We start from the raw sequence: 72,089 nt of genomic DNA on the forward strand, positions 1-72,089 counted from the left end.
CCGCTCGTAGCCGCAGCATTCCTATGGGGAAAAGAATGGTCCACAAATAACATCATCGTTTACTGCGACAATTAAGCAACCGTGCATTGTATTAATAAAACCCGCTCTCACGCACCCGCAATGATGCCACTATTAAGACGCCTCATTTGGATCGCAGCTTGTGACCAATTTATAATAACAGCTAAACATGTTCCCGGATCAAAAAATCAAATCGCTGACTCTCTCTCACGCTTTGCTTTTCAGAAATTCAGGCAGCTGGCTCCAGAAGCGGACCCCAACCCAACGCCAGTACCTCACTATTCGGAATTAATCTTCCCGTAAACCATTCCTTGAGAACATTACTTGACGCTTCTCTAAATTCAATTTTCCAAGCCTTTTCCACCAGAACTCTCCAATCATATCTAACAGCTTGGAGATGTTTTAAAACCTTTCATTTAATTTTTAATCTTCCATTCCCAGATTTCTCACTGCTCACAATTACATCGTTCATCTCCTACAGATGTGGCCTTTAAAAACGCGCGTTTTCTCCCGCGGCATTCGCCAAATCGTCTCGCGGAGTCACGCAGAATTCTGCAAGTGTTTTCGGGGGGGCTACTTTCCCTTTTCCCCTAATGTGTTTCGCTTCACAGAAAATCCACCAGGTGGCGCATAAAAAACTAAATTTTTATATGCGTTGTAATGCGGTTGTTTCCAGAAGTTAATAAGGGCATTGCTGAATATTTAACATTTCTATTGAAACAGCAAAGTGACGTCAACCACTTCTTGCCAGCATAACAGCGCATACATATATTAAGATGACTGTACGTGCAATGGGCATTTATACTAAGTGCAACAAAGAATTTAGTGTGAGCCTAATACACTTAACTCTATTTACAATGAATATCTTAATTATTTGTGTTGTCGATTTCTGACACCGTTTCATTGTTTGTTCATAATATTAATAATTATGTCAGTTTTTCTAAAAGTATTAATATTTTAAAGAGATTCATGTGGTATAAAAATACATGTTTTAAAGTTAAAAATGTTGTAAAAATATATTAGTATTATTGTTCTTAATATATTAAGAACAATAATATGACACATGTATATTGCGCTAAATTGCTTTACATATGGAAAGAGGAATTCTTCTCAACCAGCACCAATAAAGTTTAAAAAATATTCTTTAAAAACGGCGTTTAAACCCACGCAGAGCGAACAAGAAAACATGGGCCTATGCTTACATACTGTACAGTGGGCATATGATATCTTTATTTAGTTTTACATATTTAAAACTTTAATAATACCTTTCTTGCGCATATAGGCAGTCAGTGTTATGATTTTTTTAATCCTTTCAGCCGTTATTCATAACAGTAAAAATATTCAGTGGCTTTGTAAATATATTACTAAAATAATGGATTAAAGTAACTTTATAAAATCTCTTAATGTCACTTTTGTATTTTTTTATTTGGTCAAAACAAAATAAATGGCTAGAAATGAAACAGACATTTTAATTTAAAATGTACATATATTATAGGCGTATATTATAGGTCCTTCCAGATATCTTATCTCAGACGTTCGCAGTCAACACTTTTAAAACTTATTTATATAAAATCTAATTTATAAATTAAAAAACAAAGTTTTAAGTTAAGACAATAATAAATATGTTTATTTTTATTGAAAGAAAAACGTAGAAAATGTTATTATGGGTATAGTTGATGCAAATAAAGTGTGCAGTATACAAAAAATGCAAACAAATTATTTCTAAAAGTGGCAAGATTTTAAAAAGATAAAGGTGGTATAAAGAAAGACATGAGAAAAGTAGAGGTATGCAAAAGAGCACAGTTTAGTTATTGTTAATTAAAGCGGTTTTATACACCTTTGTTTGAATTGACAAGCATTTTATTCGCCACTTTCAACACATTTTGTGATTGATTTACTGATTTATTACAGAAAATTGTTGTCAGAAGCAAAGCTATTATACAAAGCATCTTTATATGTATGTTTTAAAGTTAAAAATGTTGTAAAAAATATATTAGTATTCTTTTATATTAAGAATAACAATATGATACATTTATATTGCGCTAAAATCCAATATACATTATTCTGCAATATAAATTATTATCAACCACCACCAATAAAGTTTAAACATTATTCTTTAGAAAAAAAACGGCGTTTAAACCCGTGTTGCGTGGAGCGAACAAGAAAACATATGCTTACATGCTCAATCGGCATATGATATCTTTTTTATTTAGTTTTACAGTTTTAAAAGTGGCAAAAAAGTTCTTAAAATCTAATGAATACCGGTTTTGTAAAATGTATATAACTGCAGATGCGTGCGTGGGATCCGGGCAGGTATCCTTTTCCTCCAGACCTTGACGCATGGTCGCGGGAAAGCGAGAAATATATTTTTTTTAAGTAAAAATATTTTGCACAATTGATATATTACTTATGAATATTTTAGGAAATTATTTTTGACACACGTAGGTTATTACGTGTATTTTGGATATTAATTTCATTACTGTCTGTGCCTATCCGTGGCCTCATCCGAGCGCACTTTCTTTGTCTTGCGTCTTGAAGACATTCCCAGCGGGCATATGACCGACCTTCAACGTTGAAATTTGGTTGAAATTAGGTCAGTTGTTTGTTCAACGTTGAAACAACGTTGAAACAACGGTGAATGGTAAACGGTTGAAAAAGGTTAATAAAATGCTTAAAAATCAACGTTGAAATTTGGTTGAAATAACGTCAGTTGTTTGTTCAACGTTGATTCAACGTTGATTCAACGTTGAAACAACAGTGAAGTAAATGGTTGCAGAGAGACAATAAAATAATGTTTTATAATATGTGAATCATTCAGAAAAAAAATTAAAAACTCATTTTATAAAATTGATGACATTATAAAAAAAATTTAACAAATAATTGAATATACAGGTAGCGACGTAATCTCGCGAGATTACACGAGACTGGACTGTTTTAACCGCTGTCTTCGAGATCTTGCGTATCACACGAGAAAATGCTTCAGAGAAAGAAGAGGTAAGGAAATATAAGTCAATGTAAACGCATAACGTTATTTTATTCACATATACAAAGTGGTAGGGGAGAGTGGGGTAAAGTGAGACATCGGGTAAAGTGAGACACCCCCTGTATCTAGGCAACGGAACACATTTGTGGTCCTATGACCATTATGTTTTTAAGCCCCTCAAATTTCCCCTTGGCCATGAAGGACAGGACCTCATGCTGCTGTGGTTAACATGTTTTTTTCACAAAAATATATTTTTTGCTTGTAAAAGTAAATTTTCTTGCTGTCAACTTAATCAACTGTTGTGCCAAAGCAAATTGATTCAGGTAGAAAAACTTATATCACACATGTTTATGAACTACCAACATATAAAACCTTGTGTTGATGCTAGCTGAAGATTAGCCTGAATTTCCAAGAGAGAGAGTTTTTTTCCAAAATGTGGTGGTGGGGTAAAGTGAGACACGAGGCACAAGTTCAGTTTAGTCTAAAACATATTTTAATGTAATATTACATTACATATGTTTTATTTTTAATTTTATAAACATTGCAGAAAAACCATTACGCCTAGTCAATACACCAGGAAGACAGCCTGGGGAAAAACACCCCTTGAGGAGATGGAGAGTGCAGCTGCTTAGGTCAAGGAAGGAAAGAATTCTCTAATGCTATGTACACACCAAACGCGAGGCATCATGGTACTGTGGGTTCACACCAGACACAAGTTCAACAATTTGCGGAAGTAGATTACATACAAAGTCAATGCAAAGACGCAATCAGACACGTCCTCGCATGTGGCGATGCGAATGACGTGATATGGGTGGCGCGTTTTCCACGAAAACACGCGCTATTCGCCGCAAACATGTCTTCGCCCAATTTGAAAATATTCAACTTGAGCGAAAAATTCCATTACACAATGTTAAATCCTGCGAGTAATCTAGATCAAGTAACGCACTGCCCCGCATTTGGTGTGTACGTAGCATTATTCGCAAATTTTTCGTTCGAGATAAATATTTTCAACTTGGGCGAAGACATGTTTGAGGTGAATAGTGCGTGTTTTCGCGGCAAATGCTCCGCTCATATGGCGTCATTTGCATCGCCCCAGGCGAGGATGCGTCTGATCGTGTCTTTGCATTAACTTTGAATGTAATCTACTTGCACAAATCGTTGCACTCACGTCTGGTGTGAACCCAAAGTAAGAGCAGCTGCAAGGGATAGAAATATTGATAGATGGTTCTGATTGTCTTTTGCGCTGACCCGCAGACACTAGCTGGCTCTAAGGGTCCTTTGTTCTGACCCCCAGACTGCGTTCTAATCTAACTGGTTCTATATGTCATTTGAATGTTAATTAAAAAAATTTGAATTGTCGGAGCCAATGGTCTACAGTGGGCAGCGCTCCGACATGTGGTGCTTTCACACTTTCTGGGAGTTCGATTCCCGGCTCGTGGTCATTTGCCGATCCAATACCCTTCTCTCCTCCCTGTACTTTCCTGTCCTCTCCAAAGCTCACTGTTAAATAAAGGCAAAAACTGGCCAAAAAATATAACTTTTGAATTATGTTATGTTGTATTTGATTTTGGTTCAGAGTTACTGTACTTTCAAGTGTTTAGAAAAATAATGTTCTTAATTGACCAATCCCCTTGATTCTGTTACTAGTCCAACATTAGTTCTGGAATGTGTGGTTGTCAAGCTAGCCGTCAGGATTTTATCTGTTACAATATGTGCTGTTATGGTAGTTTCAGAGTGTAAAAAGTAAGTGGATCAGTTTACCCCGAGCTGGTTCACTTTACCCCCTTGATTTTTCTGGTCTGTCTCAGTTTACCCCTAAGCTGGGGTAAAGTGAGACACAAGACCACTTTTTTTAAAACAATCATATTTTCACTGCTCTTCGTCCTGAATACATTCTGGTAATTTCCATAGCTAGGAAACATCCTGAATTAATGGGAAATGTGTAAATTTGACTGATATATCATTTTAGCTCGCTTAGAGGGGAGCAAATGTAAAAAATGTCTCACTACCCCACTCTCCCCTATGACAAAAAAGCACGATGCCAAATCGGGTTTTTTTTCTGTTAGTTGCGAATGTATTCGTTATAGTAGTTCATTTGCTAGTCCACGGATGTTCCCGCCGAAATTGGACTTCGTTATTATGAATATTAATAAATTAATATGAGGTGTGTTTTTATCAACTTAACCACTTGGTTGTTTTTGCTTCAGAAAAGCAACTAGTTATAAATGTAAGCGCTTTTTTGGACAACTTCGGTGAAAAAGTGTTGATTTCGTAGTTCAGTCAGCGTAACTTGTATCCGAGAGGTCTTACAGGCGCCACAGACACCTATCAGCCTTTTGTAAGGAGGAGCAGCTCGAGAGTGCGGTGCTGTCAGTGTAAGCTAGTTTCTCAAATTCATATTACTGATAAAGTGTTAAAACTTAGATGAGATGTTGGTGTTTTATGGCTCACGAATTCGCAATAACGGATACGTATAGCAGTTCGTGTTAATGACATTAATCCAAACTTATTGATGACGTGATAACATGGGCGTCGAATCCAATATTAATCATGCTGAGGTTTTCTCGACGGGGTAATGTGTATAAATGCAGTTATAAAATTATAAGGGACAAGATAGTGGACGTGACCCTCATGTTTCCATGGCAATCAGTCAATTACATGTTACGCTTATGATCGCACCTGCGGTCATTCGCGCAGTATCCATGATTTTAAGCGGCATGAAACACTTAAGTTAACTCCTTTGTACGAAAATATCATGTCGTGTAAGTTTGCATGTTCTATTCGAATTGAAATACATTGTAACGGTGTAATTTTGCTTACTTGTTGAATAGTTAGCAAGTTTTAATGGAAATAGAAAATATGGTTATCTAGACAAATGTGCTCTTGTTTTCATTATATTTTTATAACTCTTTTGTAATGTCTTCGTTATCAGAGCCCTTCAAATTAGAAAAGTGAGGATGATCTTGTCAATGCTGAGATTTTCATGCATCAGCAGCCACTACATCTGGATCAGGTAATGTTGTGTTAACCCTGCTATTCTACAGTATTTACTTAAATGCAGTATGCAAGTGTATGTATTCATGTTCTGATAAAGTCATTATAGAATTCTCTTCCAATATTGCACTAATTTTACTTTTTTATATTTTGTCAAGATTGAACAAGAAACAGACAGCAAGGGTTGTCAGATCAGAAACAGAATGACACACAAACACAAGAAACTTCACAGGTGAGAATTGAGAGTGGCTTTTTAAAAACACCTGCTACTTGTTTCTCAAGACTGGTTTATCATTGACCGCGTTTACATGCACCCTAATAATGCGATTATAATGGGATTTTGTCAATACTGCGATTATACTTTACCTCATGTAAACGCAATAATTCGATAAAAATAATGCGATTAAGCTCATAATCGCAATAAGTAAAGTCGCATTAAAAGAGGTGGCGTACGCCGTTTATAATCGCAGTATGCGTCCATGTAAACGCTTTAATCGCATTTATACCGCACTAATTAAGTGCACGTTTGTTTTAGTCACGCACCTTAAGCACAAATTCGTTTTAATCTTGACATTAGGAAGTTTTACATGAACTCTGCCAACACGACTCGCTGTCAGCAGTCTGCCTTCATTCAGAAACAGCTCAAATAACACGACAGCAGTGTATAAAACCTTTAAATGACATTATAACGATAATTATAACGATAAATATATTAGTGACCACATCATAATGATAACTTCATGCTAATTCGATAAAACGAGCGCGGCATTACCTAATATTGGATATTTCTTGTAATAAAAACTTTTTTTGCAATTGTTTACATGTCACTGAATATGTACATATTGTTGCATTTACACAGCGGGAAACCAGCAGATGTCCTCAACTGAATGAATGTAGTAGTTTGTGTAATAATATTATACATTTTGGCGTAGTCAGTGTGGTAGAAAAATTTCACAGCATCAGCGCTGGATACCTGAGGTAATTTTATGTTATAAACCTCAGCAATGAATGAGCTTTCTGTTGCATTTTAAGTGCGCGTGCACTTCAAGTTCAAATAGATTTGATTGGCTGTCAATGGTTTATCGTTCATCATGTGCCAAAATCGCTATCGTTATAGTTGTTGTGTGAGCTCTGCTATTATCTTTAATATAAAACGATTTTTAAAACTATATTTTTATATCATGTGAACGCCCTTTACAGGCACTGTCATATTTATATCTTCATCACGGCACCGGATAATGAAATACATCTATAACAACGTGTTTGTCATTTAACGTAAGTAAATTAAAACAGTGGACCATATATGTGAGTTCATCATTTGTGCTCTGCATTGAACTTTGTGTGAATAATCCGAAAATAAAAACTGCATGTAAACCGGAGTGAAGAGGTTAGCTCCAGTCATGTAAACATCTTACTGCGATTAAGACCTTACTCGCATTATTGGAAATAATCGCATTTTTGGTGTGCATGTAAACGTGGTCATTGTCATTAGGAAAATATAAGAAACTAATTTAGGATACAATGGTTACTTTTCAGCACAGCAATTAATTTATTTTGTACGCCACTATTCCTTCTACAGTATGTAGGCCTACATATTTCAAACACTTTGTTTTCAGTAGACAGAGACAAAAGTTAATCCAGTTTTAAGAGTGGATGGTGATGCAAGTTTTATAGAGGCTTCATATTGATAGAAAAAAATGGGTCTTTGTGGTGGTGTATTTGACAGCATTTATTTGTTCTTATCTTTATGTGTTATGGGTTTAATCATAATTTTTTTAATTGTCAATGAGCTGCCACCTACCCTTGTAATGCACCACCAAGATACCATGTTGTAATAGAAATCCGTAATTTACCATTTCTTTTTTGTGAAGCGTCTCCCCTAAAACCTTACAATGCATTTAATATTTGTTTTGTAATCAGATCAAGTTCTACTAATCCTAATAATTAAGATGCAGTGTTTTGTATTTCACAATTTATGTTTTCTTTTTAAAAGGGGCTATGACTTGTTTTTATTTTATTATGTGTTTTAAATTGTAGGCAGATCAACATGCAATTTGAAGACGTGTGATAAAATACAGAGAGGTGAAGTAGTGTGTCTTTCCAGATCCCCAAATCATTCCCCCTTAAAAGGTAATGAATAGTGTTATGACAAAAAATGTAAACATTCTTAATTTCTTTAAAAGTTGTACTTGGGCCACAGTTTTCTGTATTTCTTACCACAAGATTACATTTATATTTCTATACTAATGAAATATGTTTTTCTTTTTCCAAACTTTATCAAATGCAATGATCGCTAAGATGAGCCTGAAGAGGAGATTTGGGAAGATGCTGTTTCATAAGTCGCTTTGCCAGATCACCTGTGGTAAGTTTGTAAAACATATATTAAAAATAGGATTATAACATCTCCTAATCAAAAGTTTTTGATCAGGTCGGGATGTCTGCTAACAAGATGCCTTGCTGGTCTGAGCGAGTTTAAAGTCTTACACAGACAGTCTAGAAGTTCTGAAGTCCATCTTCGATTTCATTGGTAAGGGACTACACAAAAGGCTGTTTGACCCACACGTAAAGCAACCTGTCAGTGTTTGCTTTGTTAAGCATCTCATTTGGGCGTGTTGAAAATATAAAGTTAATATCACTTAAGCATTCAGTATTGGATTAATTTGTAACCAAATCGATCAGAAGCACCATTCACTACCATAGTATTCTTTTATCCTACTATGTAAGTCAATGGTGCTTCTGGTCATTTTGGTTGCAGACATTCCTTAAAAAAATCTTTGTGTTCATCAGGACGCTTTAAGGTGTAGAAACATCTCAGCAACCTCAAGAGAAATTTGAGGCAACTGAGCTAAATTGCAGATGTTGTTGCAAAGGGTCTGAATATGTATAATGTAAATATGATGTGTTTTCTTTTTTCATACATTTGCAAAAGTTTCTAAAATTCTGTTTTTACTTTGTAAAAATATCTAAACAATTACAGTATCATGCAACAACATAAAATTGAAAGTGAAAGGTGTATGATTTCTGAATGCACTGTAGATGATCTTAATTGAACCTCATTGTCATCTTCGTAAACAACAGCTTTGTTCTTTCATCAGCTATGCAATGTTTCAAGTCAGACTATCAAAGAAAACGCATCTTGCCCTGATGTGCAATAACAAGATTTTTTTGTACATGGGCTAAAATGCAGCATTTTTTGAAAATTAAATATCTTGTTTTTCCCCCCTCTTTAGATGCTGTCATCGTATTAAGTACAGCATGAGCCAGAATAGATGGGTGGTGGTGGCCATAAGAAGACTGTCAACTAAACCAACAACAAAATTCATATTTGCAGTTTTTCTTGAATAAAGTTTTTATTCAGATTAATAAAATGACTTTTAAACATGATTTTGTTTCATATTTTATGATTTTATTCTATATTTAGAAAATTCCACTTCTGCACTATTAACTGGAAACCTAACTGTTTGAAAGAATGTGTTTTATCCATAAAAAAATATTTTTAACAGCTGCTTTCATATTTATTTGGAAAGGGTAGGCACCTGCCATCTTATTTGTCCACATTTAAACTTTACCTTCCTTAAGTGTTTAGTTTTATGAATGGGGTTGTACTGTAAGTTATGCGTAGCAAGTTGCATTCATATGATAATTGCATTAAAAATGACACGTTTACAGTAAATCATTTAGTGAGTATTGCAGTGTAAAGTAAAAATCTATATTTAGTGTTAAAAACAACAAGGAAATAGAAGGTTGAAATTGCGTCATGATATCAACCATAATTCACCTATGTTGAAAGTGTGACGTTGAAACAACGTCGTGATTTCAACGTTGAAATTTTTTGCAAAACCGAAAGGTAATCCAACGTTGATTCAACGTTGGTATCTGACGTTGATTCAACGTTGAATCAACGTTGAAATGCCGACTGGGTTGGTACGCAGCACCATGAAAGACTCACACACCTTTCCCTGATGCATGCCCACACAGAAATACTGAACTCCCTGGACATTCGTCCCCTACCTCATGAGAGACTTTGGAATTTCTATTATACAACCGGCGCAATGCGCGACGCGAGTTTTTTCTGCTCGAGTAAAGAGCGCGTAGATAATATGCGCATTAACGGAATGACAACGCGGGTTTGTTTATTACATACACAAAAACGCTTTTTAATATGAAAAATTAAAGGATTAAAATGTAACAGATTATTATTTAGTCTCTTGGACATAAATGATGACCAATTATGAGACGTTAGAAGGCTTAAATAGCTGCTTCATCTGTAGCTAAGTAAATAAATGCTTTGCTTTAAACAAATGCATCTACTTTTAAATGTTTTTTTTTTAAATGCTACCCAACGGATTTATTGTATATAATGACTCTGCACCTGTAGATATGGTGAGATGAGAAAACATTTTAAGTAATGCTTTTAAAAAAAACATTTCGCTGTCCAGGTGCTGAAATGGCTCTCCACACGTTTGTAAATTCTTTATCTTTTGTTTGTAACAAATAGAGTATTTTTACAGTACAAACCTTATATAAAGCCTATTCTAAAAATGTAATTATACACCATGTATTTCTTTATAAAAGTATACAATATCAGAACTAAACCCATCATTATTTTTGTTCAAATTATGAATTATTTATAAGTTTAAAAAAGACAGTAATAGTACTATTTAGTAAAAAAAAGATCTATATAAAAATATACTAGGTATGTTAATGTGAGAATATTTTACATCTGTTAATCGACGTGTGATTCTAACTTAAAAACGAAAGTAAAATATGTTCGTACGCATGGACATTGAAAATTGTGGAGTTTAATTAATATTATATGTTGTTATAATATTATATGTTGTATGTGAATTGTAACGAAAGTAATTCCCCCTGGTATAAGTATTTTTGCTTCTGATTAATAGCGCATATTCATCTGAGAACTGATGATGTCTGTGTGTTTCAGACCCTGGCTGTGTGCCCTGAAGTGTATATGACAATAAAGTAGTAAATCTCAATGTATTTTTAAAATGTATTTTAAATAGGCCTATAGGCTCATAGGTTTTTTGGTTAAAAAATTCACAGCACCCCCTGTTCAAAATGACTTCCAGCGGCCCTGCCTTGACGCTTTGTGTGTTCGACTTTAAATGGTGCGGCTGACTGGTCGGCGTATGACATCAGAGTACCGCGAGAGCAAAGGTAAAGTCGGACCATTTGTAACATTTCGACTTGCTCTCGCGGTATTTTGATGTCTTCATTGCCGAACTGTCTGCGCAGCGCCACATAGAAACGCCCTTTGACTCTTTAAGTCAAAGTACCAGCAACATGAGAAGTGGTGGCACGCAAAAGAAAGTGAAGGTACGCAGTACACTAAAATATAAAGCGTCTGTACTGCGAGCACTGATATAGTTATTTACATCGTGTGTTGCTCTTTCACCATTCTGCACCCGCGCACTCGCTCTGTAGTTTGTAGCTTGCGCTCCGGCTTCGATAAACAATGCCCGTTTCTCAATACCAAGTAGGGGAGAGTGGGGCAAAGTGAGCCAGTGGGTAAGTTGACCCACCCCCTTTATCTAGGCAACCATACAGATTTGTAGCCGTGTGACCACAAATACAGGTAGCAACCATAATTTATATGTTAAAGAGAAGGACAAATTAAAGAGTTATGATTAAAGTATGATTTTTTTTAACAAAAAAACAGGTTTTTATCCTATCAAAGTAAAATTTATACATACCAGGTATAAAGGCTGTTATGTTAAAGTAGATTTATCCAGGTCTAAATATTCATACCATAAATATTGGTGATAGGCTAATGTATAAAACCATGTGAATGATTTAGCTAAAGATTAGCCTGAATTACTAAGCTAGGCAGTTTCCCAGAACGGTGGCTGTGGGGCAAAGTGAACCAGATGGGGTAAACTGAACCAGGGGTTCAACCCCACCATGAGGCACTGTAACCATTGAATATGTTTCATTAAAAAAAAATTCTGTGTAGTTTCGCACAACTGATTTGTTCATTTTTAAACATTTTAGAAAACATATCATGCTAAGACATTACAATATTAATTCATTTTTATGCATTTGGCGTTTTGCAGGTCTACACTGAAAAACAAACATAGCCTACCACTCAGAAATGTCCATTAACAATCTCCAAACAATAAGTTGTTCCTCAAAATCTGTATTTTCATCTGATACAGACTCAAACATGAGTGGATGACATCAGAGTACCGCGAGAGCGATTTAAAACCAACCTCCTCCGCTTTATTTCTCGCGGTACTCTGATGTCATCTGCTTGTCGGTTCTTGTGGCGCTGCGTAAAGTTGACCACACCTAAAAAATGTACTTCTAAACTCGACAGAAATGCTCTGTATACCAGCATCCCCTTTATTAATTTGTATAGCAGGAAAAGTTCTATTTTACTTCTCAGCGTGATAAATAGCTTACAAGGTTTGGTGTGTGAGCGTGTGAACTGACAGAAATGCGTGTGTCTAATGGTGAATGCGTGGGACTTAAGAGCCTAGGTTATATCAACATATGTCAAATTAAGTTACCTGATATCCACTTAATTTTATAAGTTATAAACATTCATTTAAAATAACATACAGCGTATGTATTAGGCCTATTTGCTTAAATTACATTTTAACAAAGAAACTGCAAGGGTTGATATTAAAACCCAACACGCTGGTGAAAACTGGATAAACCGGTTTTCTTTGATGAGGTGATCGATTAGCATTGGGGGTTGGCAAAGAATTGGCAGACCTAGGGGTGGGTGGTTTTTAATTTCTTGACTCTGTGTCACTGGTAGCTGCTAAAACAAGCAGCTTAACCATGTACAATTAATTACATTTTGGAAGTAAAGTTAGCATTAAATATGTTTTACAAACAATTGGTTTACAAACTCTGGGATGTTTGTGATTATCATCATTCAGAAAAGTGGTGCTTGTGTTTAGACTTGTGTTTTACGTGATTAAATCAGGAAGATTACATTAGTTTCTTTTCAGTGTAGAACAGTTGGTAATCAAAATGCAAAAATAGTATCTTTATAAACATCGCTAAAACAAAGAGTGAATTAAAATTAAAAAATTAATAAAGTTAAAGCTGCTGATAATTTTGTTTATATTTACTAGCATTTTCTGAGTGAAAAATGTTTAGATTTTGTTAAGTAGCCTAAATCCTACTCCAATTTATTTCAGTGTAGGTTTCTCATTTTTATCAGCTTTCTTTTGCTTTTCAAAGGGCCGTCTACCTTTGCTACCGCCAGTGCTTTAATGTGGGCCGGTAGGCTCCAGTACTCAGTACCGCCACTTCCAAATATAGCTCTTGAGCGTACCATCACCTCTCCCTGCGCCCAGAACGTACTTCTAGCGTACCAGAACGCTCATTTGCACATCTGTTTAAATCAGAGGCTTAATTTAATTATTTGGCAGCGCTGCCGCTTTTCAAAGCGCCCTTCACAATGCATGCTACCTAATTCGTCCCACCGAGAGCAGAGACTACATTACCCATACACCTTTGAGTTTTACAAGTTAAAAGCGCATGCGTAGCTTTTGCTGCTGTCAATAGGCTTGTTCGACTTCATGCGGCGCCCCGAGAATCGACAGCCGGAAGACGTCACAGTATCGCGAGAGCGAGGCGAAATATGATTTCTTGAATCATTCTCGCGGTACTCTGACATCATCCGGCTGTCGGTTCTTGCGGCGCCTCATGAAGTCGAACAAGCATAAGGTGTGTTCGAGATCATCCGGCGCTGCGCAGACCGATCGGCGAGGTTTGCCGCTTGCAGTCGAGGGAGGAATTGAAGACGGAGCTGTGAAGCCGGACACCTGCTGCTTGCCGTAGTGACGTGTGCGCCGTGTTTCCTTGTTATTAATCGCGAATGAAGTGAATTAGATGCTGAATTTGATAAAAACAAACCTTTTAATAAAAAGTTGCAACCAGAAACATTTTATATCGAATATTTTAATTGCTGCTTAAACTGTATACCCGAAAATAACGGGAAACAAGCCTATATTATTAAAATACCAATAGAGTTTGTTATTTTCCTTTTTATTTTATTACACGACAGAATATAACATATTTAAGCATATTAAAGTGTTTTTTCCTGTTTTAAAACATGAATTTATAATGTTTATTAGTGGAACTAAAGGTTGGATTAAACTTGAAACGCACGTGATCGTTGTCATCAGTGAGGCGACCAATCACGTCAAGCTGTTACGTCATTACAACTCCGGGCAGCCGCTCTGGAGAAGCTGCACCGGCTGAGCTAGCCGGCTACTCTCGAAACGCTCTCGCGGTACTTAAAAACCATATGACACAGTCATGTGCATGCAGCGCCAGCTGAAGTTGGACAAACTTACTAACCGGAATGCACTGCTTCAAGTCAGCCGCCGATCGGTCTGCGCAGCGCCGCATGAAGTCGAACACACCTATAGTGTTAACAACGTGGTTTGGAGAGGTGTGTGAAACGCGCAACCATAGCTGCTCTGTTAAAATGAAAATACAATGAATACTTAATATGCCCTCCTGGTTTTAGACTCTGAGGAGTAAAAGAACAAGGTCCGAATCAGAGGACTCTCGCTGGCTGACATCCGACCAAGCCAGAATGATATCGCTGCAGGTCAGATGCAAGCTTTTTCCAATACCCTTTTAGGTACGTGACAATCTCTGCTGTCGCGGCTGTCAGCTTGGTTCCCCTCGACGCAACTTCAGATTTCCTCAGACGATGTGCAGTGTAAAAACATTATTGAAATTGTATTATACATTCTTGCTAAACTACAAGTGAACGAAATTTCAATGAATTTGAACAACGCGCACAGGAGTTTTACCAAACGCAAAATGGAAAACAATGGGACAAAATAAAGTGATGACTTTCGAGTTTCAAATGGCCAATATTTTGTTATTCTTGAACCCATAGACATGGTCTTGGTGTCCAGAGAGTATATTTGCCCGACAGTGACAATATGTTATTAAAAAATAAATTACATCATTATGGATAAATGAGTGCTTGCAGAATATATATGTTTGAGAATGCTTATAAGTACTTTTTTGTTTCTTAAACTTTAAAGATGAATATTCTCCTTTAGAGATGGGCAATTTTCAGCAATAGCACATTATATTCAAAATTTTGAGCTCATAAAAAAAGATTTTTCGCTTATTTAAATGACTTTTTTATGTTTTTATGCACGTTTAGTTTTGGTGCAATTTCATCAAAAGCTTGTAATTAGGAAATATACACAACATGCTTAACGTATATTTTCTATTAAAAAATGTTAAAATGTTGAAAATGTTGTAAAAATTGCGTATTCTTATATAATAAGAATAACAATATGATGTATTTATATTGCGCTCAAAATGATTTAGAAATGGAAAAAGGAATTCTTCTCAACTACCACCAATAAAGTTTTAAAATTCTTCTTTAGAAAAACGGCATTTAAACCCACGTGCACCGAACAAGAAAACGTATGCTAACATACAGTCCGTGTATGATATCTTTTTTATTTAGTTTTACATATTTTTATTTATATGCATTTAATAATAGTCTACCGTAAGGTCATAATGTACACACTGTTAAAAATGATTCAGTGGCTTTGTAAATATCTCTAAAATAAATTATTAAAGTAACTTAATAAAATCTCTTAATGCAGTTATGCGATTTTTTTAGTTGGAAAATAAATTACTAAAAATAGAACAGATATTTTGTGTAAAATGTACATATATTATTTGATGTATACGCCTTAATAATATAAGTATTACATTTACATATTATTTTAGTCAATATATTTAAAAAGGTCAGAGTAATATATTTAAGTTTTTAAAACTGTAATCATGCATATTTCAAATTATTATTATTTCTATTTGACATAAAAAATGTGTAAGTTTTACGCCTAACTTGAGTATGATTTACTTATATTTTCACATTGATATTATTTGAGTAAATGTAGGCAAAAAATTTATTAATAATAAGTAGAAAAAATGTCAATTTTAAACAATCACATAGCCAACGGTTTTTAATCAGCAACAAAGAAACTGCGCATTTTGCCGATGACAAACACCTCAGAAGCTCCTCGAATTTATGAATATTTACACTCACAATATGATTTTATTTCCTTAGTACAAAAGTATAACATATTATACAAATTCTCAGTGAAATGTATTAAACACCAATGCATACTTTTTATCGTGTTTCATACCATGTAAAGGGAAACATGATAATATAAAAAGTAGCCTACTGTTCAGTAATGCAGAAAAGCGCACCACAACCATGTTAAAGCTATTAAAACGTTCAGATGCAAAAATGAACTAAATGTAAAATTAGATAAACTAGTTAATGATATTGCGTAAATGCGCTCGGTCTCTTCAAAGGTCTTCGCGAATTATTTTGTTATAAGACTCGATTATCATACATCACGTCTCTTCTGTAAGTACACGGAAAAAATAAGACAAATGATGCGCGTTTGAGTCGGCTTTTTATGAAGAATATGTGACTGTTTATGTAACTGGCAAAAGAAAACTTCGCCAACAAAATGTTTGCCAAAAAGCATGCATTTGTATGACATCAAAGTCTATCGCCTAAACATCGATAATCCGTGTCATGTTACTTCAATATCATACAGTATACGCTCAGAATGAAGTCGAGCACACACATTGTCGTCAGTATGGCCTACATGAAACACGCCTGCCCTCTACAGGTTTTTATATTTCCTGCGTCCCCCACCGAACCCCCCTTTTGCGGGATCTCGCAGAATTTCGGAAGTCTCCGCGGCATTCTGGTCTCAGAGACGCGCATTTTTAAAGGCCACATCTGTACCTCAACACCACAAAAAACCTACAAATTAGTTCCATTAAAGGCTATTTAAGCGGAATCCAACTTTTCCATAAATTAATTTTCGGCTCTCCCTCCCCTGCTCTAACAAATTCACAAACATCACTGCTTATTAAAGGCATCCAAAAGAGCCACCCCACTCGCCCAGATGCTAGACAACCTTTAACACTAGACCTACTTACTAAAAGTATCCGTACCCTGCGTCTAGGCTACCATTCCATCAATACAGCCCGCACATTGGATTTAATGTTTATTTTGGCCTTTTTCGGGTTTCTCAGATCCTCGGAACTCACCACTACCTCAAATTTTAACCCAAAGATTCATCCCACAATTTCAGATCTATCCCTAGTAGACGACGAGACTATCTCCTATTTTATCAAGCAGAGTAAGACAGACAAATTCAAAAAAGGCCATTTCATTTATATTTTCAACCTCCATTCACCTATCCAACCTTACCAAACCCTCAAATCCTACCTTCAATTCAGAGAATTAGCAAGCAAAGACCCCTCAGACCCACTTTTTATAAACGACGCAAAACATCCAATCACACGCTTTTGGTTTCAAAAACATTTAAAATTAGTCCTTATCCAATCGGGCATCCCAGCAGAACACCTTTCAGGTCACTCATTCCGTATAGGTGCTGCAACCACAGCCGCCCAAAAAGGACTCTCGCGGCAGCAGATCCAAGCTCTTGGTCGTTGGTCATCCGAAGCTTTTAAAAGCTATATCAGATCTAACCGCTTCCACATTAAAAAAGCGCACCAAACCCTTATCAGTTAAATTAACTCCGATCACAAAAAAGGGGGCTAACCATCCGATGCAGCGAGTTTTGAACTCCCTTCAAAATTCGCAAAACCCTGCCAATATGAAACAAACCAGAAAGCCTTCTAATATAAATAATCAAATTTCCTCACCCCAATGCCAGCGAGGCTTACCTGTCCGATCGCAGTGAGTATTGAACTCCCGTCGGGCACCACTAGAAAGCCTCCTAATATAAATTATTATTGCCCATCTCATCGCCAGCGAGGCTATATTGTCCAATCGCAGCGAGTATTGAACTCCCGTCGGGCACCACTAGAAGCCTCCTAATATAAATTATTATTGCCCATCTCATCGCCAGCGAGGCTATACTGTCCGATCGCAGGGAGTATTGAACTCCCGTCGGGCACCACTAGAAAGCCTCCTAATATAAATTATCATGGCCCATCTCATCGCCAGCGAGGCTATACTGTCCGATCGCAGCGAGTATTGAACTCCCGTCGGGCACCACTAAAAAAGCCTCTTAAAATAAATAATCAAATAACCTATCTCTCCACCAGCGAGGTTACCTGTCCGATCGCAGCGAGTATTGAACTCCCGTCGGGCACCACTAGAAAGCCTCCTAATATAAATTATTATTGCCCATCTCATCGCCAGCGAGGCTATATTGTCCGATCGCAGCGAGTATTGAACTCCCGTCGGGCACCACTAAGCCTCCTAAATTAACAAATTCCCCATTTCCAGTGGGGAGCTTACCCGTCCGATCGCAGTGAGTATTGAACTCCCGTCGGGCACCTTTAGAAAGCATCCTAATATAAATCATTAAATTGCCCACCATCAACGGGGCTTACCCATCCGATTGCAGTGAGTATTGAACTCCCGTCGGGCACTATTAGAAAGCATCCTAAATAGAAATTATTAAATTGCCCACCATCAACGGGGGCTTACCTGTCCGATCGCAGTGAGTATTGAACTCCCGTCGGACACAGCAAAAGCCTCCTTACATAATTTAATCAAATTGCCCATCCGACCGCCAGCAGGGCTTACACGTCCGATCGCAGCGAGTATTGAACTCCCGTCGGGCACCACTAAGCCTCCTAAATTAACAAATTCCCCATTTCCAGTGGGGAGCTTACCCGTCCGATCGCAGTGAGTATTGAACTCCCGTCGGGCACCTTTAGAAAGCATCCTAATATAAATCATTAAATTGCCCACCATCAACGGGGCTTACCCGTCCGATCGCAGTGAGTATTGAACTCCCGTCGGGCACTATTAGAAAGCATCCTAAATAGAAATTATTAAATTGCCCACCATCAACGGGGGCTTACCTGTCCGATCGCAGTGAGTATTGAACTCCCGTCGGACACAGCAAAAGCCTCCTTACATAATTTAATCAAATTGCCCATCCGACCGCCAGCAGGGCTTACACGTCCGATCGCAGCGAGTATTGAACTCCCGTCGGACGTCGCAAAACCCCGTTAAATCATCCTGCTCATCGGCGGTGGCGGGCTGACCCATCCAACAGCGCAGCATATATTAATCTTCCATCGGAATCATACTCAAACTCCCGATGCCAGATGTCTTCTCAGCAAACATCAGCCTCATCATTTCTACGTTTGGGGGGCACAGCTCCCGGCTGCTGTCCGAATAAGCTATTTTTCCTTTTGGGGGGATACTCTGTGTTTCAGGCTCATTCCCTGCTCAGAGCCCTCTCCCCGGACAGCACGCCAAATACGTTTACTAATTTAAATCTTTTAACTTATTTGTAAGTGTGAACTCGTGAAACTAGTCTAAAAATCAGTCCAGTTTCTCTAGCTGTAAACCCATTGGCTGTTAAAGTCTTTTTTCTTATAATAAACTGACATGTTGATAACGCATTCAGTTTATGTGTTTCGGAGTACACTTTCAGAATGCTCTCAGTTACATGACGATCCATACTGTATGCATCTGTGAGTCTGGTGGTGCTTATGGGGTGTCACGCTGGGACGAGTGAGCACAAGGGTGAGAGGGAAATCTAGACTACACTGCAGCTAAGTCACTACATTGACATGGCAGAAGGACAGAATGCCCTTTTGTTCTGGGCACTCTTCCTTCACTCTTTCAAGTAGACTTGGCAGTGCCTGCTTCTAGTGCTCCAGTAGAGCGAGTTTTCAGCCATGGTGGCATCATGGCCAATTTGATCTTTTGCAAATGTAATGCAGTATAGGGGCCTCTCTCCACCTGTCCACAGCACGCATTTTATTTCTGTGGTAAGAGGACTTGACATGATTCGAAACTAAAATGGTAGGACTTTGGACTCGACTTGAGACTTGTTGGCTTTGACTTTTGACTCGACTTGGGACTTGCCTCATCTTTGACTCGACTTGACTCGGGACTCGAGGGCAAAGACTTACTTGTGACTTGCATAACAATGACTTTGTCCCACCTTTGCTAAGACCTCACATTCCGATCGGTCTGCGCGGTGCGGCAAGAAGCCAAACGAGCGCTGAGCCAAATTATAAGTCGAGCGTAAGAAAATGACAGAGGTCTGGTCAGGGAATTAACCCAACACAAAAGTGAAAATGATAGCAATGACTCTATAGATAAGATCTATAGACATGCACATCAGTGTTTTATTTGTCTGGAGAAAAGGACAATTTGATATCCAAAATAGTGTCCAACACAATACTCTATCATTATACTCAAATAAGTAGGGCCTACATGCACTGCTATCAAACGTGATGTGTTTTGGTGTTTGTTGTAATCTGGAACTTGGTGTATTTCAAATGTGTTTGTTAAAGAGTAACTAAACCCTAAACCAACTTTTTTTAGTTAATGATCTGTAAGAATGATGCTTTATTAGTGCTGTTCATTGATTTTAGTAAGTTTTTTGACATTTGGATATAAAGTGTTTCAATACTACAATATATGGTGAAAAAACGTCTGAGTGCTGCCCTCTTCAGGTTGAACGGTGGTTACTGCAGTTGAATTTTCCTATTGGATGTTGGGTCCAAGAAATGACTCGTGATGTAAGCAGGTTCAAGTTCACCACGCCCTTGTTACGATCTCACCACACACTTAGTTCGTCCCCTCTATCTCCGTTGGGATCTGCCCACTTTTCTTGCATTTTTCAAATATTGCAGTGGGTGGAGTCAGGCTCTGACAAGGGGTTTAGTTACTCTTTAAGTGTCTCCACATGAAAACGGAATGCCCTCCCCCCGCACAGTCCTACAATGAGAACCAGAAAAACCGGTTTCTAACCATTTTATTTACATGTGAATAGTGAGAGCACCCTCTCAGGAGCTGTAGCAGGGTTTTTGCTGGGTCTTTATAAGCTTAAGCCAGGACTAAGCCTTAGTTTAAATAGGAAATATAACTAGTTTTAACAAACCTGCCTTACTTAAAACATTATTTGTCTGCATTTTGAGGCAAAACAAAGGGCATGGCCGTCCGGACCTCTGTAATTTTCTGACGCTAGTCTTATTTGACACAATGCTCAGCGCTCGTTTGACTTCTTGCGGCGCCACGCAGACCGATCGGACGGCATGTGACGTCTTAGCACTGCTAGACAGTAGGCCTTTTGAATAGATCTCGCGGTAGTGTGACGTCACAGGCCAACGGGTTTGCGCTGCGCCCCATTAAGTAAGATAAAGTGAAAATTATTCCTAGATGACCAATAAAATCATACCAGGCAGACAGCAAAGGAGGGCGGATACCTCAGTTAGTGGAAGTACAAGAAAGATAGGTTAAATTGGGCCGGAGCACAGCTCCGCCTCCTCGGGTCCACAACACACCTTGCCGGAGCTCCGGTCCGTCTCCTTCAGCAACAGGGTATAAAAAGACGCTCTGCTCCGTGCCAGTGAATGCGCTGCGCTGGTGCGTGTGAAATGACGCAAAGCGAATAATAACGTTTTCATTCATAGGCTTCACACTTCACACAAAAATCATTTTGAGAAAATCATGCTTCTCAGAGCTTCTGTGATTTTAATCCCGTCTGAATCGTTTTTCTCTGACAACCTCAGTAATCTGTAAATTCCAGAGCATTTTACCTACTGTTTTTCGCCGAACTCAGAGGTCATCTGAGAAATATAATTCCTTCCGGATGAAAACGTCTGTGTTTGCTCGCAATATCTTTTGAAAACGTGTTTCTTTTCGTGTTTTGGCAAACGTGATCTGCCGAAGGTCTTACAAACGCGCGTATAGCGTATTGTACTTCCTGAATCGCATTCATTCAGATAGCCTATGGATTTTTTTCCATTCGGCGGAATAAAATAATTAAATCAAGACGAGCTGAATATCATACACTGTTAAGACTGGACAAAACGACGGTAGTTAGTTTTGTAGGTGTTCAGCTTGGGAGTTATACTCGGTTTAACAAAAAATTGGAATAATAATACAACAGAATATTTGGAATTGGGGCAAGCAGAACATGAAGTTTTCTAAGATTGTTATTCACGCCGGCACGAATGACACTAGGCTCCGCCAGTCGGAAATCACCAAAGATAATATTAAGGAGATGTGTGAAATTGCAAAAACAATGTCAGACAATGTAATATGCTCTGGTCCCCTCCCCGCCTACCGGGGAGATGAAACACATAGTAGATTAGTGTCTCTCAATGGATGGATGTCAAAGTGGTGCCCTCAGCATAACGTAGGGTTTATAGACAATTGGAAGCATTTCTGGGGAAGACCATTCCTCCTAACCCGAGATGGCCTTCATCCGTCATCGGAAGGAAGTGCTATACTCACTAAAAATCTGATCAATAGTCTTAATTCTGATATAGTATGACTATCCAGGGCCCAGGTCAGGAAACAGACGGATCGGCTTAACCGTCCATCTGTTAGCTGCCGTGATATGTCAAGATCACATATATCCCAGCACTTCGAGTCAATCTTACCGAAATATCAGCACATTCCACCTGTATCTGTTCCCCGAACATATAAATACAGGGCACCGCTTGTTACATCTGGTACAAATCTGATTCAAATAAAATTAGAAAACAATACATTAACAGATGAATCTCGAATCTTAAAATTCGGCCTTCTTAACATTAGATCGCTTACCAATAAAGAACCTATTCTCAATGAAATAATTACAGACCAAAACTTAGATGTACTCTGTTTAACAGAAACCTGGCTTAAAGCAGACGACTACATTAGTTTAAATGAATCCACCCCACAAGACTATTATTATAAACACGAACCTCGATTAAATGGGAGAGGGGGTGGTGTAGCTACAATATACAACACAATGTTTAAAGTAAACCAAAAATCTGAGCTAAAATTTAAATCATTTGAAGTAATGTTGTTAAATATGGAAATAACTGATCGTAACCACAAACAGCTTTCTTTTGCTTTAGCGACAATCTATAGACCACCGGGCCACCATGCAGATTTCCTTAATGAAATAGCAGATTTCCTATCTGAGCTTGTAGTCACTGTAGATAAAGCTCTTATTGTTGGTGATTTTAATGTCCATGTGGACAACCCAAAAGACGCATTAGGACGTGCGTTTATAGATGTTCTAAATTCTCTCAATATTAGACAAAACGTGACAGGGCCAACGCATACTCGTAATCACACATTAGACTTAATTCTGTCACTCGGACTCAATATTAATGACGTCGAAATATCACCTCAGAGTGATGCAGTTTCTGAACATTACCTTGTGTCATACACTGTACTTCTAGATAGGATCACTCAATCTACAACATGCTACCGACTAGCCAGAACAATAATTTCCACCACTAAAGATAGCTTTATTAGCACTCTTCCAGACCTGTCCCAAATGAAACATGTAGCAGATAACTGTGACGATCTAGATATTGAAATAGAAAACCTAAAAAATGTCTGTTCTAACACATTGGATGCCGTTGCTCCCATTCGAAAAAAGAGATTAAAAGAAAAACCGCCAGCTCCATGGTATGACCATCACACAGCAGCCCTTAAAAAGGCAGCTAGAAAAATGGAAAGAAATTATAGAAGCACAAAGTTAGAAGTATGGCGCGCAGCATGGAAACAGAGTGTTAAACACTACAAACAGGCTATTAAAACCGCCAGATCTACATATCTTAGCAAGCTTATAAATGAGAATCATAATAACCCTCGTTTCCTCTTTAGCACAGTTGCAAAACTGACAAGAAACAAAGAACAAACAGAAACCAATAGTAAACTTCAACACAATAGTAACGATTTCATGAACTTCTTTTCTAACAAAATTACGGCTATTAGGGAAAACATCGTAACTACCCAAGCAGCCATCACTCTACCCATTAGTTCACTAAACACTAGATTACCATATGAACATTTTGATTCATTTAAACCTACTACAATAGATGAGCTCTCTAAACTAGTCACATCATCCAAATCATCGTCCTGTATATTAGACCCCGTTCCCACAAAACTACTTAAAGAGGTATTCCCTGTAGTGTCAACCCCGGTTCTAAATATCTTTAACTCATCGTTAAAAATAGGATACGTTCCAACAGCTTTCAAGCTAGCAGTTATTAAACCGCTGATTAAAAAACCACAGCTTGATCAGGGAGAGCTTAATAACTTTAGACCAATCTCAAATCTCCCTTTTCTTTCGAAAATATTAGAAAAAGTAGTGGCTAGCCAGTTACGCACATTCTTGACAAATAATAGTACGTATGAAAAGTTCCAATCAGGATTCAGGCCCCACCATAGCACAGAGACAGCGTTGCTTAGAGTTACAAATGACCTCCTATTAACATCCGATCGTGGTGAAATCTCAATTCTTATATTACTAGACCTTAGCGCAGCCTTTGACACAATAGACCACACAATCTTACTCAATAGACTAGAAAACTATGTTGGTATCAGTGGTCAGGCGTTAGCCTGGTTTAGGTCGTATCTAACCAATCGCTATCACTTTGTTTATGTAAATGAGGAACAGTCATATCACTCCCTGGTTAAATATGGTGTACCGCAGGGATCAGTTTTATACAGTTGTTAATACAATAGAAATTCAGATAAGACAAAATGAACTACTTTTAACAAAAATAATAAAAACAGTAACAAAATAAAAGCATATAACACAAAATACAATTTTAAAAATGAAATAACATCTAAACATTAACAAACTATCTTCAGTTCACGTAAACTTATTAATTGTACTAATTTCTATACCCCCCCCCCCCCGTGCTCCCTGGTGCCTGTTTGAAATGCCCCCATTGCATCCTTCACTTCCAGTTCTGTTGCTGCTGGGAAGTTGTTCAACACAGCATCTGCCAAATATGATATGAAAAGAGTGCATGAGACAAGTATTTTTGCTTTATGTTAAATGTGATAGTCATTCTCTTTTGAAGAAGTGACATATAAATATTTACAGGCAACAGTAATCATACCGTTCTCATTACTACAAACAGAAGTGCATGTTTCTCTGCGTGTGTTTAATGACATTTTGGAACTAGCAAAAGAGGCTTAAAGGCAGGGTATCTGATTTTGATCCAGAAACATTTGAGTTATGCTGGTTGAAAGTCTCCACAAGTCTTGATAGCATTCACTATGTTAAGTGGTCTAAATGTGTATTTTTATATATTTGTGTCATCTGTAAAAGGCGTAGGACCAAAAAACGTTCAACAAATCATTGAACCCTGACCAAATGCAATATTTGGACATGGGCATTTTTTCAGAGTCAAGGATTTAAAAACCACAAAAATTTTCTGTGATACCGTTTTCAATGTATGAACTGTGTTTACACAAAGTGAATTAAATCATGTAATTGAATTCATGTTTACATTTACAATTGAAAGAATATAATCATTTAAAGGCATATACGTTGTTTGTTGCTTAAAAATAAAATGTATTGTGTCCAGTTGAAAAGTTGATGTTTTAATACGCAGACATTTGAAAATAACACATTTTTGTGTCACAATGGCAATACCACAACACCGTGGTATTTTTGCTTACGGTTATCATACTGCCAGAATCTCATTCCGACCCATAATTGGACGCATTAAATTTTTGCCCCTCTTCTGTGAACGTGTTTTGCATGCCACTTCACAACCTGTTCACGCTCTGTTAAAATAGGGAGAATCAAATAAACCTTCCTGCTGAACTGACACAGGAGCTACAAAACGCAAGACATTTTGAAACATCTGGATGAGCAAAGAGCAAAAACCCAAATTAACATTGGTAAGTTCACTGCTTTTCTGCAGGATGGAAAAAGCTACAGGTCTTAAAGGGTCGTTGCAGTGTTTCTTTTGGAAAGGTAGGTGTGCGGTGTGATTCTATCTTGATGGATTCAGATTGTATTTTAATGGAACGTGTTGCTTATGTAGTTTGTGTTCCTTTACGAATTAGTGTAATGATATTTATCTTTTCACATTTCTAAATGTGCTGTATTTATTTCGGATTAAAAACAGTTGTTTATGTTGGTTATTAGGGGTCAAGCCCAGAATGGGCGAGACCCCTATTGGGATTGTTAGTTTTCTTCTTCTTATTATTATTATTATCTATTATTCTTCTTCTTCCGCCATTGCGTCTATGGCAGCCCATAGAACCGTACGTAGGAAAGTTATGAAATTTGGCACACTCATAGAGGACATTCCAAATAGTCACCACACCAAATTTGGAGTGTCTGTCAAACCCAATAGCGCCACCAACAGTCCAAATTTTCACTTACATTTTTGGTTATAACTGCTGACCCGTACGTCATAGAAACGCAATTCTTGTTTCTTCTGATTCCTTGGCTCATGCCGATTCGATTGCACCATATGACGTCATTTCCGTTATGCTAATTTTTTTGATATTTTGAATTGTTTGTAAAACCTACTTTTTCAAACTCGTCCTAGAGCTTTTTTCCAATTTGCGTAAAGAATGGGTGTGTAGCATCTAGAGACACTCATGGCAAAAAGTTATGGAATTCGTGTTGATTCACCAATCCGTTACCGTATAACGCGTCAATAAATTTTACGTAGAGCGCGAAAAAACGGATTTGAGGCTGTATCTTTACCAAAGTTAAGCGTATTCATACGAAACTTGGTAGTTTTGATGGCAGTCACGACCTGAGGGTCCATGCCCAGTTTCGTCACAGCGCCACCTAGTGTTCACGAGATTTGAAAAATGGCTATTTTTGCTTATAACTACTGCAAACTTGAGTCTAAAATTATAAAAGTGCTATTGTTAGATTCCTTGAGGCATGCCGAGTCAAACGATACCAAAAGGTTTTCGGTCGGCCATTTTGGGGGTCGGCCATTTTGAATTTTAACTTTTTTTGTAGGAAAGTTATGAAATTTGACACACTCAAAAAGGACATTCCAAATAGTCCCCACACCAAATTTGGAGTGTCTATGTCAAACCCGATAGCGCCACCAACAGTCCAAATTTTCACTTACATTTTTGGTTATAACTGCTGACCCGTACGTCATAGAAACGCAATTCTTCTGATTCCTTGGCTCATGCCAATTCGATTGCACCATATGACATCATTTCCGTCATGCTAATTATTTCGATATTTTGAATTGTTTGTAAAACCTACTTTTTCGAACTCGTCATAGAGCTTTTGTCCAATTTGCGTAAAGAATGGGTGTGTAGCATCTAGAGACACTCATGGCAAAAAGTTATGGAATTCGTGTCGATTCGCCAATCTGTTTCCGTACACCGCGTCAACAAATTTTACGCAGAGTGGGAACAAACGGATTTGAGGCAGAATCTTCGCCAAAGTTAAACATATTCACATGAGATTTGGTAGTTTTGATGGCAGTCATGACCTGAGGGTGCGTGCACAGTTTCGGTACAGCGCCACCTAGTTTGAGCATGTTGATGAGCATGCCGCAATGGATTTGCGGCTATATCTTCGCAAAAGTTTTGCACATGGGCAGTGGTTCAGTGGTTCAGGGGTTAGTGGTGGTTGTCTACAAATCGGAAGGTTGGTGGTTCAAACCCCAGCTCCACCTGACCATGTGTCAAAATGTCCATGAGTTATATGTCATAACAGTCATTGAAAAGTGATTTTTTTTTGCTTATAACTACTGCAAAATTGAGTCTAAATTCATGAAAGTGCTATTGTTAGATTCCTTGAGGCATGCCGAGTCAAATGATATCAAAACGTTTTCTGTCTGCCATTTTCAATAACAAAGCATACCAACTTTTTCAAAACTCCTCCTACAGCGTTCGTTTGATTGGCTTGGATTTGGTACACACAATCTAGACTCTAGAGAAAAAGTTTTTGTCAGTTGTTGTATAGCACATCAACAAATATAATGGCGAGCACGAAAATGGATTTGAGGCTATATCTTTGCAAAGGTTTTGCACATTGATGTGTGTATTGGCAGTGGTTCAGTGGTTAGTGTAGGTTGTCCACAAATCGGAAGGTTGGTGGTTCAAACCCCAGGTCCACCTGACCAAGTGATGAGGTGTCCATGAGTGAGACATCTAAGCCCAAATGCTCCCGATGAGCTGGATGGCTCTTGTGTGGCTGACACTGTATGAATAGGTGAATGTTTCACAACTTGTAAATGTCATGAACTGAGGGTGTATGGAATGTTTTGTTACAGCACCACCTAGTTCATCAGTGACATTTTTTGAAAGCTTTTGTAAACTTTTCAGTGCCCCTACTGGTTAAGAGTTTTGAGGCTTATCTCCAGATCACTTTATCGTATGTTCACCAAATTTGGATTTGTCATCAGAATCATGACCTGAGGCACCATATTGTTTCGGTGCAGTGCCCCCAGTGGTCAAGTCATTTGAGGATATATTTCAACATTGCTTAATCATATGTATATCAAATTTTGTGGGTGTCATCACAATCATGACCCAAGGCATCATCTATTGTTTCGGTGCAGTGCCACCTAGTGGTCAAGTCATTTGAGGCCATATCTCCACATTGCTTAATCATGTGTACACCAAATTTGGTGGGTGTCATCACAATCATGACCTGATGCACCATCTATTGTATCGGTGCAGTGCCTCCTAGTGGTCAAGTCATTTGAGGCTATATATCAACATTGCTTAATTGTATGTATATCAAATTTGGTGGGTGTCATCACAATCATGACCTGAGGAACCATCTATTGTTTCGATGCAGTGCCCCCTAGTGGTCAAGTCATTTGAGGCTATATCTCCACATTGCTTAATCGTATGTACACCAAATTTGGTGGGTGTCTTCACATTCGTGACCTGAGGCACCATCTATTGTTTTAGTGCAGTGCCCCCTAGTGGTCAAGTCATTTGAGGCTATATCTCAACATTGCTTAATCATATGTATATTAAATTTGATGGGTGTCATCACAAACATGACCTGAGGCAAAACCCATTGTTTCTACACAGCACTCAAGATTTGAAAAATGGCTATATTTGCCTTAATCTACTGAAAACTTCTTAAATCTTAAATCATGACGGTCATCAACCAATACTTCATTCTGTGCCCTTTTCGGCTTGACCCCGGCATCGCTGCTTGCAGCTATATTTTTGGTAATGTTATTCACTTTGTCAGTCTTACTGGTTAATGAGATAGGAGTGTGCTTCTGGTCGGTGCGTGTAGGCTAAAGTTAGTATTTTTCAAAATCAAATACCCTGCCCTTTGAGATGCCAAGCATAAAATATTCACAATACAATCTTATGGACATAAAACCTGTCAAATGTCTAAAAATAAAACATCTAAACAATATTGTATGGGTGAGTTAACTGTTGTATCGGCAAAGAGTAATTTAATCTGGGGCTTTTAATATTTAGAAAATATTAAGGCATTAACGGACTGTCGTCAATTACTCCTCATATAACCTAATGTCATATTAAAAGTATTATTTTGTGAAACACCATTCAGCCTAAAACTACATACAAACACACTTACCTTTAATAACTGAGAACTGATGTTTTTTCAAATGCTTGCTTCTGCAGTGGACCACCACCATTCATGTTGAACTTTGAAATTAATGAATTTTAGTGAACTCTAAAATACAAAAGACAATGTCGTTAACAGTTGCAGACTGACATAGTTTTATTTTTATTTTTTGTGACCACATGAAAGACTGTGTTGACACCACAATGTCTGATTAATATTGCATGTTTATAGAATTTACCTGTCCAGCATTCTTCCGGCACGGTCTCTCAAGTTTCTCCCTCCAGTTTCGCACACCTTTGACACCTGAATAGCACATGCCTATGTCAGTAATTGTACAGTATTGTATGCTTCACTGTACAAGTGTTTACCAACCTTAAAGGTTAATGCCCACTGACCTGCAAGTTTTCCCTCACTAACACAATAAAACTCCTTTTCCAACAGACTGAAGGCCTGTAAGTTAAATCCATATGGAGAAATAGCTTTCCCCCAAAATCTATCTCTGCATGCATAATTGTAAAGCACAACACTGCCTACATTAATGTAAGCAACATAGTAATAACTTAGCTAAGTTACTGCTGTTACTAAAAAGCACCCTACAAATCACTCATGTTAATCTTCAGTGTAACGTTACATAGACTCATTTACCTCCACTATTTTATAACATTGCAGGTTGTACTGTTTAGGTTTTATAAAACATGGGTTACTTCCCAGCAAGCAATTTTGCGGCTAATAGACGTCTAGTAGCCGTCTAAACACCCCCCTGACGTCTAGGCTAAAACAAGGCTAATTTTGGGCTGTCAGTGAAAATCTAGTAGACGTCTATCATAGCCCAAGAAATAGACTAGTCATCAAATAGACGGCTATTAAACGTCTACATATATACGTCTAATAGACGGTGAATGTGGGTCTAGGCTAAAACAAGGCTAATTTTGGGCTGTCAGTGAAAATCTAGTAGACGTCTATCATAGCCCAAGAATAGACCAGCCGTTAAATAGACGGCTATTAAACGACTACACGTGTGTGTCTAATAAAGAACAAAAGAATGGCTAAAGAATTCTTTTTAATCCATTAAAAAAGGTTCTCATAAACATGCAATCATGCAATTTATTACAAAAAATATTGTTAATACAATAGAAATTCAGATAAGACAAAATGAACTACTTTTAACAAAAATAATAAAAACAGTAACAAAATAAAAGCATATAACACAAAATACAATTTTAAAAATGAAATAACATCTAAACATTAACAAACTATCTTCAGTTCACGTAAACTTATTAATTGTACTAATTTCTATACCCCCCCCCCCGTGCTCCCTGGTGCCTGTTTGAAATGCCCCCATTGCATCCTTCACTTCCAGTTCTGTTGCTGCTGGGAAGTTGTTCAACACAGCATCTGCCAAATATGATATGAAAAGAATGCATGAGACAAGTATTTCTGCTTTATGTTAAATGTGATAGTCATTCTCTTTTGAAAAAGTCATATATAAATATTGACAGGTCAACAACAGGAATCATACCGTTCTCATTACTAACAGAAGTGCATGTTTCTCTGCGTGTGTTTAATGACATTTTTGGAACTAGCAAAAGAGGCTTAAAGGCAGGGTATCTGATTTTGATCCAGAATTTTTTTTTTAGTTATGCTGGTTGAAAGTCTCCTCAAATATTGATAGCTCTCACTAGTCAGATGTTATAACCCTCAGTACAGAGTGTCCATCATGGAGAGAGGTTCAAGAGGTTGTTAAGAATGCAAGATCATCTTCGGCCCCAGGTCCAAGCGGTATACCATACAAAGTATACAAAAGATGCACTAAGCTCCTGCGAAGGCTGTGGAAGCTTATGCGGGTAATTTGGTCCAAGGGAACCATTCCAACAAGCTGGAGAAGGGCGGAAGGGTGCTTTGTGCCCAAAGAACAGGGAGCCACACAGATCAGCCAGTTTCGAACTATATCCCTTCTTAGTGTGGAGGGGAAGATTTTCTTTGCAGTGCTTGCAAAGAGAATGGGCGCTTACATGACCCAGAATGGATATATTAACACCTCTATCCAGAAGGGCGGTGTGGAAGGATTCTCCGGGTGCTTGGAGCATACAGGAGTTCTCAGCCAACTCATCCAAGAAGCAAAGGAAAAGAAGGGCAGCCTAACAGTTGTCTGGCTTGACTTCGCAAATGCATACGGGTCTATTCCCCATAATTTAATTCAAGTCGCTTTGGACTACTACCACATCCCTCATAACATCCAGGGCATAATCACCAGTTACCTGAGAGATATCAAGTTGCGATTCCAGTCCGCCAGGTTTACTACAAAGTGGCAGCCAGTGGAGAAGGGGATAGTGACAGGATGCACAATCTCTCCCATCTTGTTCACCATGGGAATGAACCTGATCATCTCTGTAGCGAGTACAAAGGCAAGGGGACCAAAGACCGCAACTGGATGTCAACAGCCAGCGATCAGGGCATTCATGGATGATCTTACTGTGATAACGCCAACTCATGTGCAGGCAAGATGGGTCCTGGCAGAACTGGATAACATGGCCACTTGGGCGAAGATGGTTTTCAAGCCCAAGAAATCAAGGAGCCTGGTGATTCAGAAGGGTAAAACAACTGGAAAGTTTAAGCTACTTGTTCAAGGGGAAGTGATCCCAAATATCCAGGGCAACCCAATTAGATGCCTTGGAAAGTGGTATGATGATTCCCTGTCAGACAAGAACAACATCTCCAGCACTAGAAAACAAGTTGAAGAGTGGCTGAAGAAGATCGACAAGTTTGACCTGCCTGGGAAATACAAGTGCTGGATCTACCAACACGGCTTGCTCCCAAGACTCATGTGGCTCCTCACTGTATATGAGGTGCTTCTACAAACAGTTGAAGAAATGGAGAGGAAGTTCAACAAGCACCTTAGAAGATGGTTGGGAATACCCCCGAGCTTTACATCGTTGGGGCTTTACATGAGGTCGGGCCAGCTCCAGCTACCCCTGTCATCAGTGGTGGAGGAGTTTAAAGTTGCCAAATGTAGACTGTCCCTGACATACAGGGACTCTCAAGACCAACTTACCAGGGAAGCAGGGATTAGAACTAGATCAGGCCGTAAGTGGGCCGCCGGCACAGCAATTAACCAAGCAGAATGTTCACTCATGACCAAAGAGATCATTGGAAACCCTTGTACTGGAAGGCAGGGTCTAGGAACATCACATTTCCAGAAGTGGTCAAAGTCCACCCCTAGGGGGAAGAGAGCTATGATCCAGGATGAAGTTCGAACCCTTGAGGAAGAAATGAGAAGAGCAAAATCCATCGAGCTTGCAACTCAAGGTGCCTGGACGAGGTGGAACCTCCCCAAGAAGAAAATCACATGGAGTGAACTGTGGCGGCTGGAGCCCTTCCGTATATCCTTTTTACTCCGAGCGGTGTATGACACCTTACCAACCCCAGTCAATTTGCACAGGTGGGGGATGAGGGAGGACCCACTGTGCAAGTTATGTGGTGGGAGAGGTACAATGGCGCACATTCTGTCAGGGTGTAAGACCGCATTGACACAGGGGAGATACAGGTGGCGCCATGACAAGGTGTTGGCAGTGCTCGCAGACATACTGGAGCAAGAAAGGAGGAAGAAACAACCAGCCAAAGTAAGACCATCACTGAGTACCATTGCCTTTGTGAAAGAAGGCCAAAGACCTGTTGTCCACAGCCAAGCCAAGCAGAACCTTCTGCAGTCAGCCAAGGGATGGGAAATGGGGGTTGACCTAGGGAGGAAACTCCACTTCCCCGATGCGGTACTGGTCACAACTCTAAGGCCCGATATCATCATGTGGTCTCCGGAGGGAAGGAAGATCATCCTGGTGGAGTTGACGGTGCCGTGGGAGGAGGGCTGTGAGGAAGCTGCAGAGAGGAAAAGAGCCAAATATCAGCAACTTGTTGCAGACTGCCAGGACAAAGGGTGGATATGTTGGCTGATGACAGTGGAAGTCGGATGTCGTGGATTCCCAGCTCAATCTGTGTGGAATCTATTGACAAAGGTTGGACTGAGGGGCCACTTAAGGAAAGCAGCCGTTCGTAAGCTGGGGGAAGCGGCAGAGAGAGCCTCCTGTTGGCTCTGGCATAAGAGAGAGGACACAAGCTGGAAACTTGGAGGAGAGGGGCAGTGACCTGGCCAGTCACTGCTGACCCACCAACTGGAGGGTGTTGTGGTTAAGGGTCGAAACACCCAGTGAAGGTTGGGGACCACCTGACGACCTCACCTCCAGGCCAAGGCTTCATCCATTAGAAATGGATGTATTTTTTTGCATAGTAGATGTGTTACACAACATTTTTGGAACTAGCAAAAGAGGCTTAAAGGCAGGGTATCTGATTTTGATCCAGAATTTTTTTTTTAGTTATGCTGGTTGAAAGTCTCCTCAAATATTGATAGCTCTCACTATGTTAAGTTGTCTAAATGTGTATTTTTATATATTTGTGTCATCTATAAAAGGCGTAGGACCAAAAAACGTTCAACAAACCATTGAACCCTGACCGAATGCAATAATTGGACGTGGGCATGGGCCAGTTACCGGTTTGAAGGTATACCGAGATTTTCAGAGTCAAGGTTTTAAAAAAACCACAAAAATTTTCTGTGATACCGTTTTCAATGTATGAACTGTGTTTACACAAAGTGAATTAAATCATGTAATTGAATTCATGTTTACATTTACAATTGAAAGAATATTATCATTTAAAGGCTTTATTTTTACCTGGCATAAACGTTGTTTGTTGCTTAAAAATAAAATGTATTGTGTCCAGTTGAAAAGTTGATGTTTTAATATGCAGACATTTGAAAATAACACATTTTAGTGTCACAATGGCAATACCACAACACCGTGGTATTTTTGCTTACGGTTATCATACTGCCAGAATCTCATTCCGGCCCATAATTGGACGCATTAAATTTTTGCCCCTCTTCTGTGAACGTGTTTTGCATGCCACTTCACAACCTGTTCACACTCTGTAAAAATAGGGAGAATCAAATAAACCTTCCTGCTGAATTGACACAGGAGCTACAAAACGAAAGACATTTTGAAACAACAACAAAAAAAAACATCTGGATGAGCAAAGAGCAAAAACCCAAATTAACATTGGTAAGTTCACTGCTTTTCTGCAAGATGGAAACAGCTACAGGTCTGAAAGGGTCGTTGCAGTGTTTCTTTTGGAAAGGTAGGTATGCAGTGTGATTCTATTTTGATGGATTCAGATTGTATTTTAATGAAACTTGTTGCTTATGTAGTTTGTTTACGAATTAGTGTAATGATATTAATCTTTTCAAATTTGTAAACGTGCTGTATTTATTTTGGATTAAAAACAGTTGTTTATGTTGGTTATTTTGGTAGTGTTATTCACTTTGTCAGTCTTACTGGTTAATGAGATAGGAGTGTGCTTCTGGTTGGTGCGTGTAGGCTAAAGTTAGTATTTTTCAAAATCAAATACCCTGCCCTTTAAGATGCCAAGCATAAAATATTCACAATACAATCTTATTGACATAAAACCTGTCAAATGTCTAAAAATAAAACATCTAAACAATATTGTGTGGATGAGTAAACTGTTGTATCGGCAAAGAGTAATTTAATCTGGGGCTTTTAATATTTAGAAAATATTAAGGCAATACCGGACTGTCGTCAATTACTCCTCACATAACCTAATGTTATATTAAAAGTACTATTTTGTGAAACACCATTCAGCCTAAAACTACATACAAACACACTTACCTTTAATAACTGAGAACTGATGTTTTTTCAAATGCTTGCTTCTGCAGTGGACCACCACCATTCATGTTGAACTTTGAAATTAATGAATTTTAGTGAACTCTAAAATACAAAAGACAATGTCGTTAACAGTTGCAGACTGAAATATTTTCTGATTTTTTGTGACCACATGAAAGACTGTTGACACCACAATGTCTGATTAATATTGCATATTTAGAGAATTTACCTGTCCAGCATTCTTCCGGCACGGTCTCTCAAGTTTCTCCCTCCAGTTTCGCACAGCTTTGACACCTGAATAGCACATGCCTATGTCAGTAATTGTACAGTATTGTATGCTTCAGTGTACAAGTGTTTACCAACCTTAAATGTTAATGCCCACTGACCTGCAATTTTCCCTCACTAACACAATAAAACTCTTTTTTCCAACAGACTGAAGGCCTGTAAGTTAAAGGGGGGGTTTAATGGTATTTCAAGCATTCTGACTTATTAACACAGTTATAGAGTTGTTTCCTCATGCTAAACGTAGGCAAAGTGTCAAAAATGCAGTTGGGCGTGTTTCAGAGTATTTCTGTGCCGAATGCACTTCGCCAGGGTTCGTACAAGTTTCGGCTAATTTTTTTCGATTACGGTTCTAACTGACGTTTCAGGGGTTTTCGATACGTATCACTTCTTTATATGGGCTTCCGCCGGAAAACTTCCCCTGGAAAACCCCGCCCAGCCGTCAGTCAGCGGGAGACGCTAGAGCTTGCTAACAGCTTATCACGCCACTCAGCTTTGTTTAATTTCAAAAGTCAACAATGGCACAACAAGAAGTGTGTTTTTGGATGTAAGGAGAAGACATCCAGCCTTAAGGAAACAATGGATATAGTTTATTATCTGGATTAGCAGCGGAGTTTTGCGTGTGTGTTTGATGCGGTGGATTTTCATGACGAGTTAGACGTGGTAAGTAAGACTTCTGTCTTATGTTGGAAATAGGCGCGTGTATATTATATAAATGACACGAACATGTAGTGAATCATAAGTTAAAACAGTATTGTATAGTGTTGCATGACTCGTACTCGCTCCTCCCGTGTTATAACTCCTCCTTCTTCATTTTTTCGTACGTTATCGGAAAGATTCGGTAAAGCTAATCTTTCTTTTATAAATCTGATTAAACTAAAGACTCTTCAGAGATATAAAGGATGTCATACTACTCCATAGGTACTCCAGATTAATATCAGAAATGCAGAAACAGCGTGTGTTACGTGAGCTTTAAATCCATATGGAGGAATAGCTTTCCCCCACAATCTATCTCTGCATGCATAATTGTAAAGCACAACACTGCCTACATTACTGTAAGCAACACAGTAATAACTTAGCTAAGTTACTGCTGTTACTAAAAAGCAGCCTACAAATCACTCATGTAAATCTTCAGTGTAACTTTACATAGACTCATTTACCTCCACTATTTTATTACATTGCAGGTTGTACTGTTTAGGTTTTATAAAACATGGGTTACTTACTACGTTATACTGTTAAGTTACCCGCAAGAATGTCGCGATTCCAACAACAAATAAAGTAAATCAATTTTAAACACATGTAAAATAAAATAATAAAAAAAAACTTACAAGACCAAACGAGTGTGGTACATGCTTTCCTCGTGGCTGCTCGCTGATGTTGTTGCTTTTCAAACAGCGGAAATCTTTCTCGTGAGATTTGGCCTCGTGTTTGTGTACTGCTGCCATCTAGCGGTTCGGAGTTGTAACTGGATTTTGTTTGTCTTTGAAATACGGTCAAATAATGAATGTTATGCGTGACAGCAGATATTCAGATAAGATAAATAAAACCAAACATCTTAATTTCACTGGTGTCTTTGCATGCCTGATAAAATATCATAATTCTTGCAAGTTATTTTGGCAAAAACAAAATTTTATTCAATTTAAGGTTATTTTGGGCTAAACATGGTTTGTTCGTAGTCGGTCTATTTATGAGCTAAATAGTGGCTATGTACGACGGTGCATAAAACACTTTAAAGAAATTAAACAAACCTTGTAATCGCTGTTAACTTTGCTTACAATGACATACCATACATCTCACAAGTTATTTTGGCAAAAACCACATGTAATTAAATTAATGGTTATTTCTGGGCTAAACGTGGGTTATTCGTAGTCGGTCTATTTGTAAGCTAAATAGTGGCTAGTACAGACGGTGTATAAAACACTTTAAAGAAATGAAACAAAATACCTTAATCGCTTTGAACTTTGTTTACATGATTAAATATCATACATCTCACAAATCATTTTGGCAAAACAACATGTAATTAAATTAATGGTTATTTCTGGGCTAAACGTGGGTTATTCGTAGTCGGTCTATTTGTAAGCTAAATAGTGGCTAAGTACAGACGGTGCATAAAACACTTTAAAGAAATGAAACAAAATACCTTAATTGCTTTGAACTTTGTTTACATTATTAAATATCATACATCTCACAAATAATTTTGGCAAAACAACATGTAATTAAATTCATGGTTATTTCTGGACTAAACGTGGTTTATTCGTAGTCGGTCTATTTATGAGCTAAATTATGACTATGTACAGACGATGCATAAAACACTTTAAAGAAATGAAACGAAATACCTTGTAATCGCTGTTAACTTTGCTTACATGATTAAATATCATACATCTCACAAATCATTTTGGCAAAACAACATGTAATTAAATTAATGGTTATTTCTGGGCTAAACGTGGGTTATTCGTAGTCGGTCTATTTGTAAGCTAAATAGTGGCTAAGTACAGACGGTGCATAAAACACTTTAAAGAAATGAAACAAAATACCTTAATTGCTTTGAACTTTGTTTACATTATTAAATATCATACATCTCACAAATAATTTTGGCAAAACAACATGTAATTAAATTCATGGTTATTTCTGGACTAAACGTGGTTTATTCGTAGTCGGTCTATTTATGAGCTAAATTATGACTATGTACAGACGATGCATAAAACACTTTAAAGAAATGAAACGAAATACCTTGTAATCGCTGTTAACTTTGCTTACATGATGAAATAGCATACATCTCACAAATTATTTTGTCAAAAACCACATGCAACCAAATTAAAGTTTATTTGGGCTAGAAGTGGGCTAGGCACAGCCCGGCTATATCGGGTCTATAATGAAACGAGACGTTGAAATGACGGCTATTGCTTGCTGGGTTTATATCGAGTTTCATACCATGTAAAGGAAAACATGATAATATAAAAAGTACAGTAATGCAGAAAAGCGCATTACAACCATGTTCAAGCTATTGAGAACGTTCAGATGCAAAAATGAACTAAATGTACAATTAGATAAACTAGTTAATGATATTGCGCAAATGCTCTCGGTCTCTTCAAAGGTCTTCGCAGATTATTTTGTTATAAGACTCAGTCATCACATCACGTCTCTTCTACTGTAAGTACACAAAAAATAAGACAAATGATCTGCATTTAAGTCCGATTTTTATGAAGAATATTTGACTGTTTATGTAACTGGCAAAAGAAAACTTCGCCAACCAAATGTTTGTCAAAAAGCTTGCATGTGACATCAAAGTACTGCCAAAGCACAGAGAATCCCTGTCATGTTACTTCAATATCATGCTTAAAGCATAAAGTCGAGCACACATTGTCGTCAGTATGACCTACTTGAAACACGACTGCCCTCTACAGGTTTTTTATTTCCTGCGTCCCCCACCGAATCCCCCTTCTGCGGGATCTCGCAGAATTTCGGAAGTGCTCGCGGCATTCTGCTCTCAGAGACGCGCATTTTTAAAGGCCACATCTGTATACTCACTTGTGCGCCCAAAGCCAAGCGCTGTATACTCAACTGTACGCCCAAACCCAAGCGCCCTGTGTACCTCTCTGTATACTCACCTGTGCGCCCAAAGCCAAGCGCTGTATACTCAACAGTACGCCCAAAGCCAAGCGCCCAGTATACTTCCCTGTATACTCACCTGTACGCCCAAAGCCAAGCGCTGTATACTTAACTGTGCGCCCAAAGCCAAGCGCCCGGTGTACCTCTCTGTATACTCACCTGTGCGCCCAAAGCCAAGCGCTGTATACTCAACTGTACGCCCAAAGCCAAGTGCCCAGTATACTTCCCTGTATACTCACTTGTACGCCCAAAGCAAAGAGCCCAGTGTACCTCCGTGTATACTCACCTGTATGCCCAAAGCCAAGAGCCCAGTGTACTTCCCTGTATACTCACCTGTACGCCCAAAGCCAAGAGCAGTGTACCTTCCTGTATACTCACCTGTATACCTCCTAGACGCCTCAAGCCCCAAGTCCAGGCACGCACTGGTATACCTTCTAGACGGTGTGCTGTAAGCCCAGCGTACATCTCTACACGCCGAAGGTGGCCCTTTAAGGTATTTACCTACCCATTCCCTAGTGTACTTATCTGTCTCTGCTTTTATGCCCAGGAAGAGAGGTTGGAGCGTCCACCGGGAGTCCATCTGAAAGACACAAAGAGTGAAAGTTGAGAATATCCCCCTGTAATTCACAAGTGGACAAAGAAGATAAAGACAGGCTAAGAGGACTTACCTGTGATCCCTGTGAGAGTCAGAAGCGACTCAGAGCCATTCAAAGTCTCCGCACTTACCTTTTAAGAATCCCTTCCCCTTTCCCCTTACCTTTTAATATGTAATAAAGATTGTTATATTTTATCCCGTTCTCTCGTGTGTTTGGTCATTGGGGCATTTTGGGACCTCCTCGGGGTGGAAACTGAGGGAGGGGTGTGACTCACGTTAGAAGTGGTCCGCTCCAACCTGTGACAATAGCAGAGACATTAGAAAAAAAAGAGCAAGTATCAGAGAACAGAGTAGCTACTTTGAAATAGCTTCTTGCTGAAACATGTTATGTTGAAATGTTTTCTGTTGGAAAAGTTTGTTTTATTGATTTCACAATAAGTGACCCTTTAAGCAAAGGTCTCTCTTTTTTATTTGTGGTGAATAGAAGAGTAAATAGATATGTAAGAAACCATCAAAGCTGACACAATAACCTCTGAAACCACCACAGGATTTGTAAGAAGAGTAGGGTTGTGCCTGAGTTGGGGAAGAGGAGCAGGGTCGTGGCAAAGCTCAGGAAGGAGTGAATGCTGTAGTGTAAAGATACTACTCTTTCTTGTCTAAGAAATATGCAAACTGTCATTGTCTGGAGAATGTAGGATGTTTGAATAAAAGTGCCTAATTTGTTTACAGGGACATGGAATGAGCTCTGTAAGGCACATTGCCAGGTCATGGCTCTTTGTGTCTTTATGGATATTAGGAAATAACATAAATATTAGGGATGAGTATTTAAATGTTGTTGTGTTATCAACCACTACAATGCACAGTCATGTGAGGATGAAGTACCCAGCAGGTCCATTCACAGGTCAGCAGCAATAAGTGGCTAGTTTCATGATCAGGTCAAACAACTGTCCTCATTATTGAGATGATTACTAAAGATATGCTTCCTAACAGTTTTGTAGAAGGAGAGGGTTTTAGAAATCTATTATCGTTTGTAGAGCCCGAGTTTACTGTCCCATCTAGAAAAGCGGTAACACTTTATTTTACATTACGTGTACTTACCTTGTACATATATGGTAAATACGTTTACAAATTACCGACAAATGTGTGGTACTTACTTTTAGGTATCTACATGGTAATTAATTGGTATCATTACTGTACTTACCAGTGGTACATGCTTGGTAGTTATTATGTAACTCTAGATAAGTACTGGGTAATAACAGATACATACAGATACATACTTATAGTTTAGGTGTACTGTAACTAACGAGAAACATTACTGTACTTACAAATATGTGTACAATATGAGTATTTAGTATTTACAGGCAAGTTAGGGTAAATGACAGGTATTTATAATGTACATATATGATAACTAATATCAAACACTACTGTACTATACAAATTGTATATACACAATAAGTGTGTACTAGTGAATGTACGCAGTAGTTATTCATATAATAGTCAATGGTTCACAGTGTTAAAAAAAAAACATTCAGTGTCTCTGCTTAAATGTAGTTAAAAACCAAAATGTTAACTAAAACTATGTTTTATTATCTTATCATTCAACTTCCTTCCTTTTCTCTTTTGTAATATTTTTTTTAACCGCCGATTGTAGAATAAAAATATTATCTATTGAGAAATACGTAGACCTCTACCCTGCTCGTTCTTTAAAAAATATATGATTCACTTCTGCATAAGATATAACCTCCTGTTCAAAATCTTTGTAAATATCAAGACATGTAAAAATCTTTGTTACATCAAGCAATGATCCCTCTAATATTTTATCACCACTGTAAGGAAAAAACACATGTTAGCCCAACGGCGAAGTCCAGACATTGTGAGGAAGGTTTTCAGTGCGTTCTGTCTATACCAGCGCTTACTGATGACGTTTTAACGTTACGTAAGCCATTCACTTATGTTCTCTAACTCATCAGCTAAATGGTTCTCAATAACTTTTATAGAAAAAAAAGAAAAGAAAGAAATTACAATTGCAAACAGATTTCATATCATTAATATACAAGAGAAACAACAATGGACCCAGGACACTACCCTATGGCACCCCACATGTTATTTCTCTCACCCCAGACAAAGTGCTGTTAATATCAACTCTTTGATACCTCTCAGTCAAGTATGATCGAATCCCTTCACAAAACCTAAAAACCTAAGGCTTTTAGTTTAATCAGCAAGATTTGATGATCAGTTGTGTCACATGCTTTCTGGAGACCTGACAAACCATGCCACAAAGTTTACCCACATCAATCTCTCTTCTTAAATAATCTGTTAGATAAAATAAACATGTATTTGTAGAATAAGATGTTCGAAAACCAGATTGCAAATCATCAAACAAATCCGAATTACTAATGTAATTATATAGTTGCTCATGTATTATTTTCTCAAATACTTTTTTTCCTAAAATCAAAACTGGTCTATAATTGCTCTCTTCTAATTTGCTCCCTTTTTATATAGCAGAACAACCCTGGCCAGCTTCAGATCTTTCGGAAATCTACCTAACCTAATCGAAAGATTGAAAATATGAGTAAGATATGGAGAAATATATTCCGCAGCATCTTTTAAAAATCTGGCAGGTATTTCATCTAGACCGATTGCCTTTGGACACTTTAGTTCATTTAATACCTCCTCCTGTGACACCATGGAAAGGCCAAAAGAGTCTGCTACCACTCCAAGCTTAGAATAATACTTAAACATGACCTCACCATCATATAACCCAGGTTTTCTTGGTAGCTTTTCAACTAAGGCCTAGTCCACATGGACACGGGTATTTTTATAACCGTGAGTTTTTTTACGCGGTTCGGCCGTTTGTCCACACAAAACCGCAGTATCAGGACACTGAAACTGAGCATATTTGAAAACCCCGGCCAGGGTGAGCTTTTTAAGAAACCCCGGTTACAGTGGTGTCGTGTAGAGAGTAAAACCGGGAGTTTTGCCTTGCGACGTCAGAGTGTGCGCCGTTATCCACTGTGTTTGATGTCAAATGCTCAGTTATCTCACTATATTGCGGAACACGATTTGGGTTATATCCCTGCCTGCTGGTGTGGCATGCTCTTGACAGCGCTTGATAGCGTGTTTTTGCTTTATCATGTGGATGGATATTTAATTTAAACCGAGCATGTGTGGACGGGATTTTTTTTTAAGGGGAAACTCCGGTTATAAATATACCCGTGTCCGTGTGGACTAGGCCTAAGTGTGCGGCTATAGAAGTAAAAAAGTGATAAAATAAAAACCTTTATTTAATTAGAAGTGAGCTCCCCATTGATATTAAGTGTTGTATCAAACTTATGTTTGAAATATATATTATTGTAGTGTCCAGTAGGAATTATTATTTATATATTTTTATTAAAGGAACAGTATGTAAGAAATGTATATCCTGATGGAACATTGCTTTTATATCTGTCATAACCGCTACAGGCTCTTGGCGAAACCTGGTGAGAACATTAAAAAGCGTGTTGGTCAAAACAAGACCTTGAAGAAGTTCTGAATAGAGAGATTTACCTTGAAAGGTAGCACCACAGTCAAAGACTACTAAGAGGGCACAGACTTATCCTGGCTCATTTTTCGAAGAAGAATATTGGTCTTTGTCCACTTATGTTGAGTTTCCTCATAAAATCCTCTGTGCAGAAGCTTGCCGAGCTACCAGGATCAGGAAAGGCATATGTGTGCAGAATTTTACTTCCTTTAGAACTTTTAACCTGTACTGGTATAATTGATAACAAACACAGTTCTTTTCTTCAGTATGCTACTATCTTTAAGAGACACCACCTGTGTGCTACTCACAGGTATTTTCTTGAGTTGTTTTGACGATTCATTGGTTTGATGTGTAACACACTTGGATGCTGTTTGTTGCATAAGGTGCAGGTAAGATGTTTTGTGCAGTCTTTACCCACATGTCCTTCTTTGTTTAGGCACCCAAAACAGATTCCATTCTGTCTTATGAAGTTTAACTTTTCCCTGTGTCCCAGATAGCAAAAAATATCCGCAGGACTTCTTTTTGCCGCCAGACCTAAGCTGTCGGCTATAGGTGCGTCCCGCTGGCGGGGATGAAACGTTTGCCGCCGAATACGTCACTCCCCTTTCTTGCGATTTGCCGGCGCCCGACTGCTTAATTTTCTCTGGTGGTTGCCTCCGTCTAATAGACCGCGGCAGGCTGGCGGCAAGCCGCTTTGAAATGTTCTCTAGACCATTGGCCATTGGAGTTACTGACAGCATTTTAACTACCTTTCACATTTAAAACGGTTATAAAATCATAATAGCCTATATATAGCCTATATAATTGAGAGTATACTAACAGGCAACATGGTTTGGCAGGGCTACTTCACATGAATTGAATCTTTTAACAAAGGTTGTAAAAACTGCATCTAAGATTATCGGTGTTCCACTAGAATCGCTCCAAAACATCTACTGGCGACGCAGTACCAAGAAGGCCCTAAGTATTATAAAGGATGCTAGTCATCCGGCTCATAACCTTTTCACCCAACTTCCATCAGGAAGACGTTTACAGAGCATCCCTACACGCACATCACGGTTTAGAGATAGCTTCTACCCACAGGTCATAAGATTACTTAATGATAGTGAGAGAGGAAGGAGGGTTGAGGTTTGGTGTTAGCTATTGTATTTATGTCGTTGGATGTTTTTTTTTCTTTTAATATTATTTTAATTAAATTATTAAATTATTGATTAATGCTGAGAGAGTGCCAAGGCATATCGTATTTCATTGCTGTGGTACTCTGTACTAATATGCATATGACAAAAAATAAACTTGAACTATATGTTAATTATATCAAATAGGATAGTTGTTTTGCTCCAACGCAAAGATATGTAAGTTATGTTTATACGAATGTGTTTTCAGTTAGTTTCCTTTTTTTACACCCTGAGTTCAAGCATGTTTCACATGCATCTAAAGCCAGTAGGGTTTATAACAGATTCTTGAAGGTTTAGGAAATTACATTTAAATTACTTTGAAACTCTGAAGCGATTATACAGTAATATATGTAAAATATAGCGAATTATTGTATGCACTTAGGTCAACATTTTTACATGTCTTTGATTTATGCACTTGACTGGAAATTTCCTTTGTCTTTCATTATTTTCCAACATCGATTTTTTATTTTTTTTAACCTTTTACATGTGTCACAGGTAGGGGTGGACCCAGATGTAAATAAGGTCACGCCCCTTTCTCCACCTCGAGGAGATTCCCAAAGCCACCCCAATGACCAGACACACACAGTATGCATAATATTAAAATACACTTTATTTAATTTACTTAAAATAAAATAAATAGGGGAGAGAGGGAGGGGAACTTAAAATAACGGCCTCTTCAGGCTCTCGTTATCTCTCTCTGGCAGGGGTTCACACAGTTCCTTTCTCAGGTCGTCCACTCGCTCTCTTCCTTCCCTTTCCACAGGCATCGTCGTAAGTACAGGTGTTCACTCCGTTTCTCCTCAGAGTAATCACTCTCTCTCCTCTTCTCTCCACAGGTCTCAACTTGGACACAGAAACACAGTTAATTTGCTTTACGATGGCTCTCACCTCTTGGCTGGACTCAGTGTACCATAAGTACAGGTTTCACTCTGTTTCTCCTCAGAGTAATCACTCTCTCTCCTCTTCTCTCCACAGGTCTCAACTTGGACACAGAAACACAGTTAATTTGCTTTACGATGGCTCTCACCTCCTGGCTGGACTCAGTGTACCATAAGTACAGGTTTCACTCTGTTTCTCCTCAGAGTAATCACTCTCTCTCCTCTTCTCTCCACAGGTCTCAACTTGGACACAGAAACACAGTTAATTTGCTTTACGATGGCTCTCACCTCTTGGCTGGACTCAGTGTACCATAAGTACAGGTTTCACTCTGTTTCTCCTCAGAGTAATCACTCTCTCTCCTCTTCTCTCCCCAGGTCTCAACTTGGACACAGAAACACAGTTAATTTACTTTACGATGGCTCTCACCTCTTGGCTGGACTCAGTGTACCATAAGTACAGGTTTCACTCTGTTTCTCCTCAGAGTAATCACTCTCTCTCCTCTTCTCTCCACAGGTCTCAATTTGGACACCGAAATACAGTGGCGGGCTCGCAGCAGTCGGCGCGACGTGTGCTGGGGTAAGTAATTCCTAAGTAGCGTCGGGGGCGAACCCTCACGACCAGTAGGTGGTAGCAGAGGGGCGGAAAATCCCAGCGTCTCACCGGGCCGAGCGCTGCCCTTTCCTCGTTGCCGTCAGGTGTTCGAATTCTGGACAGGGGCGCCCCCTTGTAGAGGCCACGGGACGAAGGGATTACGTCACCTCTCTCTCTGCAACAACAACGTTTATGCACTGGAAAGCATCAACAAGAATAGCCCCAAATCGTACTCACACCTCTGCTGCTTCCTCAGCTCTCCGCCACCGCTCTTCACATCCACCCAGTGGCTAGGCAGGGGAAAGACTCGTTTTCTGGGCACCGTATTATTTCTGGAAGCCCGAAGCACGCTCACAACATATGCTGTACTAGCTACGCCAGCAGCCTCTTTTCCTTCTCTTGACGAAGTGTGTGAAGGCGGGGGTTAATCTGACAACACACACACAGCCAAACACAGCAACCCACAGCAATAGACAGCACCACGTCAAAAATAAATGTATCCACAGCACAAAGACTCACCCACCACTTCAAGTGTACAAAAAGGACGCCCGTCTTCTCTCACTTCGCTTCGTTCAGGCTTGGTGGTGGAAATATGTGGCCCAGCTAGTGATGTCGTTATTGTGTCTGCTTCGGTAATCACTTCCTCAGCTCACCCACCACGCTCTATGAGGGGTAGGGCCGTCCTCTTCCTCCTGCAGGGAGTTAGCATAAACCAGGTCAATATGACACTCACTTTCAGCTTGCTCTGGTACTCACAGCGTTGTCGTTTTAAATATACACTTTCACTTCGTCTCAATCCGTCATATATTCGTTCTCCTCATAACCTTTAAGGTTCGCGATGTCCTCACAATTTACTGTTCCAGCCCAACAGGTCTCTTGGGGTGCTCCTTTAAAAAGATCCACGACTGGCCTCTCTTTCACCTCTCGTGGCTCCTGTCCTCTTTCCGCGCGCTCGTAGCGCAGCCCGGATCAACAGAGCCTACGGGCTCTTCAAAAGGTGCGTGTCTTTGTTTCTGCCTTTGGCGAAGGAGCTTTCCCCCGTGTCAATTCCTTCTCGTGTCCATCGCTGCTTACTTAAGTTTCTGTAGAGCTATTTATGGGTCTCAACAACCCCCAGCCTCCAATCACCATCCGCTTCGTAATGCGTTTCACCTGTGGCTCGTAAAGCCCTAATTTCGTTTCCCTGGAAAAACCAGGAAGTGAGAGAGTGCGTTGTTTATGTGGCCTGGGCGGAAACCATCCGGGCGGAACCAAACTTCCCTAACTTTGGTTCCGCCCCTGAGAAGATCGTCATTTGTGACACATGTACAAGGATTATTTTGCGATTGCGACCTGTACAAATTAATTTTGAAGTGTTAAAGCACAAACAGTGAAGTAACGCCACCGGTCGAGAGGGGCAGCACCTCAACAAGACGGAAGAATTGTAAACCGGAAGATACCGTGTCCGACCAGAGAGCACTCGTCGTCACACGTTTTCAGTGTTTGAAGAAAGGATCAAGATACAGATTTAAGAAAAAATGCATCAATTACGATCGTTTAAGTAAGTACATGTTTAATTTTTGTGTAACGCAAGATTATGTTCATGTATATAAGTTGTTTAAATTACTTTGTTTGTCTGAACAAGTATGCTACTAATCCCCTAGCTGAAGTGGCTAGCAAGTGTTAGCGAACACATGCTGTTTTGCCTTTGTTACAGTACACACAGAGGTTAAGCAAAGTTCTAGTTCTTTTATTTTTATTTAAAAGTTGTTACACTAAGTTTGCTCTCTGCTGCTAATCCAGTAGCTGAAGTGGCATTAAAAATGTGGTTTTGTTCATATTTTCTTGCAGATAACTTGCCCAGAGCACAGCATCTCGTGTACAGCATGAAGTTTTCAGCTATCAAGGTATATTCTAGGCATGTGTCTTAGTGTGCAGTGTTTTAACAGTATTGAAAATAGTGCCTTTAGTTATTGTTTTTTTTATAATGTAGATTTCTAGAGACTGAAAACCAAGCCCTGCACTGCAAAAAAATGAGTGTCTTTCTTAGTTTTCTTTTGTCTTGTTTTCTTATATTAATATCTGAAAATTCTTAAATTGAGATACACTGACTTGGTAAGCAAGTGGCTTAAGATATTAAGTTTTGTTTATTGAAATAAATGATGAAAATCAAGAGGTTTTGTTTACTTAAAACAAGTCAAAATTTTTGCCTGTGCAGTAAGAAAAATAAACTTAATTCCAGGTTCAACTTGATCAACTTAATTTAAGTTTATTTTTCTTACTGCATTGGCAGATATTTTGACTTGTTTTAAGTAAAAAGAAAAACTCTTGATTTTTATCATTTATTTCAATAAACAAGACTTAATATCTTAAGCCACTTGCTTACCAAGTCAATGTATCTCAATTTGAGAATTTTTAGATATTAATATTAGAAAACAAGACAAAAAAACCTAGGTAAGACAATAATTTTTTGCAGTGTGAGGGAAAAGAATCAAGCCCTGAGGGAACGTAGTGAACGAGCAGGTGAGAACATGCACTCTTTCTTAAATGTAACTTTTTTTGTCTGTGATGTAGGTCCAATTTTACCATATGCCTTTCATTTTGTAGCTTCGGATGACAGCGGCTCACTTTTGGCGTTGCTTGACAACACTTTGAGGCAGGATTAAAAGCTCCAGGAACAATTTGTAAGTGTGCTAATTTTGCCGTAGGGTAATCTAAAAAGTAAAATTAAGTTTGTATATTGCATATACGGTCTGAATCCACAGCCTGTCTCTCATTTATGTATGAGAAAATTCAGAGAAATGTATTTTGTAACACTTTTTTTGAATTTTCAGCTTTAGAGTATCTTCTCTAATCACCTTTCCATTAATACAACCTGGACTGGTGTAGGGAATCAAGCATGTTTTAGATACCTGTTTCTGAAGACTATTGTTCAAAGTAAGTTAGATTTTTATATTTAAGTACATGTGTATGGCCTTATGTTATTCAAATGGAATGACAGTTCTGTATTTTCTACAGAAGCCATCAGGAAGAACCCTGCAACCCAGGATGCCACTGATTGGGCTGTCCAGGTTAATGTTACGTGTTACCTGAAAGGAGCATCTGACCGTGAAGGCAGAAAAAGGCAGCACACAGCTAAAAGGGACCCACAGATGACCCCTTAAACCGAGGCTGACTACTGACACCCCAGCATCGCTGACAACTGGAAACCTTTCTTTATCCTGCAGTCAGTAACATCAATAACCCTAAAGAATCCTGAAGTGTCACACTACACTCAACCAATCCACACTTCACTTTGAAAATTACTATTCTTTTTTTTTTTAAATTCCCTGTGACACTGCCTTAAGGGCAGCTCCTCGGATAGATACGGAATGGCGAGGTTGTTTGTCCTTTATACAGGTGCATGAGATAAAGCACTGCTTACAAGCGCCTCATGCTTATACATTACATTCATGTGGATCTTTGTTTTAATATCTTTAGTGTCTTTTACTGGTTTTTTTAGTCATGTGTATTTTTTTATTTTTTATCATTCTGTTTATGTTGGTGTGTGGTGTTATAAGCTACTGGAACCTTGAATTTCCCCTTGAGGATCAATAAAGTATTCGTTCATTTTTCATTCACAATAGACAGATCTTATTGCAGCAAAGTGAAAATATTGTGTTCCAGGTCAGCAGTGCCATTATAATAGTCTATTCTAGTCCAGAGCTTTACTCTAGGATAAGTGGTAATAATTTATTGTTAGAAATGACAATTTATTTGGTATGCTGCACGTTCTTTGGTACCAAATATCCTTATTACTTGATATAATGTTTACTGGTAGCCTAATTCTTTTCATCCCAGAGCGACCTCTAAATTATTAACAATTATTGTAAATGTTCTAATTTGCTTGTAATGTTTTTTTTAACTAGAATTTATTTGGAAACCTGCATGGCTTTATTACGTTTTTATTTTTCAGTTGTTTATTTCAGTGCTCTTACATATCTTGCTTCAATGACTGTTAATGTACTTTGAAATGTGGAATAAAAACTCCAAATGGGAATTTGTCTGGTTTGATCAATCATTATTCTTGATAAACTGCATGCTAGAAATAGCCTATGTAAAAATTATACATATATATATACAATAAGCGGCGGAAAATCGCTCGAAAAAAGCGTTTCCCTCCGACGGGCCGCGAAAGAGCCGCCTTCAATATAAAGGCGGCCGAATGGCGGTTAGCCCGTAGGCCAGCCGCGGATTGAAGGTGGTAGACAGCCGGCTGCCGCTTTTAAAAAGCGGCGGTCCGCCGTCAGACGTGTTTGCGATTACGCCTTCATGACGCTTCTACTGCCTCCAGAGCACCGCCGGTGGTCCGCCGACTCATTGCTATCTGGGGTGGCTGCCTTTCAAACTGAACATGTTCACACATGATGATTATTGTGAATCCTTAGATGTGGTCTGTAGTGAGTTCACATGCACATTGGTTGCAAAATTGCCTTTGGATTTGGGCTTCACTAAGACTTTGTGATTTCCTTTACTTGGGCTTGAGTCTTGGATCTCACCAAATATTGGGTCTGAGACAATGAAGCCGACAAGATGTACCATCTTGACCATGTTACTCCTCTGTTCTTGTACTGTAACTCAAATGCCTTTGTGCGCCACCTCTCTCTGAGCTTATATGGGAGCTTGAGATCAATACTCCTCATATTCGAGACTGTGTCCAGTTCTTCCATGAATTCCAAGTCTTCCATACCATTGCAGCAGCTTCTAAGAAACAATGCAAATGCCTGTAAGGCCTTCATATCCTCTGATTTTATTGACGGCCAAAAGAGTACTTTCTCAATATTAGCACATGAAATTCTATCTGCATTACCAAAGTGCTCTTTTAATAGCTGCTTTGCCTTTTGGTAACCTCTGCTTGGTGACTTGTTGGCAACTTTAATGATGTCTTGTGGTAGCCCCCTTGTGAACTGAATGAGAAAATGCAGCCTTTCTGCATTATCATCAGTTTTACTCTCAAAAGAGTGAATGAATGACCTGTACTGCAAAATATCTCCATTAAAGATTGGCATTTCTCCTCTTGGTAAGGTGTAAAGAATTTTTTGTTTCACAAAGTGTCAAGTTGTTTTGCCTTTGGATAATTGTAAAAAAATCAGGCCCTTGAATAACATTAGATGACATTGAGTCTCTACTTTCTGGTTGAGATATGCAAGATTTGTGCAGATGATTTAGAATCAGTAATTATAGAGGTGTGTTGATGAATTGCATTCCTGTTCTGAAGATAAGAATTTCTTGGTGCTATAGGGCTATGAACAGTCTCTTTTCAACATTCAATCAACATTTATTTATACAGCCCTTTACAACACTCAAGGTGAACCAAAGTGCTTTCCAATAAAAACAAAACAATAAAAACAATAAATAAAAACCTTCAACAAGAAATATATAAATACACAAAAATACACATAGTGTCACGACAATTGCTAGACATTAAAAGCCAGTCTAAATAAATATGTTTTAAGTTTAGCTTTAAAAAGGCAGAGGTCAGTGATAGTACGTATATCGACAGGAAGCTTATTCCACAGTCTGGGCCCAGCTACAGAAAAAGCCTGGTCACCCCAGTGTTTGTACCGTGACCTTGGGACTTCCAGCAAAAGTTGATTTGCTGACCTAAGAACTCTGTTTGGCTGATGCAGGGCCAGCATCTCGGTTATATAAAGTGGGGCAAGGCCATTAAGAGCTTTAAAAACAAACATTAAAATCTTAAAATCAACTCTAAAAAACACTGGAAGCCAGTGGAGCGAATAAAGAATTGGAGTTATGTGCTCACGTTTGCATGTGTTGGTTAAAAGACGGGCTGCAGCATTCTGCACCAGCTGAAGGCGCCTGAGGGAAGACTGTGAGACACCAACATAAAGTGCATTACAATAATCTAATCTGGAGCTAATGAAAGCATGAATGGCTTTCTCAAGGTCAGAGTGATTTAAAAATGGTTTGACCTTGGCCAAAAGACGTAGCTGAAAAAAACTAGCTTTAACCACACTTTCAATTTGTTTATCAAATTTCAAACTACGATCAAAATTCACATTATTATCACATCTGATATTTGCTCCAAGCTTTGAATTCAGCGCACCAAAGTCAAAAGATACAGATTCTCCAAATAAAATATATTTAGTCTTTTCTTCATTTAAATAAAGAAAATTTAGCTTCAACCATAATTTAATGTCACAAATGCAATCAATTAGTGATCCAACTGCTTCAGCATTTTTTGAACTAATAGGCAGTTAAATTTGCAGATCATCAGCATAGCCATGAAAGGCTATATTATGTCTGGCTACGATGGACCCGAGAGGCAGCATGTACAGTGAAAATAAAATGGGCCCAAGAATAGAGCCTTGAGGCACCCCACAAGAGAAAGAAGTAGTGAAGGAGGAAGAGTCCCCAATCATTACAGAAAATGTTCTATTTGTCAAATATGACGAGAACCACTGAAATGCAGTACCCTGAATTTTGGACGCACCTCATGTGTGCTTGTTGCACTGGATATTTCATTCAACTTCTCCTCACAATACACATTCATGGCAGTTTTTGTGTCTGCATTTCCATTTGTCACAGGGTTTTCAGCTTTCCTGAGATACTCAATTTTTGCTGTGTTGGCTGCAATTTCAGCTTGCACTTCCCACATTTCCTTCAACTTTCTAAGTTCCTCTTCTTTTTTTTTTATAACATGTTTTTGTTCCAATGCATAGGCTTTGAAAAGTAAAGCTGCCCTCTTTGCCTCTGCACAAATCCGTGCTAAAGCTGATGGGTACGATTTTCAGTTGAATAGTTTGATATTCAAATAATTCCAAGCAATCATTACATATTTTTTTGCTTGAAATGACATGCACACATACAAACATTACAGTAATTGCACGGTTGTCATGATGTTGTCGTGCCATTGTAAATGCTATGTTATGTATTCTTTCAGTATTTACATACAGTGTGCTGTGAAGTTTTGTATAACAGGGGAAGTAAAATGTTGTATAAACTAAGACTGCTGTGTACATTAGAAGTAGTGTCTATTTGAATACGCTGGTAACATAATGTTTTTTTGTTTTTGCAAATGTAAATTAAATTAAAACTGCAAGCAGTGATGGAAGGGCCCTCGCACACCTGACACCGCCACGCCGTGGCATGAGAAGAATTAAAGGGAACAGTAGTAAATAGGCATTTAAGCATGTAAACATAGGTGAACCATTTAAAAGTGTAGTATAATGTGCCACATTTCTTGTTGCTAATTACAAATGACAGCGAGGTAGCATCGTGTAAGATAGCATGAGAGAGAGAGAGTGAGTGAGCGAGTGTGTGTGTGTATGAGTGACTACATGTAAATATTGGCACGTAGATGTGTTCTGTCCAGGACTCTTATCAATCATGTGAAGTTTGGGACAAATCCGACATTGCATTATCATTGTAAACATGTTACTTCCTGTTACCAGCTGGTGGCGCTATGACCGTAACTGACTATTGGCATCATAAGTGACTATCAGTGATGGGAGTAACGCGTTACTGTAACTCCACTATTTTTTTAAATCAAGTAACGCAATTACAATTACTGAAATTTAAATGAGTTCGTTACGCGCGTTACTCTATTTTGTAAAAAATAGACAAGACATATCTGACGTCGCAGGACTGTAGTTGGCGGCGCAATGATTCATTACACTTCATCATAGCTGACAGTGCATATAAAATGAACATGAAAAATCTAAACGGGACAACATACCTTTGTTTAAAAATTGTGCGCAAGTCATAATCCATCCGGTCTCATGTTTGTAAATTATCTTCACCAAGCAATCGCAGTATGACATCAACTTGCATTTGTAGTCCACAGAGGTAATAAATCTAAGAAATGATCATATATTCTTAGATGTTTACATCGGCTTCATGGAAGAGAACGATCCGCGATTGTTGTTTCCACTAAAATATTCACACTGCGGTGTACACCCGTGTTAAAACTCCATAGTATGTGTGAGCTCGCTTTTAGTTTTAGTTTCAGTCTCTCCGTATCCGAACAAAAAATCCACTCGCTCTGTGTCCATCTGACAAAACAATCCACTCGCTCTGTGTCCGTCCGACAAAACAATCCACGTAGCCTACTCCGTTTTCTGAATAAATATCTTCCTTTAATCCTGTGTATCATTTAAATCCAACAGAAAACAAACAATATATGACCAAAGAGCGCAGTCCCTGTGGCAAGCTTCACAAGCTGTGTTCCAATTCAAGTGCTGCACCCTACTAAGCATGCAATAAAAGGTGAGCACTTGCCCATTCAAGGCGCTCAGAAGTTCGCGAAGAGAACTGAAATGAGACGGTCTAACCTTCGGAGGACCCATAATTTGCCTCATCTGCTGCACACGGATCGTGCCTGTCAGCAGGACACAGCGGAGACGTTTCTAACTTATTAAAATAAATATGAAATCAGAAAAATTATAATTTATTTTAGAAAATTTGACATGTTGACACAATTGTCTCCAAATTTTTAAAGAGACACTACACAATTTTAACACATTTTATATTTTTGTAAACATGCAGAATATTTGTCTAAATGGTCTAAATGATATACATAAATAAACTAAGTTTAAATATTAAGATAATTTCTAACAAAAATATTCAAAGGTTGAATCTAAAGCAAAATAGGCTCCTACAGTATGTGATATATTAGAGTCTTATGTGTAAATAGCCCATCCATATCATTTTACTGTTTGACTGTTCAGTACTGTTCATATTTACATTTAAAAAGCAGACATAAAAGTAACTTAAAAGTTACTTTTCTAAGTAACTAATTACTTTTGATATACAGTAACCGGTAGAGTAATTCAGTTACTTTTAAAAGAAGTAATTAGTAACTATAACTAATTACTAATTTTTTAGTAACTTGCCCAACACTGGTGACTATTGACATGTAGATGTGTTCAGTCCAGGACTCTTATTAATCATGTGAAGTTAGGGAAAGATCGGACATTGCATAATCAGTGTAAACATGTCACTTCCTGTTGTCAGCTGGTGGTGCTATAACCATAAGTGACTATTGACATGTAGATGTGTTCAGTCCAGGACTCTTATTAATCATGTGAAGTTTGGGACAGATCAGACATTGCATAATCAGTGTAAACATGTCACTTCCTGTTGTCAGCTGGTGGCGCTATAACCATAAGTGACTATTGACATGTAGATGTGTTCAGGTCAGGACTCTTAGCAATCATGTGAAGTTAGGGAAAGATCGGACATTGCATAATCAGTGTAAACATGTCACTTCCTGTTGCCAGCTGGTGGCGCTATAACCATAAGTGACTATTGACATGTAGATGTGTTCAGTCCCGGACTCTTATTAATCATGTGAAGTTTGGGACAGATCAGACATTGCATAATCAGTGTAAACATGTCACTTCCTGTTGTCAGCTGGTGGCGCTATAACCATAAGTGACTATTGACATGTAGATGTGTTCAGTCCAGGACTCTTATTAATCATGTGAAGTTAGGGAAAGATCGGACATTGCATAATCAGTGTAAACATGTCACTTCCTGTTGCCAGCTGGTGGCGCTATAACCATAAGTGACTATTGACATGTAGATGTGTTCACTCCAGGACTCTTATTAATCATGTGAAGTTTGGGACAGATCAGACATTGGATAATCATTGTAAACATGTCACTTCCTGTTGCCAGCTGGTGGCGCTATAACCATAAGTGACTAATGACATGTAGATGTGTTCACTCCAGGACTCTTATTAATCATGTGAAGTTTGGGACAGATCAGACATTGGATAATCATTGCAAACATGTCACTTCCTGTTGCCAGCTGGTGGCGCTATAACCATAAGTGACTATTGACATGTAGATGTGTTCAGTCCAGGACTCTTATTAATCATGTGAAGTTTGGGACAGATCAGACATTGGATAATCATTGTAAACATGTCACTTCCTGTTGCCAGCTGGTGGCGCTATAACCATAAGTGACTATTGACATGTAGATGTGTTCAGGTCATGACTCTTAGCAATCATGTGAAGTTTGGGACAGATCGGACACTGTATGCCTGAGTTCCAGCAACCTGTTTCATAGCGAAACATCAAACTTTGGCTGGCCGAAATAGACACAAATTTTAATATAGAATCAAATCCTTCGCAATTTAGCATCACAAAGGCCTTAAGATGACACTCGCCAAATATGATGATGATTCGACGAAAACTGTAGGAGGAGTTAGTTAAAGTATGACTGCTGGAAATGAGAAAAACTGAGCCAAAATCTGAGAAATAATTCAAAATAGCTGACTTCCTGTTTGGTTTAGGGCGTTGCTCCAAGAGACTTTTTTGTAGGGCTTGTAATAATACATGAGCATACCGAAATTCGTACATGTAAGTTAAACACAGTCCAAGGGCTGCTTCATTCAATATTTGAAAGTGGCGCTAAAACATGTTCCTTCAGGTTGCCAGCTGGTGGCGCTATGGCTATAAATGAAAATTGTTATGTAGATGTGTTCAGGTCAGGACTCTTAGCAATCATGTGAAATTTGGGACAGATCGGACACTGTATGCATGAGTTCCAGCAACTTCCTGTTTCATTGGAAAACATCAAACTTTGTCGGGCCAGAACCGACACAAATTTTTACGTAGAGTCAAATCCTTCGCAATTTAGCATCACAAAGGCCTTAAGATGACACTCACCAAATATGAAGATGATCCGACGAAAACTGTAGGAGGAGTTAGTTAAAGTATGACGCCTGGAAATGACAAAAACTGCGCCCAAATCACAAAAATAACTCAGAATAGCTGACTTCCTGTTTGGTTTACGGCTTCGCTCCAAGAGACTTTTTTGTAGGTCTTGTCATGCTACAGACGCGTACCGAATTTCGTAATTGTACGTCAAACACAGTCCGAGGGCTGCTTCGTTGAAAATTTGTAGGTGGCGCTATAGAGCCATTTTCTCACGCCTAATTCTAAAGCATACACCACATGTAAATTTTCATCACTCTTGACATCTGTGCAAAATTTCATGAGTTTTCGAGTATGTTTAGGCCCTCTAAAGTCCCGCTGAAGTCGGAGAAAAAGAAAAAAAATAATAATTAAAACTGCAAGCAGTGATGGAAGGGCCCTCGCACTTATGTGCACCGCCACTCTATGGCCTTAGTATAGCAATAAACCAGGGGGATTGAAATTTCCGTGGATAAATATAGGTGGATATTCAAAGGAACTTTGAAGTGCCACTACTCCTTTATGCAGCAGGTGGCGCTATGATTGTAATTGATTGTTGTAACATTGATGTGTTGAGGCCAGGACCCTTGTCAAACGTATGATGTCTGTGACAGGTCGGACATTGCATGTCTGAGTTACAACAGCTTTCTCATGGCGAAAAATCTAACTTTGACAGGCCACAACGGACACGCCCCTTTAACGAAATGTCAAGATCTTCACAATTTATCATTGTGAAGTCCCTAAGTTTAGACTGACCAAATATGATGATGATCTGAATACATCTCAATGAGCAGTAAATCACAGTGTAAAACATGTCATTTCCTGCTTCCAGCAGGTGGCGCTATAACTTTTACTGAATATTGCCATGTTGATGTGTTCAGGACAGGACAATTATCAAACTTGTGAAGCGTGGGTCAGATTGGACATTTTAAACCTGACTTAGAACAACTTCCTGTTTCATTGAGAAACACAGAAATTTGGCAAGCTGCCACATACACACCCTCCATTGAAATGTCAAGATCTCCGCAATTTAGCATTGCAAATCCCTTTAGATGACACTCACCAAATATGATGATTATCTGATTAAATTTATAGGAGGAGTTTGTTAAAATACGAAGGCCAGAAATGGCAAAATTTGCACTCAAATTACAGAGAAAATTCAAAATGGCTGACTACCTGTGGGGTTTAGAGCTTTGCTCCAAGAGACTTTTTTGTAGGTCTTGGGGTGATACATGATTCTACCGCATTTCGTATCTGTGCGATTAACGTAGCGGGGGGGCTGCTCTCTTGAATTTTTGTAGGTGGCGCTATAGAGCCATTTTAACACCCCAAGTTCTGAAGCCTATATCACATGAAAATATTCGCCACTTTTGACACGTGTGCAACGCTTTATGACTTTTTGAGCTCGTTTAGGCTGTCAAAAATGGGATTCATTTAGAGATACTTTGCGAGGCCGCAACGGACACGCCCTTTAACGAAAAGTCAAGGTCGATGCTATTTATCATCACACAAGGTCTTGAGATTAGACTGATGAAATATGATGTTGATATGGTTAAATCTCTAAGAGCAGTAAGTCACAGCATAAAAGGTGGTATTTCCTGCTGCCTCTAGGTGGCGCTATGACTGATACTGAATTATGCCATGTTGATGTGTTCAGGCCAGGACCCTTATGAAACGTGTGAAGTTGGGGGCAGATCGGACTATGTATGTCTGAATTACAACAGCTTCCTGTTTCATGGCGAAATATCACAATTTGCCATGCTGCCACGGACACGCCCTTCAACGAAAAGTCAAGATCTTCGCAATTTATCACGGCAAAGGGCTTAACATCAGTCAGACCAAATATGCTGATGATTTGATTAAATCTCTAAGAGCAGTAAATCACAGCGTAAAACATGGCATTTCCTCCTACCTCTAGGTGGCGCTATGAGTGAAGTTGAATATTGGCATTGAAATGTGTTCAGGCCAAGACCCTTATCAAACGTATGAAGCGTGGGCAGATTGGACATTGTATGCCTGAGTTAGAGCCACTTCCTGTTTCATGGCGAAAATGCAGAAATTTGTCAGGCCGCCACGGACACACCCTCTGACGAAAAGTCAAGATCTCCGCAATTTAACATTGCAAAGGCCTTTAGATCAGATTGACCAAATATGACGATGATCGGATTAAATCTGTAGGAGGAGTTTGTTAAAGTATGAAGCCTGGAAATGACCAAATTTGCAAAAAATCAAGGCAAAAATTCAAAATGGCTGACTTCCTGTTGGGTTTAGAGCTTCACTCCAAGAGACTTTTTTGTAGGTCTTGGGGTGATAGATGATCCTACCAAATTTCGTATCTGTACGTTTTTCGTAGCGGGGGGGCTGTTCTCTTGAAATTTTGCAGGTGGCGCTATCGAGCCATTTCTACACGCCCACTTCTGGCGCCTATACCACATGTAAATTTTCGCCACTTCTGACATGTGTGCAAAATTTCATGAGTTTTCGAGCATGTTTCGCCCCTCAAAAATGCGATTCACTTTGGAGAAGAAGAAGAATAAATAATAAAAACTGCAAGCAGTGATGGAAGGGCCCTCGCACGCATGTGCACCGCCACTCTATGGCCTTAGTAAAGCAATGAACCAGGGGGATTGAAATTTCAGTGGGTAAATATAGGCGGATATTCAAAGGAACTTTGAAGTGCCACACCTCCTTTGTGCAGCAGGTGGCGCTATGATTGTATTTGATTGTTGTAACATTGATGTGTTGAGGCCAGGACCCTTGTCAAACGTATGATGTCTGTGACAGGTCGGACATTGCATGCCTGAGTTACAACAGCTTTCTCATGGAGAAACATCACTCTTTGCGAGGCCGCCACGGACACGCCCTTCAACGAAAAGTCAAGATCTTCGCAATTTATCATCGCAAAGGGCTTAAGATCAGTCTCACCTGATATGATAATGATTTGATTAAATCTCTGAGAACAGTGAATCACAGCGTAAAACAAGGCATTTCCTGCTACCTCTAGGTGGCGCTAGGACTGAAGCTGAATATTGGCATTGAAATGTGTTCAGGCCAAGACTCTTATCAAACATGTGAAGTGTGGGGCAGATTGGACATTGTATGCCTTAGTTATAACAACTTCCTGTTTCATTGCGAAAACGCCGAAATTTCTCAGGCCGCCACGGACACACCTTCCAACAAAAAGTCAAAAGCTCCGCAATTTAACATCGCAAAGGCCTTTAGATGAGATTGACCAAATATGATGACGATCTGACAAAATCTCTATGAGGAGTTCGTTAAAGTACGAAGCCTGGAAATGACAAAATTTGCACAGAAATCACAGCAAAAATTCAAAATGGCTGACTTCCTGTGAGGTTTAGAGCTTCACTCCAAGAGACTTTTTTGTAGGTCTTGGGGTGATATATGACCCTACCAAATTTCGTTTCTGTAGGATTTTCGTAGCGGCGGGGCTGTTCTCTTGAAATTTTGCAGGTGGCGCTATCGAGCCATTTCTGCACGCCCACTTCTGGCGCCTATGCCACATGTAAACTTTGCCACTTCTGACGTGTGTGCAACGTTTTATGACTTTTTGAGGTTGTTTAGCCTGTCAAAATGTGATTCAATTAGCGATACTTTGCCAGGCCGCCACGGACACGCCCTTTAATGAAAAGTCAAGGTCGTTGCTTTTTATCATCACACAAGGTCTTGAGATTACACTGGTGAAATATGATGTTGATATGGTTAAATACCTAGGAGCAGTAAGTCACAGCGTCAAACATGGTATTTCCTGCTGCCTCTAGGTGGCGCTATGAGTGTTACTGAATTATGCCATGTTGTTGTGTTCAGGCCTGGACCCTTATCAAACGTGTGAAGTCAGGGGCAGATCGGACAATGTATGCCTGAATTACATCAGCTTCCTGTTTCATGGCGAAACATTACACTTTGCCAGGCCGCCACGGACACGCCCTCCAATGAAAAGTCAAAAGCTCCGCAATTTAGCATCGCAAAGGCCTTTAGATGATATTGACCAAATATGATGATGATCGGATTAAATCTCTAGGAGGAGTTCGTTAAAGTACGACGCTTGGAAATGTCAAAAAATGACAGAGAAAATTCAAAATGGCTGACTTCCTGTGGGGTTTAGAGCTTAGCTCCAAGAGACTTTTTTGTAGGTCTTGGAGTAATAGATGATCCTACCAAATTTCGTATCTGTAAGTTTTTCGTAGTGGGGGGGCTGTTCTCTTGAAATTTTGCAGGTGGCGCTATCGAGCCATTTTTACACGCCCACTTCTGACGCCTATACTACATGTAAATTTTCGCCACTTCTGACGCGTGTGCAAATTTTCATGAGTTTTCGGGTATGTTTAGGCCCTCAAAAATGCGATCCATTTCGGAGAAGAAGAAGAAGAAGAAGAAGAAGAAGAAGAATAAACGGAGCAAAAACAATAGGGTCCTCACACCCTGGTGTGCTCGGGCCCTAATAATAATAATAATAATAAACCGAGCAAAAACAATAGGGTCCTCTCACCCCGGTGTGCTCGGGCCCTAATAACTCCTTGAAGAACAATAGGGTCCTCACACCCCGGTGTGCTCGGGCCCTAATGATGGTGAGGTTATGTTGAGGCTTGTAATGGTAAATATATATTTACCATTACAACCACACAAATATAAAAGTGACACTTACACTGGGTCAAGAACCTCTATCATTCTTCACATGTGCAAAAATGTGTTTGAGATAGGAACATGGTGGATGATGGTCACACTGACTGTGCAGGACCATGGTAGACAAGGAAACCAAAGAGCCAGGTGGTAGCATGTTATCATGCCACCAGCTAAGGGATATATAGTTCTGGTGTGAGGATGTGGGTGTGAGCTGGCTTCATAATCAAGACAGTGAGCCAGCAGTCTCAAGGGCAGTGGGGGCTGGTGCTAAAACAAATTGGGGGGCACAAACAAACTCAAAATCAATCTTATACTGTAATAATGCAGGACTGTTAATAGCCATTTATCAGGTGATAAATATCATTACTGCTTAGCCAAAATGCTGAAAATGTTACTGTTGAAGTCAACTGTTAAAGCATGAAAAAATGTACTATGAATCTGTAAATCTAAATATAATGTGGGTTTCAAATAGGGAAAACAATAAAAGTTATTATTTACATCATATCCAGATAGCCAACTCCATCTGTCATAAGAAGTGGTGGAGCACACAGACTGCAATCATTTGACTTCGTTGGTCAATCAAGCTTTTTAATCCTTTATTTATTTTTCAACTAAACACCTTGTAAAGAGTGATTTTGTAAGGATAAAATCATATTTTCCTTTATTTCAAGATATTTTAACTTGCTTCCAATGATCAATACTGTAACTATCAGTTAAACGACAATCTGCAATGAGGTTATGAGACTCTGAGAACGATCCAAATACATGAGGTTAAAAACTTGATTAAATAATATTTATTTGCTTACAACATACGTGGGAGGGTTTGGGGTGCACAGTGCTGCGCCCCAAGGCAGATCTGAAACCAGCCAATTAGAGCTCAGCCTTAAGTCACATGCTTTTACCACATTTACTGACCTACATAGACACTTGTTTGTGGTGCGCCCTAGACACACAAACATGACACACACACACAACAAACTCTTTTTTTTTTGAAAATTATAACATTTTATTATGTTGTTTTACTTTGTTATTGCTGTTTTAATGGTGTAAAAGAAATTAAGTGAACCACCAGTTTACCTCTTTCCCCATCATTGACGAGTTATATCATCAAATAAAAGAAAAATAAAGAGAATAAAAGATGGCGCTCTTAGCCAATTTATAAAAAAATTGAAGAAAAACTCATTAATTTTAAACTCTGTTAATGTTTTGATAATCGTTCTGAATGTGATCTCTAACAAAATTCCTTTACAAAAATGCAATAATTTCAGCTTTTTGCAAGACGTTTGGTATTTTTGAAGAAACCTACCCATATTGTTCTTTTATTTGATATATTTGTATGTTTATATATTATATATTTATAGAAGAAAAAGGACGTGGAATGAGTTAAGATTGATGTTAAAAGTGTGTTGTGTTTTATTTATTGAAATGGTTATTTTTGTAATTAAAGCTTTGGTTCTCTTTTAGACATTGTTATTTCAGTAGTGAAGTAAAATTAGCAGTATTTAATTGCTGATAAAGTATGACACATATTCACTTTATTTGTAACAAACAAGAGATAAAGAATTTGCAAACGTGTAGAGAGGTGCTTCAGCACTGGGACATCGCCCTCAGTGTTTTGAAAAATATTACTTTAAATGGTTCTCATCTGACCATATCCAAAGATACAAAGTCATAATAAACAATAAACGGCATTGAAAAAAAATCTAAAATAAATGCAATATTAACACATTAAAAGCAACTTTTAAAAGCTAGAGGTAAAGCCTTCTAAAGTACTGTAAACTGTCCAATAATAATACTTTTTAATCCTTCAACATTTTAATCCTTACAATTTTTTAGCCATGTGTGTAGTTAGCAAACACGTTGTCGTCCCGTTTATAGGCGCATATTACTTACGTGCTCTTTAAATAACAAAAACAATATTGCCCATTGACCTTAGACAAGGTTTTAGTTGGTCAATGGCTTAGTCTATTTTAGTTGCCTCAAAATAGCAACATGCCAACAATAAGCCAAATGCTCATGACCGCACAAATGGGTGCAAATGCATTTGCTATTTTGAACAGTGTGATGTGGACATGAAAAAGATGACTGCCTTGGGTTGAAACTCGCAAAAAACACTTGCATCTTGCATTGTGCTAGGTGTATGATAGGGCTCATAGGATACAGTGGCCCTTTCATGATCAAATTAAAATATGAGAAAAATTCTTGGTCTTAATTTGGTTTGAAACAGTTTAAAGGACAGAACTTCAGAAATGGTTATTTGAGCTATAACAGGCTTCTGTGGTTCAGAGGTTCAGCTTTTAGACTCTTGATTTGCTTTGTATAGTTTTGGCATGAGGTTTCTTTTTATTTAGGTTGTTCATGTAAATTTAAACAAATGTTAAACTCAAGCATTTCGAAAATTTGAAAATGTTTCCATGTGCTTTGAATAGCAAATGTTATTACTCTTTGAGGCATTTTTTGTCACTGGCACACTATATATGATCCCATTGACATAAATAAATACAGACAGATTGCCCACAGCTTAAAGAGTTAACTCCCAGCAAATAAAACCGAGACAGTAAAATGATGGCTAACTATACACCCAATATAGTCCGCCTATGAGTAACCCACGTTTTTGCGAAAATAACTTGTAGATATTCCATCATGTAAGCAAAGTCAACAGATGTTCAAGGTGTTTGCTTTCTTTTCTTTTACATGTTCTAAAAGTATATGTATCATCTATTATTGGACTATATGGTTAGATGTCTATTAGACTTTCACTGGTAGCCCAAATTTTGCCTTGTTTTAGAGAAAATAGCTTGCTGGGATTCTGATACAGCCCAGTCTCACGAAATTTCGTTATATATTCATGTCATTTTTTTCGTGATATTATCAAAAATTTCCGTGTTTATTCATGTGATTATCACATATTGGTTACTCAACTGTTTTGTCCTATTTTCTTACCATTGTCACTTCGGTTTAGGGTTAGATTTACATAAAATGACATCCCTACACAAACCCAACTCTAACCCTAAAAAATAAATCAGAAAAAATTGTATAAACCAATGTATAAAGTGACATTCTAATGCAAGCACCAAATCTAACCCTAAACCGAAGCGACAATGGTTCAAAAATAGGAAAAAGCAGTTGAGTAACCAATACGTGATAATCACACGAAAACAGGAATTTGTTATACGTTCACGAAAAAACGCGGAAATTTGTGATAATATCACAAAAAAAGAATAAAAAAATTACATGACTATATCACGAAACCTCGTGAGACTGGGTAGTGTTTTCAATGGAGTGCCATCAAATTTAGTTTCAATAGTATGTTTGGATCTGATCACAGAATAGTTAATTCTGTAAATGATCTATCTATCCTTATATCGTTCCTTCTATCAAGGCTATACTATTCACTAATTAAACATTTCAACTAAATTATAGGTGGGTTGTTTTTTTCCAGCTTAGGAATGTACGTTTGAACGTTTGAACACATGCTGAATAAATGTAGCCCAGACAGTATTTTGAAAGCACTGTAAGTTGCTTTGGTTAAACCCGTCTGCTAATCCTTACATGTAAATGCAAAGATTAACATTGTTTGCTGAGTCATTTGAGAGGAGGAGCAGAAACGGCAGGTGATTCCAAGTTCAAATAAAAACATCTGCACGTCTCCTTGACTTTATTTCATTCTGAGGACAAAGAAACTGCAAAACCGGACTGATATTTTGCCAGGTTCAAGAAATCGAATAATTGGTAAATGCCGTTATTTTATTGAGTTATATATATATATATTATATACTGACAGTGTGTTGTGAATTCTGATGTGATGCTTAACTTCTTAACTACTTACAATTTCTTTTGCTGTAAGAAACCTAAACCTCATTTAGTGAAGTACAAAAAAAAAGTTTTAATAAGAATGATCTAAATCCTCAAAAAATTATTAATGATGAAAGACAAAAACTCTGACATCTGCTTTATTTGTTTTTATTAGGCAAACTAATTAAATAAAAAAAAATCATTTCTTTGCAGGCATCATGTTATTTTTCTTGTTCCTTGTTCACTTGCTTGGTAAGGAAAAACTAAAGATATGCACAGCTTTAAATGTGTTTCTTTTGTACTTTTACAATAACATACTGACATTAAAGGAGCATTTCACCCGTACAAACATTAATCTTTCTTGAAAGTGTGTCAAATTTGTAGTCGAAATGTAACAAACATTTCGAATTTGGTGCCTATTTGACCGAGAAAAGTGGTGTTTGTAGTCTCACTTCCTACACTAAGATATAGCACTTCCTTCTTTCAATGATGCAAAATTATGATTTTTACATCATTGGAAGAAGGAAGTGCAACAGTGAAATCTGTATTGCTCCTGTCTCAGTGGCAACTGAGGAAATGATGCACGACCATTCAAAAATATTACTGGGGGCTAACTATACAAAGATTAATGCAAATGGGTGAAGTGTCCCTTTAAATGTTCAGCCCCTGCTCAATGCTCATTTAGAAAATTGTAATCTATCACAGTCATAAATGGTTTATAAAAAATTATGTAATCTGTATGCATGCCTGTTTGACATCATGTCCTATGAATTCACACAGATTTTAGAAATGGACTTCAAGTTGAAGCTCTTCTGAGATTGGTAAATGGTGATAACTCTTGTTCTGGACGAGTGGAGGTTTTTTATGATGGTGAATGGGGAACAGTGTGTGATGATGAATGGGATTTAATAGATGCTGCAGTGGTGTGTAAAGAAATGGGATGTGGAAATGCTACAGAGGCAAAGTCAGATGCATATTTTGGTGAAGGTTCAGGAGAAATATGGCTGAATGATTTAAAATGTGATGGAACTGAGATTTCAGTTTCAGACTGTGATACACAGCCCTGGGGAGCAAACAAATGTAAACATAAACAAGATGCTGGAGTCATTTGTCAAGGTAAATATAACCTATATACAAGTTTAATTATACCACAGTGACAAACAAAAAAATGTAAAACATTCCAGTCACTAAAACTGTTTGTAATATTAGCCTCTGTTAGGTTGGTGAATGGTTTTAACCAATGTTCTGGGCGAGTGGAGGTTTTCTATAATGGAACCTGGGGAACAGTGTGTGGTGATTACTGGGACTCTACTGATGCTGCAGTGGTGTGTAAAGAGTTGGGGTGTGGAGATGCTATAGAGGCAAAGAATTTAGCATATTTTGGACAAGGTTCAGGAAAAATATGGATGGATGACGTAAGTTGTGTTGGTACAGAGTCATTACTGAAAAACTGTAAAAGTGCGGGGTGGGGAGTAACCAACTGTGGACATAGTGGAGACGCAGGAGTCATTTGTCAAGGTAAATGTATTTTATAAACAAATTGTATACTGAACAGAACCAAAGAGGCAAACATAAAATGCAAATAATCCTTATCCTGTTTGTTTGTAACATTAGCATTAATTAGGTTGGTGAATGGCAGTAACCCTTGTTCAGGACGAGTGGAGGTTCTTCATGATGGTGAATGGGGAACAGTGTGTGATAACGGCTGGGATCTATCAGACGCTGCAGTGGTGTGTAGAGAAGTTGGCTGTGCAGATGCTCAAGAGGTGAAAAGTGCTGCCTATTTTGGAGCAGGTTCTGGACAAATATGGATGGATGCTGCACTTTGTAATGGGAGTGAGGCTTCATTGGGTAGCTGTTCATCAACAAAATGGGGAATACATAGCTGTACCCATACAAACGATGCTGGAGTCATCTGTAACCGTGAGTTTAATAGCCTATTTAAATATTTAAAAAACAATTAAACTCTGTCATAATTGATCTGCTTAAACCATATCATTTTAAATCTTCTAAAAAAAGACATTATGAAATTTTTTTATTTGACTCTTTTTCCAATGACAGACATTAATTATACATGAGTCATCATGTAAAATCTTCCCCTCGACTAAACTGCTGTGTTGATTTGTAATTGTAAAATATGGTTAGTAAACCATTTTAATAACATATTTTATTTATGTTTAGCTCCTGTCAGGTTGGTGAATGGCAGTAACTCATGTTCTGGACGAGTGGAGGTTCTTCATAGTGGGACATGGGGAACAGTGTGTGCAGATTCCTGGGACTCTGCTGATGCTGCAGTGGTTTGTAAAGAGGTTGGCTGTCCGACCAGTACTGACGCAAAAGCTTTTATCTTCTTTGGACCTGGTGTAGGAACAATATGGATGGATGATGTTCAATGTGCAGGGGTTGAATCCTCACTAAAGGGGTGTGGAATTCTTGCATGGGGATCACACAACTGTGACCATTCATATGATGTTGGAGTCATCTGTCAAGGTAGGATATGATAGTGTTTTTTAACTTTTTGTACCAGTCTTAGCTCAACCCTTTAAGGGACTTTTCAGGATATTTTTGACTGTATACAAATTATGATCCTATTGGAAACAAAATATATACGCACAGAACCAGACTTTATGCAAACTAATGTGCAGTAAATAATTGCAAAGCGGTCTCTTCAGAAATAAATAAGTGAACATAATAACAGTATTATAATATTAAATGTAATACACTATTTTGTTAAACTTAGTTATTAAATTGCAAAAAAAAATTGCAAGAATTACTTAGACACTAAAATCTACTTTTCATTCACTCTCCTTTAGATGTTAAACTGGTAGATGGATTTAATCAGTGTTCTGGAAGAGTGGAGGTTTTATATAATAATCAATGGGGAACCATCTGTGATGTTGGCTGGGATTTAACAGATGCTGCAGTGGTGTGTAATAGCATGGGTTGTGGGTCTCCTATAGCAGCAGAGACTGGGGCATTTTTTGGTGAGGGTTCAGGACCTGTGTGGCTGGATGATGTGAGTTGTTCTGGGAATGAGTCAACAGTAACACAATGTCCATCAAAGGAACTAGGAACAAGCAGCTGTACCCATGGACAAGATGCTGGAGTCGCCTGTAACCGTGAGCTTAAATTCCTTCACCCAAAAATATAAAATCTGTCATTATTCATTTGCTCTAAACATTATCATTGTAAACATGTTTGCTAACACAAAAGAGACATTTTGAACAATCGGTAACACTTTATAATAACTGCACACTATGAAGCATTAGTAAAGCATTAGTTAAGCATTACTAAATAGTGAATTCTTCATTTATTAACACTCTGGGGTCGACTTTGGCGCGGGCGCCGCAAACTCTTTATTTTTCCTTAGTGAAGTCTTTTCAGAAACGCGTCAGAAAAATTAACTGTAACTTAACGAATACTTGTCATAAAAACAAAAGATACATATCTACATAATGCTTGGAATGTCTACTTTTAAATGATGTAAGTGAGATCGAAAACAGATATTGTCATTCGGTGTAAACTGTATGAGAAGGATGAGAAGTACCGTCTTTCTCCTGTTACCTCATTATCTGTAATGAGATGAGATCGCCACACCCCCGCGCCATTGAAGTGAACGAGCAGAAACATCCATATGCATAACTCGTGCCTCCTGCAATCAATGGATACGCAATCCTCAACCCAGTCTTCTATTCCTTGTTATGCTGAGTTGTTTCATCCGAGTGCATCAAACATGACATCCAAATCCTTATGTACTTGCGTATGTGTGTCAGTATCTGCAGACGCGAGTGTTTTCTTTGTCTTTCCGTCAAACATTTCACGCGACCCGAATGCAAATACACAAACACGCGAGTCAGGAAACTCGACGCGCTTTTTGGTATTCTTATAAAATACGTTATTGCAAATAGGGTTGTGCCGATAGACGATATCATCGTCCATCGTGATGGTTGACTGACATCACGATGGAGAGACACCATCGTGATGCCACGCCCCCTCCCCACTCCGCTGCGAGTCGACATACACTTACTCTCTTCTATATAGACTATAGTTAACCTAATATCTTTGCGTGAATTGCTCTATAAATTAAATAGAAGACGTGAGACGTGATGTGTATTAGTCTGTGAAAATATCCTGTCGGGCATTTGATCTTGACTAGGGATGGGCACGGATATTCGAATATTCGAATGGCAATAATAATTCGAATTTAAAAAATGCTATTCGAATGTTTGTTTGTTTTTAATGTGCCACCAAAGGGTAACAACTTATTTAATGCTTTTTCACTTCATCTATACTGTCTTTTACAGACTTAAATGTAAAATATACATGAACATTAATTTGTATGTATTTCTGATTGTTTGGCAATGCAGATTGCAGATGAATTTAAGTTTTTCCTTTTATCTCCGGGTTTGTCCCCGCTGCGCCGTATTTGGCCACTGGCTCAGTGAGGGCTCACGTGTTATTAAACGTGCTTCTCCGCCGCCCGAATCAACACATCATGAGAGATTTGTAAGCTTTCTGTTATAAAGTCTACTTTATTTTGTTAATAAAGAGACAGACACGGAGAACGAAATGAAACGGAGAGCATTTATTATATGCGGTGCTCTTTCGAAAATGAACCGGATAACTGCACATGGCAGTTTAAAGCAAAGCACCGTCTTTGTAAAATGTTGTTAAATTAAGCTAACGTTAGTAACTTTGCACAGTCAAAAATAATGTATCGAGCCAGCTTAAGTTATTTGTAAAATAATGTTAAATACAGATTTTCAATCTTGTTCAATCCGTCTGTTGTTTTTATCGGATAACCATCATCAGGAAGAGTTTTCTCCGCAGCACCGGCATTATTGGTTCTAGTCAGAAGAACGGGCTTTCACTGAAGCAGGTAGGATAAATATGGTTTTCTTTATTCACAAATACGTCAAACTAAACTGAGAAGATATTTATATGGCGACTGAGCAGTCGGTTATGTAGATGTGTTTTTTCGTTTGCTCCGGGCTCTTGGTGTTTTGAGTCTGTTTAAATGATGATGATAGCCTACTTTGTCAAGTCCTCAAACTTTAAACTTCGCAAGTCCTCAAACTTCGCTTAGATTTGGGGTTAGTGTATAATATTTGGTATAATATAATGTATGTAACATCAAACAGTAATGAATTAATACTAACGACCGACTTGAAACTAAGGATTTGACTAGACTTCGCTCCGCATTAAGTTTTAATGCATTTTTTTTCTGAAGGATATTTTTTAAGAAGAATTTAAAATATATATATATATATATATATATATATATATATATATTTACAATGTTTTCAACTTAAAATACATACATATATTAGGGCTGGGAAAAAAATCGATTTGATTTTAAAATCGAGTTGGCAGGTCAAATCGATTCATATTTTAAAAAAATCGATTTTTTTAGATTTTTTTTCTCCCCCTCTGCAGTATGGAGCAGTACATACAGTGTTTCCCAAACATAGGCTCTACTGGGCATTCCGCCCAGGTAAAATGGACCCGCCCAGGGAAAAAAAATCACTTTACGAATTTCCGTATTTTCTGAACTCGACTGGATGACCCGTGTTTTGTTGAGAGAGCCCGTGAAGATGCACGCGTCATAAACTCATTATCCAGCGCATCATAAACTCATCATCCAGCGCGGCAAACTGGATCAACTGCAGCACATACTGAGGTAACTGAGCAGCCAGGGAACTACACTGCGACCAAAATGGTCGCATATGCTTATGTGCATATGTGTTTATAGCATCCAAGTTGGCTTCATTTTGCGTGCAAGCACGTTGTGTCTCTCCCGTTGAGTGTCCGTTCACGTGCTCTTCGTTTCTCAATGAATTGGGTGCGACGCGAAGCAACCTCAGTGTCACATTGTATCCTTTATGTTTCTGAACTTGAGCAGAGTTTTACCATTAGAGGTCTTTCTTCCCTGAGAGGACCCGTACGGTTCCGGGTTTATATTAGAAATGGTCAGTCTGGTCCGGGTCGGTCCTAGTTTATTACTTTGAGTCCCAAGTATGGTTAATATTGTGTGTAAAACCCGATTCGACCGGAGAACTGCCGTGAGCGCTACCTAAAGCTCGAGTGAAGTTTCAGCGTGCCTCCGGTTTCTATGGTGATGACAACTGGCTCTTGTTGCGCCCACGCGCTGCATTTTCTTTAATCCATTTTTTTATAATCTAATCTATACTATTAATAGACCATATCTTTTCTAAAATCTAAAAAGTTTGCACAGAGATTGTAGCAAAAAGCAGTGCTAATGTCAAGCCCATTGCACTGAACGAGCAAAGCTAAAGCTGACTCAGGATATAAAAAAACGCTAAGCTGTAATGTAAAGTCTGTCATCAGGACAGCAAGTAAACTTTTAAATCTGAAATAATGAGTGGATTAAGCTTTTTTAATCGGCAAAAGAGAAATAGAAAGCAGAAGCAGTAAAAGTGCCTATCTCTAGAAATTATTACCATTATAACATCAGTCACATTTATAATCTATAGACCTGCACTGTCTTTTAATATACTGTACATAGTATTGTATATATTGAGTTTGATAAAAGGGGTCGTCAAATTGCTTCATATACCAGTGCAAAAACAGAAAGTGTTTTCGTGGTGCTTTGACAAACAGTGTCAGCTTTGTTCATGACAAAGAAAGTTTGGGGTGGTTAGATTAATGAACTATAATGTGAAATTAATATTAATGTTCAATAATTCAAAGTATTGTGTTGTGTCACACATTATTAGTTCTGTGTCACATGTATAGTAGACCATTTTTTGTCCGTGGATTATAATGATTGCCCTTTTCACCAGCTACCACCACAAGTAAATTTCAGATCTGTGGGAAACACTGACATACATTTTGCATTCGCCAATCTTCATTCCTTCCCAATTTTTTGTTGATGCATTTTAATTAAATATAATAAATATATATTTTAAAAATATATACAGTTTGCAATTATTTTGTTTTAAATGGGGTCGGGGAAAAAAAATCGATTCGAATCGTAAATCGAGTTTTTTATAAAAAAATCTCAGATTTTTTTATGGGGACGAATCGCCCAGCCCTAACATATATATACATACAGAATATAAGTTTAGCTTGCTGTGGATATTTCCTAATTATAAGCCTTCTGGGAAATTATGACAAAATGAAAAATACAAAACACGCATGTCTTAATTAACATAATTTAAATAAACGAATATTCGTTCTTTAAGAGCTTAAATATTCGAAAAATTAAATATTAAAAAAATTAGTAAATTACTGGAAAATGCC

At 38.4% G+C, this 72,089-nt stretch overlaps 3 long non-coding RNA genes and 1 pseudogene across 3 annotated transcripts; 2 read left to right on the forward strand and 2 right to left on the reverse strand.

The window, feature by feature from the left end:
* The first annotated feature begins 5,388 nt into the window (after positions 1-5,388).
* Positions 5,389-9,327, forward strand: LOC135747210 (uncharacterized). The gene is made up of 7 exons (XR_010531792.2): positions 5,389-5,763; positions 5,934-6,014; positions 6,154-6,227; positions 8,033-8,125; positions 8,294-8,357; positions 8,424-8,522; positions 9,226-9,327. It is a non-coding gene; the product is annotated as an uncharacterized lncRNA (long non-coding RNA).
* Positions 9,328-24,684: 15,357 nt separating this feature from the next.
* LOC135747212 (uncharacterized) lies at positions 24,685-29,707 on the reverse strand. Its single transcript, XR_010531795.2, has 3 exons — positions 29,576-29,707; positions 29,347-29,445; positions 24,685-24,778 (listed from the first exon to the last, which is right to left on the reverse strand). It is a non-coding gene; the product is annotated as an uncharacterized lncRNA (long non-coding RNA).
* A 902-nt stretch (positions 29,708-30,609) lies between these two features.
* On the reverse strand, positions 30,610-36,757 carry LOC135747205 (uncharacterized). The gene is made up of 4 exons (XR_010531784.2): positions 36,671-36,757; positions 35,290-35,354; positions 35,067-35,165; positions 30,610-30,732 (listed from the first exon to the last, which is right to left on the reverse strand). It is a non-coding gene; the product is annotated as an uncharacterized lncRNA (long non-coding RNA).
* Positions 36,758-61,122: 24,365 nt separating this feature from the next.
* Positions 61,123-67,977, forward strand: LOC135747041 (scavenger receptor cysteine-rich domain-containing protein DMBT1-like; annotated as a pseudogene).
* Positions 67,978-72,089: the final 4,112 nt, after the last annotated feature.

This window comes from Paramisgurnus dabryanus, chromosome 1 (assembly GCF_030506205.2).
Source record: "Paramisgurnus dabryanus chromosome 1, PD_genome_1.1, whole genome shotgun sequence".
Classification (NCBI taxonomy): Eukaryota; Metazoa; Chordata; class Actinopteri; order Cypriniformes; family Cobitidae; genus Paramisgurnus; species Paramisgurnus dabryanus.